Genomic DNA, 72,089 nt, shown 5'->3' with positions numbered 1-72,089 from the left:
AAATCCAGTTCAGTTAGCACAGCATGAATAGAGGGAATGGAAAGAGACAGAGAGAGAGAGAGAGAGGAGAGAGGGAGGGGTACATATCAAAGGTAGACCATGTTACAAGGGTTGCCTTTTGATCTAAATGCTACTTTGATATTTGAGAAAGAAGCACCTATGAAAACACCTGAAAATGAAACCTCTTAGACTTTTGATTGTCTCCAGTGATTGGGTTGTGCCACAACATGAACTATGATGTTGGGGATTAATATGTAATTGGAAAAGATTATTAATCCACACTATTTAAATGGACCTCTTCTGCTCGGTTATTATTGGATGTTTCTCAATTAATTGATCAAAGCAGTGAAACTGCAGCAGCCATCTCCACCCCTCGCCATGACAACAGGGGTTTGGAATAGCTTCCTCATGATGGACCCTGTCAGCAAAGATCCTCCGCTTTAACCCTCTCTGCTGTCAGGGAGAGAGCAGTGATCCCACCCGGTCTTGAACTAAACCTGCAACTTGACTGCAACGCCAAAGAGCCAGGCCCGTTGGTGTGGCAGTCAGGCTCAACCATATTGACGGCACTCCGTCACAAATCCTCAGCATCCAAAATTCAGTAATGAAAAAATTCATGGGCTCCATAGATTTACATTAGGTATGGAAACACGAGGACACCAGAAGGCTTCTTATTGTAATGTGAATGTGTCTACCCTGGGTTTCAAGCCAAGTTAAAAAACAAAAATGGCATTTCATGCAAGAAAATAAAAGAAAATACTGACAAAAGAAAATGCATAAATGTATTGTACCGCCCTTCATTTCTTCATTTTTTATTCCTAACGGCTATTTGTGTATAATGAGTATGAAGAGGCATCTCTGTAAGCTGCTGTCTGATTGGTTGAAATAATGCATGTGTAACAAGACACACACACCTCAGGAAGAAAATTGTGTTGGCTGTGAAGATTTAAACAAGTCTTGAACATTTGGTCAGAATGGAGGAGCAATGGTAAATATTGTGAGAAACTGTGATTAATCTGACTTCATCAAATTAATACATTTACCTTGAATATTACCAGCTAGATTATCAGCTAATAGAGGAGTAGTGGCATGGCATACGAGAAGAGATATAAAAATGGTGGTGAATTAACAATTTATTAAACAGTAGACTATAAACTCAAATGTAACCAATATCATTTAAATCGACTGCACGGTAAAATCAGACAGGCGATTATACAATAAGTTAGATGCAGCTGAACAAAATAAACTTAAACAAATAGCCCAAAACAAGTAAAATACCAGATAAGCTAAAGATAAAATAACAAACCCAAAAGAAAGGAGGAGAAAGAAAGAAAGAAAGAAAGAAGGAATGAAAGAGAGAGAGAGAGAGAGAGAGAGAAGGAGAGACCAGAGAAAGAATGAATGGCTTCCTCCAGAAGATTGAGCAGGCATAGCAGAGAGCATAGCAGAGAGCAGAGCCAGAGTATACAGTAGGGAGGTCAAAAAGAGTAGAGCCAGAAGGCTTTGTTACTTCCTTACATATCCAACCAGAACAAAAACATTCTTAAAGGTGCTGTGAGCGATGTTGGGTAATGTCACTTCTATTGACGTTAAAACAAAACAGAAAGCTAGCTCACCCCTTCTCCCTTGAAACTGAAACTCCTGAATGCACGTCTTGTCTGTGATTGGCTGCGACTGTTTGTTGTGTCTCATGGTCCAGGCTGGACCAGGCTGAGTTTGTTGTCATTTTTGGAGCCTGGGCTATCCACTGAGACCGCATTTTTCATACAGTAATCAGAGGACAGGCAGCTAGCAGATGGTGATGTTTGCTGTACTGTATGTGACAAAAAATGTTTCAGCTTAGAAACTACGTAACATCACTTAGAGAACCAGAGCTATTTCTCCAAAGTTCCAGAAAATAATTTTTACATTGAATTCACATTACTGCCTTACAACTTGTATTTCTCGCACTGAGACCATTAAAATGATACTAAACATGGAGAAGCTGTCATTTCCCATTCAACATTATATACCCAAGCAGAGGCAAATTGATTACAAAGGGCATCTTCCCTTTTGTCAATGCAAGAATCCCTCTCCTGCTTTGGCTAGGCCTTACATTTGTGTACATAATGTGAACAAATCTGATGGCACTTGTTTCTTGAATATGTAGATATGGGAAGGAAAGGAAAGCCATGCATTTATGACCTCTGTTGATCAGAGGAATATATTTGCCATAGATGAGCTGATGAGATGACATCTGTAAGCCCCAGATGGGGGTGCTAAATAGCTAAGTAGCCTAAACTGATCATCATTACTGATCTGCAAGGTTTCAGCCAACAGAGAGGACAGAGGATATGTGTTATGTGAGTGAAGTGCATGTGCTCATAGTTCATCAGTCTAATATTAAGATTCATGTTGATATTATGACATGGATGTCATGGATGTGATGGTGTGTCTGATCGGAACGTTCCCTGGGGCTGAAGAACTGGGAGAGGCCCTGCTGTTTGTGCAAAGCAGAACAGGGGTTTGCCTCCCAAATAGCTCGGAGCTGTTGTTTACACTAAACTGCCATCATAGGCCAGGGGCCAGAATCTGTCAGTCTCCCTACATGTCCTTGTGTGAAGAACGATCCCTGAGGCTTTTTATTCAGCACTCGACATTCTCACAGCTTTGTTGCTCGAATGAATCTTGCAAACATGAGACAGCTGTGTCAGGTGGGACCTTTAGAATGCAAGCCAGAGTCTTCTGAGTGTGTGTGTGAGAGAGAGTATGTGTGTGTGCGTGTGTGCATGAGAGAGAGTGAGTGTCACCTTGTGATTGTGCGTGTGAAGGGCAAGAGTAGTCTCCAGAGAAGAAGGAGAGGACACATGGGGGAACTGTTTATACCAAAAGGCCATGTCCATCAATCTCACTTCAGGTAGGATATTTCAAACGCTCCGCCTCTATGGGAGGGCTTTAGCCTGCCTTTAGATAGGACAAAGGGTGTGCTGAAAAAGCAGTGATAGTTCTGGAAGTTTTCACAGCGCAACTACTTGATTTAAACTTTGTAACAGGGTATGTCATTCTCTCATTAAATAGTACCTTTACACTTCAAACCATGTATGTAGAATGTAAATCTGCAACCATCCAAACAAGTATTCCATACAGTATTTGAACATGCCAAGTTACGAGGAATAGCAACACCCACGGGAGTTCAGCCTTATGCCATCTCCATTTCCATTCCATTCAGTCTGGATGAAAGCATACTACTTGCCCAAAGCAAACTAGACAAATGAGATGTGGGACCTGGAACCAGACTAGTGCAGACGAAAAATAATGAGGGTGAAGAGCGGGAGGAGGTAAGCTGCCCATGCTAGGTCAATCAATCATCTGCCATGAAAGTGCAATCAATTACTTCTGACACTAATGATATACTTTTTCAAAAATAAACAAATCGGTCTCCAGCAAAATCCGGGAGGGGTTTGATTAGACTGCAACACTGAATGTCTATCTAGCCTGCTTTGTATGAATGTATGACAGAGTCCTGCTTTGGAGAATACACCTGATCATACACTGATTTGAAAATGTCTCAATACCATCCAGCCTTTGGCAGCATGTACTGATTCTACCTGAGCTTTGAAAGGGTCATCCGTCTCAATGCAAATGTTTGTAGTCTATGTTCTATAAAGACTCTTTTCTCTTTGATCTAATTATAGCAAGGTAAGAACAATACATTTTATGACATGCGCAAGACAACTTGAAGTAGTCTGAAAAAGCTGAAGCCTGTTTCTTCCTTTAAGAGTTTTTGGAGGGATGCTAGATCTGCATGTACAGTACGTTCCTTCCAGACAGATTTTTTTGGTCATATATTTGGGCAAATTGCAAAAGCTGTGACGTCAATGACTGATCCATGGCGGGGGCCAGATGGTACCTTGGTATGAGAAAATGTTTAAAAAAAAAAACTGCTTGAAGAGTGTTCTTCAGACCAGTTCACTTGCTATTTTTAGAAATAAAGATGTCTTGATGCAAAGCCAATACAGGATTCGCCAGAGTATCATTTATTATTTTAATTATAAAACATATGCTTATTGATGCATATGATGAAATACAGTAATTAACACGTTCAGAGTTTTAAGGACTCAAACAAATGAACTTGCACAAAGAACATATTTATCCTGTAGAATTATAGTCTGTTGTTTTCCTGCCAGGATGAACTTCACTCTCCTTCTATCAGTTTTTCCAACTCGTCAGAAGCTTTGGAACTCTTCCACAAGAAAGGTTGTGACTGCTACAGGCAGGGCTTTTTTTTTTATTCCCTGTAAAGCAAAAACAAAATGGAATGTCTTATTTGTAACTGGTGATTTCCTTGGAGAATCCTGCTCCAGGTGCCATGACATTGGCCGGGTTTCCCAAAATCGTTAAGAAGCTCTGAAGTCCTAAGAACTTCTTAGGAGCGTTCTTAGAACATTCTTACAACGCTCCTAAGAAGTTCTTAACACTTAAGAGCTTCTTAACAATTTTGGGAAACCCGGCCATTGACATTTCTGTTGAACAATGCAGGACTGCATCTTTAGAGGTCTTCACCAAGCTTGTATATTGTAACACTAAAATTATTTTGCAGAGTGAACTCACATGTTTGTTAGGACATTATGAATATGTGTGTGATTCCTGTACTTATTTAACCACTTATAAACACAATTGTCTCCAGACATACTGTACATGAAAACACACAATCAAGGAGTAATCTGACTAAATCTAGTTTAAACTCTATAAAGTTATGATGAGTAATGTCAGTGAGTAATTAATTTGACTAAATCTAGTTTAAACTCCACAAGGTTATGATGCATTAGCAGGCACATTTGGTTTATTGGAACAGGAAGGGCATTAACAGGACTGAAGGAGCAATCAGTAAATGGAGTGTCACCACCATTGCTCTGACCCCGAGTCCAAGGTCGCCTCTCCATCAGTGAACACAGACTCTCAATGAGCAGAAATGAGAAGAGTAAATTACTCTTCCTGGGGGTGATCAACAACATAGCTGATGGCTTTCATTTCTCACGTGGAAAAACACTCAGGTAATATTCCCAAATGAGTGTTTCTATTTCTTTCTCACACACACACACACACACACCTTGTGCCTCCCTTGACTATCAGTACATAAGTCATTATGTGTGATCGCGCAAGGTCCACAAAGACTAGTGACCCCCTCGTATTTTATGGGATCCAAAAGGACACCCCAGTTCTCAGGCAACTAACTGTTCAATTTCATGTATGTTCTAAATAGGCTGCAGAAATTCCATGAGAAATTACAAAGCACCCCTGACTGAAGGCTGTTGTTCAGGGAATAACATATGACCGTCCAGGGAGACGGCTATGATCAATCTAATGGAGCAGAGCTCCAAGGATCCGGAGGCAGGGGGGGTTTAATCATCAGCAATACCCACAATGCACCTCTGCACAGGATGAGGCAGTGCCTGTAGCCGAGTGATTTATGGGCCAGAGGTTATGCAAGTGAAGAACTGACTAAATGACTTTTTGATAGAATCGACCAAAGGAGGGAGGAGGGGGTTGAGGGAGAGGGGTTGGGGCACTCGGCTCAGAATGTCTAATCAAGGGTATAGAATGATTACCAAATTCAAATTTGGCTACTGGAGGTAGATGTGTTGCAATATTAATGACTCTAGAAACTTGGATAGAGTACTAGAACTTTTCTGTATTGTCAATAAATACAAACATATAAAAATGTAAATTGTATTAAGTAGGCAGTGCAAATAGTAGGTTACAAATATTACATTCATAAAATGAATAAATCACAAAATTTGCAATTCAATGCATGGCCATTGATAACAAATATTCTAATCAGGTTCAAGGACCTGCCTTACATCCTCTTATCCATCCTTGGGGTCGGGACCCCTGGTGGGGCCGTCTGAAATTAAAATGGGGTCGTCTGAGATACTGATCTTACAATTGCCCAGTAAATTACATTAAAATGTACATACATTAAATTAAAAATATTAAAAACCCCAGTTTCAGTAAGATGTTTGATTGATGTAATCATGCTCAATCAATGTTCCAAACAAAGTAGTGAAACAACCAGATACACTCAAGCTACAGTGGAGAGGAGACCTTAGATGATCTTAGACCATAATGTCATAAATAAATGACAGGTTGGATTATTTGGCTATTAAGTAAACCAAAGGAATAAGTAGTCAAACGCAAAGCAAAGGAGAATTCCGGGGGGATATGGGGGCACATGAACATGCCCAGAGTGTAGAACTGTAGCTGCCTGGCAGCTCTAGCTATTGGCTGCAGCAACTCCAGCTGGGTAAAACCGATTGTTTTTGCTTTGTTTCGTACCGACAGTACTCTGTGACCTCGAGAAACAGAGAAACATCAGCGGAGTTCTCCTTTGACAGGGAATAAGGACAACAACAGTCGGTTGAGTCAACATCTCAAGCAAACAAACAGGACCTCTGATTGTCTCATGAGATCTCACCGAAAGCGCACTGCTATGTCCTCGCCAAGGGGTGAGGCTGACTAACATGGAGAGCGGAGGGGGGAAACAAGAGGGTGGAGGAAGGTTACGTAACCTTGGTGGCGACAGCAGCGGCAGTGGCAACATCGGCAACAGCTGCCTTGTTTCCATGCCACCCGCAGGGGATCGCCCCATCAATCAAAATCAAGGTTTTGCCCCCTCTGCCTGCGGGGACCACACAACCTGGGACACGTCGGGAAACGAGCGGCTTGCTTTGTAAGGGATGTGGAGTTCAACAGACTTGGGGGGGGGGGGGGGGGGCAGTTGACTGACTGGGTTAGTATCGGCCATAATCTTGGTCAGATACTGTCTGCCCCTCTCTCTGAAGACATGCAATTAGGACTAATGGCCAGGAATTTGATTACATGGGTGTGCCATAACAAAAACACACAATTCATACAGTGCTCTCCAGACACGGCTGAAGCTGCGATGTTTATACTAATTTACAGACGACACATCATATGTATGCTTCTTCAAACTTAATAAGTAAAGAAATTATTATGACCATATACACATAAATAAAGAAAATTAGAGCATTTGGACGGCATTAATAAATCAAGGCCATGTCATTGATCACAGATTGGAAATGTTTTATTTAATTGGGCCTGGGTCTTTTCTTTAATCAGTGATTATTTGTCAGGTAACAGTTCTGCATTTATGATAAATGTATCCATCATTAAGAACAGTGCAATACCTCCCCCTAGTGTGTCAATGTGAAAGTATTCAAACTGCCTGTATTCTCTTTCAGTACACAAACTTGTTTAAGCCAAAATACCATACGAGACTGGTTAGGAATTTCTCCTCTTCTCAAAAACCACAGAGAAAGCCACACCACACCACACGGCATCACACCACACCACACCACACCCACACCCACACACAAGTATAAGGAAGAGACAGAAATTGTCCACCAATCACAGGCAAAATGAGTTGTGCCTACTATTACCTACAATCACAAAGACAGAGAATCCTCCTTTCTCTTGTCCTTCAGATCTAAATGAACTAAAAGTCTCTCCAGGCCTTTCCCTGTCAAAGACATCAAAACACAGAAGGCTCGACATGAGCTGCCGAACGCAGAGAGGGTGTTTGTGATACTATGAACTCCCCTCGTTTCTCTCCAGCAGCTTCATCTTCTTTTAGCCCACATAAGGCTCTCATTGCGTTTGGCCATCATTTGGACTGCCTGCGTCACTGCGCTCGCCACAAGAGGTTTCCAGGCATTCCATGGCGGTTTGGGAAACCACAAGCTTGTTAGCCGCTCAGAGGCGAGAGTTAAGAATGGAGAGGAAGGAGTGAGAGCGGCTCCACATACCGAGCCGGGGGGAAACACAGCAGAGGTCTTTTTCAGATTTCTACGCAGGCTTGGTAAGAGGGACACACGCAAAGCTGCTTTGTGAGAGGAGAGCTTGTTCAGGGGGTGTAATGTTTCTTAGTTCACACTGTGTGATGATGTTGGTGTTGTTTAAGACATCCACTTAGCCACAAGAAACATAAGTATATAATAAAACACTAAAAATATATAATAAAATAATAATAAAAAAAATCACACCATCTACTGTAGGAATCACCTGCGCATTGAGCTTTGGGATCAGCCCACAAGGAGCTGGCTCTAACAGTAATCTAATGACCTACCTCAGAATCGCATCATCATCCCCTGCTCTTTCTCTTGGTTTTCTTCATTTTCCTTTCAACCAATGACACGGCCCGATGTCCCTATTGCGAAGGCAAAGAAGAAGAAAAAAAAACATAAATCCTGGATTCAGTTAGTGTTTCAAAGATGTAAGCACAGCTCAGGAATGAACAACAAATTGCTGTGTAAGGCCACTGAGAATAAGCTACTTTCTAAACACATGTGGCCAGTTTCTCCAAACATAAATCGAGCCTTTCGTCATTGAAGCTTTCTTTTAGTCTAGGTAGTGTTCATTTTGTCGGAGAAGACGAAGACAAGATGTGTTTTGTTTTTTTTAATCAACGAGATGTTACAAAACAATCTCACATGATTAAGATGGACAACACCAACATTATAAAACACTCACTGTAACAATATCAACGTGTAATATCATTGATGAGGTGAGTCAAAAATGCATTTGTTTGAAAATAAAATCTTTACCACCACTTTATTTTCATGTCCAAAACAGGAGACAAACAATTTTCCTCTGACAAGCATTTCCTCTAATCCAAATATTCATTCTGTTAATTGCAAGGCATGTGCAGACCGGCCTAGTTGTGTGCTGAGTGTTGTGAGTTCGGTGCCAATGTTAACAGGTTAGATCAGACACACTACCTTCATGATGCATACATCTCAGGCGTGGCCTGACTGTGGGCTAGGCTAAGGCTCCAGGAAATGGAGAGAGAGAGAGATGCCGCACACTCCGAGTTATAAGTAAGTGTTTTTTTAACAATAAAGTGCTAACGTTTTGGCCTATGGCCTTCTTCAGATCGTTGCCTGCACCTCAACTTTGGTGTGCGTTTGCACCTCTCCTTCTAAGGCTCGAGGGACACCAGCCCATGATGGTGGTACAGTTTCAACTGCAATGTCTTATGTTACTTTATCAATACATCAAAACCAACTGAGACACACTGAGAACTCTAAGGAAGTAAAAGAGGAATCATAGCTATCAACAAAGCCCTTTCATCAGATTTCTCCTTCAGCAGCACTGAGATGGATTGAACAGTCATAAATTGGTTGGTGAAATCATTTAGTGGAGGTTATTGCCAAGTGCTAGTCACGTAGAGTAGACATTTAGCCATAGCTTTCAGTTAGCCATTGCATCACACTTTAGAAGTGTCACATTGTTTCTCATCTACAGAAAATAAAGGTGTTTGCTTAATGTTATTTCTGTGTGGATATTGAATACTTCAAGATCCAAGGTTAATAATTCTAAACCTCCATGTTACAAACCTAAACTGAAATGTGTTGCTAACGTGTGGCATTCTGAACCCATTAAAAAAAAGAGATGAAGCCCTCACACTCAGTGGAGAGAACCTGACCCTGAGGGAGACAGTGACCTTGGTCTTCCTCTTCCACTCTTCATCCCTACGTTCTGCCCGCTTTTTATCATCTTGGACCTCCTGTCAACCCCAGACAAAAAGTCACAAGTTTTAAGCCATACGTCGCTAAAAAGACAGTAAGTTCACTTCAATATGATTTTTTTTTTTTCACAGAAAAGGCATTCAGACTTACATTAAAGCGCTGTAGTAGCCTGGTATTGTTTCTCTGCACTGAAGCTATGTATTGGTCGAGCTGGGCTTCTCTACTCTCCAAGATCTCACACTTCACAATCATTTTCTCTGCAGTCTTGAATTTGACCTCTCTAATATCCTGAGATCTCCCACTCCTTTCCTCCTCAGTCCTGAATTGGACACCACCACCTTCCTCAGCGGTGCTTTCAACATCATCAAACGTCAGGCAAGACCCACTGTCAAACCCATCATCCTCAAGAAAAGCGGTCTGCACAACAAAGAGAAAAAAAGATCATATCATATCATATTCCCAAGTATCAGTTACCTAATCAAATAGCCTACATAATTGAAATATAAAGAGAGTGTCATAATGTGCATATGATAACAGCATCTTTTAACAGGTGAGTGTGTTAGAAGAAAATAGCCTGTGTATCCGCAACTGCAGGTCGCTGAACCCAATAGCACGGCAAACATGAATTCCTAAACCTCCTACATTTAAACATCAAGACGTGTAGAACACAGAGACAGCTCTCTCAGTTTGCCTCTTGGCGCTGAGGGCAAGTCAACTGTGATCAAGACAGCTGTCCAGTGAGCCATTCCTTTATCTTAATCATAGACCTGGCGTAATACTTACCTCTAAAAGGCTTCCATCACAGTAACTGCACTCCGCATCATGCATGACCACATCGTCATCATCCATATTTGTGAGTATGCACAAACATGGCTCTCGCTTCGATCCATTCTTCTTCGAGTCTTTGAAGGCATGGAAAGGAGATGTTCAAGAAGTCGTATATTAGCCTAAACCTAGCAAGCTAGTGCTATACGGTTAATGTGTAGAGTTAAGACACACTCCACACTCAAAGCAAACATTGACAGAATATGGACTATGCTCAAATGACTTAAAACAAATGTTTTAGAGAAGCTAGCCCCATCTGACCTATGGGGGTTAGATATCAGCTAACACATATTGACCTTAGCAGCCACTTAACCACTCAACAAGTTTAATTGGCTAATTCAGCTAATTTGCTATTAACTACTGTAGGTTAGCGACAGGTTTTTTTTTTTTTTTTTTTTTTTTTAGCTTTTTTAAAATAAATGAATTAGGTCTACAGGGTGACATTTTGCTTTGTTTACAACAACAGTAGGCCTATAAACTGACATTTAATTCGTGGCTAGCCATGATCTTGCCAAAACAAAACTTGATACTGAGTTAGCTAACTAGGATATTGTCGTTACAAACCTCGACAGAGCTCCATTTATAGGATAGCTGCTACAGGTCACGCTGCGTTGTAAGCAAAGATTCTAATCTTTGGTTGTAAGGCTCTTGGCGTAGTGAAAACTACACACAACACACAACTGATTTAGACTGTGAATGCTAGCTAAAACATGACCATCGTTATCTGGTGTTTGTGGCCATGTGGTGGGTGGGGCTTCCTTGGTTCCTTCCTTCAGGACAAGATTGGATTTCTTACAGCCAATAAGAATGCGTCAAATATTGGTTTTACTGGCTCAGGATTAAATGGTAAAAAAAGAAAATAAGGACAGGAACACTGTTTGTAGCCTATTCGAGGCTTTCATTTTGACCTAATGTGTTAAGTCAGTCAGCTGGACATCAATCAAAATATGATTAGGCCATTGAAGCCTTGTAGCAAGTTGTTTTAGAGTAGGCTGTGATTTTATAAGACCTACACACATTGTTTAGGCCGTACTTGTTGGGAATAGCAGGCCTAGGTGTAGGCCTATTGTTTAAAAGTTTACAGCAAGGCATGTTGGGCAAAAGTTTAGACATGCCTATATTTCCCTTGCAAACATACTTCCGTCATGGTTTTGGTCTATGCCCTCATTGGACATGGATTGACCACACAAATCCATGCAAATGCACAAAGGTCATAGAATATTTAAACATAGCCAAAGCATGCCGCTGTTGAAAGTGTAGCCTACATGCTTGAATTACTGGTGTATGTAGCTATTCATTAATCTTCATGACGTTGTCTCTTGTTGGTCACTCCCATTTTTGCAATGCCCTTCCACCTTCTCCCCATTAAACATGTGCTGTGACAGAGAGTTGGCCATCTAGAGTGAATTAATGATATAAATGTACATTGGTCATTTTTGCTTTTACATTTTTTCACCTCTCCGGCGTCTTGAGCTGTGCATATTTAGTTGTAAATGTTATTGTCTAGAGTCCACACACAGAATGGAGGAAATTAACCCCATAATTAGAGTTAGTATCCTGTGGGATTTATCCCCATAGTGAGCTGTGGTAAATAGCAATACTCCGGTCAGTGCCACACCTTTAAGTTCTGTCAATTTGTCTGCTGGGATAAAATATGTGTTAGAAGTGACCAGACCATTATTCACATGTTTAATAACATTTTACCTTGAGTATATTTTCTAAATGATAAATAATGTTTGATAGTATGGCCTTGAGATGTCATTGGAGCTGTATTCATGCATTCACAGTTCAACCTGAATCTTTGCACCAAAAGCTTCCCTTAATGAAGTCATGCCCAATATGTTCATATACACTCAATTTCACTCCTATATTCCATGTTTCTTTATTTTATAGCTTGAAAAACAAAGCTTTATCGAAAGGTAAACATTAACAGACATCCTCCGTGTTGTTAGAGCAAATGACACTTGACCTGTATCCATACACATCCATTTGGAGTTACGTGATGTAAAAAATGGAAAATGACTCATAAAACAAGACATCAACATTGCAATGTATACATAATCTTAAATGTGTGAGACTTCTCAAATCCTCCATACACCCTGTTAAATTACACACTCTCCACACAGCTATACGGTAGGTCTATGGTATGTCGGCACCATTTGTCATTGTAGATGTTTACATAGTCTTGGCAACAGACATATCCATACCTATTTTCTTTGACTAACTTTCAAATGGCATGAGATTAAACAATATCCTATAAAGACATGGATTCATATTTTTTTTATAGCTTGTATGGACAAACTCTTCTCTGAACCATATTGAACCTGATTGTTTTGATAAGCCTACTTTCAGCTTAGACCAGACACCCATTTGTGGTCAAGACTTTAAAATATCTCATTGTGGTGCTCCCTATAGAAACCGCTAAACCCTGAGTTCTCTGTATATGACTGTCAAAGTGTTTGGTAAATTGTCCAAGAACTTAACTGTCCAGGGATTGCAGAAAAACTTGTAACAACCCACATTGAAAAAGTTATGTACATGGAATTGGCTGACACTAATACAGTTAACATGTACACACCCCTGGCAGGGTGCAGCTGCTGAGCTATAGATGTGAGGATTCAAAACAGAAAGGATTCAAAAAGAGGTCTGGACAGCCATAACATTTGTTATACTCCAGGCACTGCTGTCAAGCCTTACAGACAAAAAAATATGTTCAATGTACGACGTCACACTGCATTTCAACTTGAACAGCCCTGGAGCATTACTGTATACTGATCTACAAGGACCGTCTCTAGTTTGATCCCTGGCTAAGTTTCTGAACTATTACTTCTAATGGAGAGTGTCTGCTTAAATACCAGCTGCAATGATGCAGTTATGATTAAAAAAAATAGCATCAAAACAGGATGTTATATTGTCCTGACAGTAATAATCCATTGCACCTGACTCTCTTGAGGGTTGACCTAAACCCGTATAAACATCTAATCTGATTAGAATATGTGAATATATCTATTCAGAATATGACAAGCTTTTTTTTAATTCTTGAGGTCTGACAGACATTTTTGTTTTAATTCAATAGAGATTAAATAGTACTGATTGTTGCAGCTCTTTCACTGGTAGTTTGAATAGCAAGACAGGCTGTTTAATATGGACCTGAATATAGACACACTGCAGTAAATGTTTTGCACTCATTAAAGCTTAATGAAAAGAAAAGCACAATAGATTTAAAATAAAATATATATAAAAAATAACTTCCCAAGTATCCTGCATTTCACAAACATTCAAAAGTTAAGACATAGAAGAGGCAACTGAGATTGTCTTTTGTTTACAATACCAAACATGCTAAAAAGTGCTCCTATGGGATCAAATGTATATTAACCATTTCATCAATGCACCTGTTTCAGATTCTATCCCTGGTAAAGGTTGTTTCAGAAAGACAGCAATGTGAAAGACCAAATATGTAACAGCTTCATTTGTGATGCTCTACATTTGCATAGTTAAAATATAAAATGTCAAATTGTGTTGAAAATCAATATTTCTGGTGTATAGGATGGATATGAAACAAAAAAACAGTAATTGGTGGAGAACAGTTGAGTAGAGTATCTCAATAGTTTGACCTACTCGAAGTCAACCACACTAGTGTTTTGGAGTGTTACATTTAGTGCCTGTACCTTGTAATGCAACTTTACTGGAGTCCCTCAGTACCTGAAACAGCTATAGCTAAATGTACCTGTTAGGTTAACCATGACATCACAACACCAGAAAAGACGTCTCAACACATGACACCTTACTGCTAAAAAGACAAGCACCAAATAGCAAGAGTGATCTATAATGACATCAATATTACCGGAGATCTCATATGTTGGCCACGGAGAAAAGAAGTATCCATGAAGGAAAACCATACAAATTGAACATGTTTTTACAAAACCTTTGAAAATCTTAACTTGAAAAAAAAAAAAAAAAAAAAAAAACAAGGTGCTTGACATACTCTGTGTGACCTGCCTGAAACTTATAAGCATGTCTTCCATCAATCTAATCGTGCACATACATACAGTACTTGCTAGGTAGAAAAAAAGGCCTTAAACCATTTTGTAAGCCTGAGGCACTATATCCCTCCAGAAAAAAAACAATAAACAATAAACCTCAAACACACTTAGACTATGCATACCATTTGAAAGTGCTTTTTGAATAGGTTATTTTTGGTGTAATAAGTGCATAGATTGGTTCTCACATTTACAGTATGGCTTTTTTCTTTTGTTTCGCTTTTCCATTTTTCATATAATACAATCTACACATTGTGGTAGCCTTTCACTGTCTCTTGGTGTGTTTTGAGTTATAATGACTCCGCATGTCCTTGCGGAGACGGAACTTCTCCCCACAAACGCCGCAAATATACAGGTGCACATCCATGTGTTTCTCCAGGTGATCTCCGCTGGGAAAAATTTGGAAACACACCTGGCAGATGGTCTCACCTGCCGACAAGTGCGAGATCATGTGACGGACGTGGTCGTGCTTCAGGAAGGTGCCCTGGTCACAGACTGGGCAGACGTAGCGTGCCATGCCCTTGTGCATGTCGGTGTGGAGGCGCAGTTGGCGCTCGCGAAGGAACTGTTTTCCGCACGTCTGGCAGGTGAACTGCTTCTCCTTGGTGTGCACCGTGTAGTGCTCTCGCAGGTGGCACCGCTGATAGAATCCTTTCCCGCAAATGGCACAGAAGTGTTTACGTCGATGGTCGAGCTCGCTCCCGTCGTCGAGCAGGGAGGGACGGAAAGGTTCTTGCTCGGGGCACACCAATGTGTGCTCCACTGCCAAATTCTCGCTTTCAAAGACAAGGCCACAGAGAGGGCAACGGTAGCCCTCCAAAAGACCCTCCTCCATTGCCTGCGCGTCTTCTGGAAGAGGGGAGTCTTCCTCGGGTGAGTCAAGGTCAACACTCTGGGGCTCTCCGCAGCGCTCGGCGTGCTCCTGCAGCTGGCGGCCTTTGATCAATACCTGGCCACACCTGCCGCACGCACAGATGTGGCCCATGTGGTTGGAGATGTAGTGGGCCGACTGTTCCTCCTCCGTCAGCAAAGCCCCGCAAAGCTCGCAGGGTGCCGATTCCTCGTCTTGTTTCTCTTCCTTAATCCTGACGACCTTTGAACCTGAAGCACCAGACTCGTCACTGCTGACTAGAGAGCCTTCGTTGCCATCTTCCATGGCGGAAACACCAGCTTCTTCTTTGTCAAAGCGTTTCTGGTCCCTGGCTATGTCTTTGTAAGATCCAAGGCGTACGCTGCAGCCTTTGATGCTGTGATTCCCCACTTTGATCACTTTGATGTTTTCCATCTCGGTCTCTGAGTCGTCCTCTTGCTCCACTTTGATGGTTACATTCTGGCAGGGGGTAGCCTCGTTGTCGGTCCCTGTTCCCACCGACCTGATCACACTTTCTGTATCAGACTTATGGTCTGGCCAGTCGTCCTCTCCTTTGCACATCATTCTGTGCTCGTCCGCTCCCTCTGAAGCGGAGCTCTCCGCTTTGTTGGAGTCGTTATCCACCTCAGCATTGACCCTAGGAGGCTGGAAGGCTTTGCGGTTGGTGCAGGTGAGAATATGCTCGATAAGCAGCTTTTCACAGCTGAAGACGAAGCCGCAGTCGTCACAGGTGTAGGTCCGCCCGAACCGAGGTCGCTCCTTCAGGGTGGCACTCCTACCGGAGCCTCTCTTCCGCAGGTCACACGGCTGCTCGTTCATGCCACTCTCTGAAGGCACTGGAGCCAGGGGCAGGACCACGTCTTCCACAGGCCTAACGGTCGACACGTTTAGGCTCGGTCTCGCAGGGACGGCAGGAACCTTGGCTGGAAGCTCAGGCTCTGCTGCATTGGGTTTGTTCTGATCAAACATACGGACACCGAATATCATCTTGCCTCCCACCACGCTCGTAGATGAAGACGAGCTGGAAGAAGATGAGGATGAGGCGCAGGATGACGGTGTGAGGTTTGAGGAGCGGATGTCTCGCAGATCCTCCAGAGAGTCTGGTATGTAGTACATCTGTAGGTAAGCCATGGAGGCCTTGAGCTCATCAAACTCGTAATGGCCCACCATGATGCGGCCAAGATACATGAGCTGCAAGATGAGGTCAAAGCACTCTGCGCTAATCTGCATGTTGCTGAGGTCTAAGCGGGCCGTGGACTGCTGGTCCCGGATGAACAACATCCGGAAATAGGAGCTACAGGCAGCCAGCACCGCTTTGTGGGCCCGGAAATATATATCACCAATAGTGATACAGCAGTCACAAAGGAAACCCCATTCACGCTGGTTGTTGAGCTGCTGCAGGACATGCTCACTGTGACTTGGCCTCGCCATCACCCTGGGGATGGGTGAAGAGGAAAAATAAGAATTAAATAACAGTTTAATATAGATTTAAAGGAGATAAGGAAATCATTTTCTTGGCTTTAATGTTAAGATACAACACATTAATACATAATTTTAAATAATTATATTTACATCATTAATGATTTACATAATTATAACATAAAAAAGTAATAGCACAGGTTCTGGTGGTATTATAGGCCCAATAATACATAAAACAAAAGGGACAATAACCATTACAATCATGCAAACAAGTCAAATGACCATACACATAACTTCCCAAAGGCATTCTGTCTCATGACACTTTACAATTAGCCTATTAAATGAAACTTAGTTCAATGAAATACACAGCTAAATCAGATTAGGACTACAAACAGGTTCCTGCAACAATGTTCAGACAGGTGTACTGAGATTAAAAACGTTCCCTCTTTTCAAAGTAAAAGGCACTTAAACTCTATCACAATAAGTGATAGGTCGGCCTAATACATAGTTCACAGAACAGTGGCAACAATCCAACTTATAAACTTAAATCATTCTCAATTCATAAGATCTTAATGTGACGCACCAGAGAAAATATACTGTTTTCTTTTCCGTGTACCCAAAGCTATAGTTTAGGCATAGAGAAGACTGTCAACGTGTGAAAACAAGTCATTGTGCGATTGCCCGCATGGCTAAATTTACAGTCATGCACATGCAGTTCCTTTTGTTGAGACTCGTCGTCATCTCAAATTAGGAGGTTTACATCCCGCCCACGCATTTCATTGGCCTAATTCGGAGACAGAACGTGCGGGCGTTGTGGCTGTCAATCATGTGCCACAAAAAGTATTTTAAATTGTGTATGTTGTGAAAGTAACATTTGTGGACATTTTATGTATCTGTAGTAAGTACTATCCACAACTGTACAAGGATTTGTCCGAATCGAAAGTGTAGAAGACCAACTGTCTGTGCTGTCTCTGATCTCACGCAAGCACGCACTGCCACCCCCGCGCTGCTTCCCGCATTCACGCTATGGGAAAAAAACCTTCGCGCTTAACACTGTAATGTTTATACTCAAAGCCATAGGAAATACTCACCGAAAACAATGGGTGCTGCCAATTAATGAACAAAAAGTTAAGTTGTAGAGCACTGGTTCAGAAGTTCCACCGTTTTTGTCTTTATCTAAGCATGAAGTTGAGTCGAGAATAATCGCGAGGGCGAAGCCCCTTCTGCTACACGGATGAAAGAACTTCCGCACAGCCGCTCTGAGAGCTGTATCACCGCACCGAGGCTGCCTGCGCTAGATCCAGCCCCACTCACGCAAATCCAACCCTCCATAGGACGGAGCTCTACAGTGTGAATGCAACCGTACATGAAAATATGCACATTACCTTGCTGTAACAACAGCGTCAACAGGCCAGCTTTAAACTTACTAGTCAAAATGCAAGCGCGTAGGCCAATTGATTTCATGGGGGATAACGCATTTATTTCGTTTGGAAGAGCTTAGCGTAGGCGACAGTGGGCAGACCATTTTAGAGCTGCGAGGTGAACCATGTTAATTCATGCATGACCTCACAGAACAGCTGCGGCCAGGTTTTACGGTATTCGTACAAGCTTCTTCCAGTTGTAGGAGTAGGCTACAGTTTACTGTGGCTATGAGTGCTATTGCACGATACGAGATAAACTGTTGTACAAACCAATAGTTAAGATTTTTGCCATCCTTTTCTGTTATGGAGTCACACCTTCGTCTACTTTAAAGGAGTTGAACTAGCGCTTCTATAAGAGAAACAATCACTTCGAGACACCAAAATGTACAGTACGGTCACGTGATGAATAACAAGCTTAGTTGACAATCGCATAGGAAGGAACGCGAGACCACACGAGAATTTTATCCTGCAGCAACAAACATAAATCTAAACAATCTCGCCCATTTAAATGGTAAGGATCCACTCCAAGAATCTGTTTCAGATTGACAGGATTGCATTGCTGCGTACAACAACTGTGCATGTAATGTATCTCAGATTGCATGGAACAATATTCTAGATTTCATTTCGACAGCACTTGACTCGGGCTAAACCGAGTGCGAATTAACATGATGCTGTCGTGAACTGTGATTGTCACGTAGGCTAGCCAAGGAGAATTTAAAGCAAAACGAGTCGATAATATCGTGCATGGACAATAGAATGTTTCTCATTTTTCACATAGTGTTTTTGGGATAGTATACGTCCGGATCGTCCTTGTATGCAGCCAATGTGGCTAAACGGAGTATCCGTATCCCAGGTATTGTCTCGTCAGCTTTGAAATCTACAGTGCCGTAAGCGAATGTCTAGGTCCACTGGGACCTGTAGTCTCAGCATAACAATGCACTCTTTCAAGTATTGCATAGTGTTTTTGGCTATTGTAAAATCAGCATGGAGGTAATCAAATAGTTAACTATGGAACAAATGCCAAGATTTCATGGTTTGGTTTCGAATAATAGCAAGTCTTTATTTTGAAAAAGGGTTTATTTGCTGGCCATGTGTCCTGCAACATTAATTCCCCTTAGGTCCTGTATCTGTCAAACGGATTTATGTCAGAATCTGAAGGCTGATGTTCCATTTAGAGGGAAACCTGCGCGGTTTTACTGTCCAAAATGGAAAGGGGAAAGAAAAATGTAGTCTTGTCACTAGAGGTCACCATATTCAGTAAAATGAGTTTCTTTTAGTAGACTAGTCGTCTGGTGAGCATGTTTTGTAAGGCAATACAACTGCATATAATGTTATGTTGTTTTACTTTACTGTGAAGTGGTTCTGTTGGTGGGGGTCCTAAACATTGTACACAACTTCTCTGATCTGATGTGTGTAGGTGTAACAGGTTGAGAGTGGGCGCCATGGATGTGTCCAGTCACAGCCTGTACCTCCTACAGCAGCTGAATGTTCAGAGGGAGTTTGGCTTCTTGTGTGACTGCACTGTTGCCATTGGCAACGTGTACTTCAAAGCCCACCGGGCAGTTCTGGCGGCCTTCTCCAACTACTTCAAGATGATCTTCATCCATCAGTCCAGGTTCAAATATCAATTTAATCTGTGCCCTCACGTTTCATGCTGCAGTGGAATATTACTGAACGCTTGCATGAAGTGCTTCCTAATCCTTCTCTGTTCTTTGTGACATAGTTTGTGTATTTCTAAGCCTACTTTCAATCAGGGCATCTGCACTCACATATTATGATTTTTCTTATGGCTATGTGATGTAACTAACATCAGTATTTTTGATATTGCAGTGAGTGCATCAAAATTCAGCCAACGGACATCCAGCCTGATGTGTTCAGTTACCTGCTCCATATAATGTACACTGGCATGGGGCCAAAGCAGCCAGTGGATAAGAGCCGTCTTCAAGAAGGGATCAAGTTTCTTCATGCCTACCAGCTGTGCCCTAAACCAGACGAGGCAGGTCCAGATGCAGCCTCTGACCTCCGCATGTCCAACCTTTACGGCATCCAGATCTCCTCCCAGCTCCCAAATAAGGACGGCACAGGGCCGAAAACGGCTGGGCAACGGGACCCTGAGGGATCACGCTCCACTAGTCGGGCGGAGTGGGCCGGGCGCTCCCATGCCCGACCCTCCTCCCAGGCGGTGGGCCTGGAGGGCATCCCCTCCGACCACCAGCTGCCCGGTATGCGGCCCCTATCTTCCCTGGCTTCCGGGGACGACTCGGACGTCTCCACTCGGATCAAAGAGGAGCGCCTGGACGACGAGGAGCAGGAGCAGGAGCGGGAGGAAGTGGACAAGGCCTCGCTGCCCCCTCCGGGTCCTTGCTCCTCTCTCTCCCCGGCCCAGGGGAACCCCTGCCAGCCGGGCCTGGCTCTCCTGTGCCCTCGCTGCGGCGAGCGCTGCCTGTCCCCCGAGGGTCTCCAGGAGCACCTGATCAGCCACGCGGCCTGCTCCCTGGAGCCGCTGATGGAGGGGACTCCCTCGGAGGACGCGGACTTGGGCGGGCCTGGCGGGGCGGAGGAGCACCGGACCACGCAGGAGCGCCTGGACGCCGGCTGCCTGGAGGAGGCCTTAAGACAGAGCCAGGCGCTGGCCGACGAGATCGCGGCCGAGCTGCGGCGAGGCGGGGGCGCGGGGGTCGGCGTCGGGATCGGGGGGTTCACCGGCGCCAGCCCGCCCATGGTGGGCCTGTTCACGCGCAAGCGCAAGATCGCGTGCGCCGTGTGCAACCAGCGGTTCGCGCACAAGAGCCAGCTGCAGGAGCACATGTTCTCGCACGTGGGCAAGACGGCGCGCCACCACCACCACCACCACCAGCACCACCAGCACCAGCGCTACAGCCGCTTCTGCAACCAGCTGCTGCAGGTGGCGTGCGAGGGCGCGGGCGACGGTGCCCAAGGGGCCGGCGCAGGACCAGGGGAGGGGTCGGCGGAGGAAGCGGGGGTCAGGGACGGCCAGGACAACGGCAGCTCCTGCTACTCGCTAGACTCAGAGGTGTCGCGGGAGAGTGTGGATGCCGTCGCTGTTGAATAGCAAAACAAAAAAAAGAGGAAAAAAAAGAAAGAAATACATTTATGAATGTAAAGTAAGGAACAGAGACTAGACAAACAGCATACACACTCTCTTTCCACGAAGACTGGGTCTGTATGTGGAAAATGAAAGGCGCTTTTTCTCACTCTTTTCCTGTGTCTTTTTGTCTGTCTCCAGTAGCCTGAATATCTTTTCTTGTATGAGTATCATCATGGTGGCTATGATGTAGGAGGTCTCCATATGTTCGAATATTGGTGCTTACAGTATTTGTGTTTCAGCATTGTCTATTTTGTGCTGTTTTGTTTGATGTTCCTAAAAACAGCATATAATGCTATCCCAAAACATTTATATACTTTGGATTACGCAAAGTTTTTTTCCGATATGAATGTTGAAGAAAATATGAAAATATTGAAGTCCAAGACTAATCTTTGAATTTTATTTCTGTCACTTTGGAAGGAATACTTGATAATGAGTATACAAATGAAACAAGTTTGCTGTGCCTTAGCGGGTTTTATCTAAGAACTCTTACTACCCCAGCAAAAGCACTTGCTTCTCAAGCTCCACCAAATCCTATCTAAGATTGGCTCATGTTTTGGAATACATGTGATATTCTAAATTCCAACAACAAAGCTCTTGTTGGAGCTTTTTATATTTGAAAACAGTCATTCAAAGCATTTTTTTTTAATCAATATATATATATATTTCTAAATCGTCATAATGCAGTATTTGACCCGATACATATGTTGCTTGTTCATCTGAGATAACTGGTGTTTGCAAAAAAACAAGCCTAAAGACACAATGTGCTTCTCACAAAGTCAGGCACCAGACTGACTAACCCCCAGGGCCATTACTGCACTTTTGTTTGGTGAGACACTCTAACCTGGCACAAAATGAAACCTGAGTTTTCGGCAGGGCAGTTCATCAAATTGAATTTGTTTTGAACTCGTTAACCCAGGAGATTTATAATATACTGTATATTTGTGCCAGACAGATCAGCCTTGAAATCATGGCCTAATTTGATAGCTGGTGAAATTTCATTTGTCATGCCTCTGGGTGTTTCAAGATGATGGCAGATGAGTTATTTATATTTGACAGTCAGTAATGTCCATGCTGGAGCCATATTGACTGTATGATGCAGTAATTTTGAAGAGCATGCTTAATTTGGATAATGAATTCTACACACCCCTCTCTTTTTCAATCCACAGCATGTTTGAATCATATGACACTATAGTATCTCTATATCATATCAAGGACAACTTGCTTTGATGGCGCAGAGCATATTTGGTTCCAGATCTGAATATAAGTAGTTCAGTTTTTAAATAGTCCATTGTACTGGATAGTCCATGCTTTTTGAATGTGCTGGTTACCGCAGTTTTGTCAGTTTCATGTTTAGCGTGCTGTGATTGGTTTGTAAAACCTGTGTAACAGTTACAGATGTGCTCTTCATCTGTGTAATTTGTGACCAGTGTGGTGTGTATGTGTTAAGTTCACTTTGCCATTCAGTGTGAAGTGTATATCATTACGTGGTACGCGTTTTCAAAATATTTTTGGTAATAAACTTGTTTTTCCAAAACGTATGTGTCATAAAAATGGAATACATTGTGTTACGTTCTTATATAACAATGTTGTTGAAGTGGTATGGAGCACTTCAACAACAATGTAATGCAAAGTCCAAGACACTTTTTTAAAAAAATTATGTGACACTTCCTGTGTTGTTAGATCCCACGTATCATTCTTTTTATTTGTTTATCTCGATTAAGTAGTTTCATTTCATCAAGAGTCAGTTGGACAAATTGTATCCATCTCTTAACCAAAAAACACTTTTGCAGTACCAAGGCAGTCCCATGCTCTTTGTGTTCATGATCAAGTTAATTTGTAGCTGCAGCAACATCTGTCCCTGTGGTTGAGCCATATGTTAGATATTGCCTTTGCAAGTGACAGGGAACAACATCTGTTAAACTGCATAAATGTATTTGCAATTACATGTCACTAGATGGCAGTGTGCTGCGAGACAGGATAGCTAGATCGGTTCCAAGGCCACTTAACAAGTGACTAGAGCTCTTGGAATATCATTTTGAATTCTGTCTCCTGCAGAAAATTAGGTCAGATTGTCTGAATTCTGGTTGGAGTACCACCCTCAACAGAGCTACCCTAATGTCAGACCCCTCAGTTGAGTTTGGGGAGAGCAAGAGTTAAGAGGATCGGTGGCACACCAGGGATCCTTAAGAGCATGATTGTGAAACATTCATAGAGATGATGTCATTTTAGGTGAAGCTCTACTTGTTCTAGTCTTATACTACAAAACCATGAGGCTGAATGCATTATGCATTCCTGTGGCATTTCAAATTTAAAGATTCATAAGATCCACGGAGAGACACTTTTCTTGATGGAGACTTTTACATTAATAATACATTTTTTTTCACCCAACACTGAATTTGGTATATCTGTGTAATTTAAAGAAGCATTACATTCTGAAATGCATACACCTATCTGGAATTACACAGGTATGTACAGTATATGCATTTCAGGTTCTATAAGTCTAGAAATATGTGAAAAAAAGAATATCATTAAACACAAAAATCAAGGGACTGGACATGTTTTGCTTTGAGATTGTTTGATTTTAATGTAAGTGTGGGCTTTTCATTGCTATAGAAACTAGATCTGATTCCCCGTAAAAATATAATGTCACAAATCAGGGCTAAAAATATCATACTGTGGGAGGACACATATGTCATCTTTATATGTGTAATGAGGAAAACAACCCTTGAAAGTTTCAATACTTTAATTACATGAAGCACATTTTACCTTATCTTACCAAAGGCATACACCATATTTGGAGCTCAATATTTTTCAGAGGATCTTTTCTGATCCAAATCTTCTATGAAACAAGATGTCCATATTTGCATGTTGGTTTGATGTTGTGTTAGAGTGCTCTTGATTGTGAAGACAAAGAATGTATTCATTACTATGAACATAAAGCACAATAGATGTGTTCACTACACAATGTAGATTCACAGGGCTGTAAAATGACAGAAATACATGAAAAGATCCCATATAAATTGCACAATGTAAGGAAAAAAATATATCTGGATATGTTATATGTTACAACTGACTATCCAAAATAGCCATGTCCATAAGCTAATTACAACTCAGGCCTCCTCCACATTCTCACATTCATCTCTGTGGCTGTTTGTTAGAGGAGGCTGTATTTCCCTCGAGAGCTGACACAGAGCACTTTTGATGGCCGCTCGGACCAGGGAGTGAGCGGTGAGTATAAGCAGGCTCTCACCACTCAGAAGGCCCGTGTCTTCAGGTGACAGACTGCAATCGAATGTGTTGCCACAGGGTTTGGCATCTGTGCTGTTGGCTTCGCGCAGACTCCTGCAACCATCTACTGGCACGGTTAGAAACGACATGTTGCTGGGATTGCTGCAAGGCTCGAAGCCGTCGCGGTCGGGTCCTGTCGTCTCCCTCGTGTTGTCAAACAGCTGAGTTTCCTCCGGCCCATTCTGGAGCACCTCATCTGTGGTCATGGCGATATCAATCTGTGGTCTGAAGCCTGTGTCCGACTCAGCAACACAGATCAAGGTGGCAGCACCGTCAGAGAGTCCTGGGGACTCTTTTAGATCCATCTCAGAGGGTTCTTTTGTACCTTCACAGCTCTCCGGCTCATTTTCATCCTCCCTTGACGTCAAATCCTCTGACCTCTTGCAGCAAGATTCCTCAGTGTCTCCTTCATAGGATTCACACTCAGTAGCCTGTGCGCTGGTGGCCGTTACCTCAGCGCTAACCGTCATGGTGTCTGGACAGGCCACCTGACCCTCTCCATCGCTCTCTGGGATGTCTTCCTCGTGTATTCTGGGCAGGTTCTCATTATTCTCCAAATGGCTGTCTACCTGTCTTTCTGTCACATGCTCATGCTCAGGTGTCTGCGTGGTGCCGCATTTGAACTGGTCAGAGGGGACTGCTTTCTTCCGTCGGCTCAAGAAGCCCTGGATTCTTTTCCGAAGCGTCTTCTTTCGCACCTCTGTGTCTTTTGATGACGACTGCGACTCCTCGGCCACGCATCTCTGTTTCTCTGCATAGCGGCCAACGAACGGGAACCAAACTCTTTTCATCCTCTTCTTCTTAGTCTCAGTCCCAGTTCCAGGTTCTGGATCAGCATTGGAGGAAGAGGAGTGACATGTGGCACCAGGCGTGATGATGTCACCCATTGACTGAGTGTCATCAGCGGTACATTCCATAGACTGTGGAGTCATTGCATTCCCCTTTTTAATCTCGACGTCGCTGTGTTTCTCTCTCCTTCTCTTGACACACATAAACACATGCGGAAAAAGCCTTCTTAAGCCTTCTTTAGTGGTCTTTTTGCTCTTCCTGCTAACGTCGAGATGTTGCTCCTTAACGGTGTCCTCTTCACTGCCAGCATCACAGGTAGTGCAATCATTTTGGAGTCTTGCATGGTCACTTCCCTCTGTTTCACTCCTCACAGTTGTTTGAAGATTTTCAGAGGACAGCCCCAACGTGGTGCCTTCCTCTCCCAATGTGTCCGAGGTTGTCGGAGGAGTGGAGTCCTTTGATGTCCCATTGATGTCCATTCTTCTTTGGTGTCTCAGCACTCGTGCGTCTGACCTCTCTTCAGTTTGGTTCACGTTCTTAGCTTTGCCCAGAAGAAGTCTTGGTGGACCGGTGAGTTTCCTCTTCAACACAACCTTTTGCTGGCCTTGGTTAGTGTCAGAGTCACACGCAGCCATGGCTCTAAACTGGACTGGCGTGAAAAGTACACTCCCTGTCAAAAATGAAGCATCAGTGAATTTCACGATGGAGAAATGCCAGTGTGCACAACACACAATTGTCTTTAGAGACCATCTAAACATGCCAGTTATATCATTTCACTAGATTAACTACAAATTAACTATAAATTAACTAGTTACACTTATAAAATACTTCAAACTAATACTTAAAATATAGGCAGTATTTTGTGTTTGGCAAAGTAGTATAAATCATAGCTGTTCTCGTAACAATTAGCCTACCGTACTTTTACAGAAGTTAAAATGATTACAGGAAATAACAAATTGTTTACAGACTAGAGTGGTTACTTGTGTCCGTCCGTAAGACATTAAAACGTGATCTATATGTGCTCAGCCTACCGGTAGCTTAGCTGTTTATACAAATATATTGCATGAAATGTTCAACTGGAAATTGATTAGCCTAAGTAATTTATGAGATTTGTGGGTTGAGACACTTTCGGAATAAAAAATAATTTGGTAGAAATATAGGCTAGCCTAAAGCAGACTCTAGTATCCAAAAAATAACAAACCGGTTTGAGTAAAGTCAATTTGAAGAGGACTCTTTCACACATTAGACTAGAGCATTACATTTATCAACGAATGACATCAGAACGCGCGCTATATTTTCAGTTCTTCACACTGGGTTTGACCTTAACAAGTAGCCTACAAGCGCATCTGAGTAAATATTCTCCAACTTATACGAATATATGAGTAACCTCTTTGAATATAAAAACTGGACTCGTTTTAAATGTTAACACCATACCTTATTTTCCTGAAGTTCTCGATGAGATGAAGATCCAGGGAGGTGGGAAATACTCTCCCTCCTCCAGCACGTCTACACCCAAGTGGTCGCTGCCGCCAACATGCAGTCGCATCTTGCCCAGTTTCCATAGTAACCTGCTGATTGGCACTTTATTTTGAGAAAACTATGAAAAAGATACACTCTAGATAGGGATGTGTAATGTTGATCTAAGCTTCTCTTACGTCAGCTACAATGTTAATAGCTCAACAAACACTAAAAAAAAAAAGGAAAAAAAAAGATAAACATGCAGATATCCAGCATTTACCAGCTTTTAATTAACTTAATTTACATTTATGTTTTCATTACTATGACCATTAAACCCTAAATTATACTGACTTCCCTGCATTGCACTGGGATTAATCTAATGCCATTCCCATATTTGTCATAAAATTGGCAGAGGGTAGCCTAAGATATGAAAGGATGAGGCACCTGACATCAACCATGACAAGCTGTGTAAGCTTTTAAATTCACCATCTGACACGAGCAGCAAAATGATTTCAAAGTTATGATTTCCAGATGGCAAGGTGCTTTAGAGCTTATCGCAATGGAATCTCAACCCGTCCCCACAGTATCATCTGGGGCTTAAACACATTCAGTGTTTGGGACCGAGACGTGACAATGTGTGTAGTCAAATGTCCTCACGTCCACGAGACAGAATGAGTCGCAGGGGTTTATGGGTAAACGTATAAGCCTTTTAGTATTCAGGTGTGGTTTGGGCTTCCTGCTGTGATGGGAATTAGAATGGGTTACCTACAGTCTGTTTACACGGCAAACCAATTTGGACTCTATCAAAAAACGACCATGTTTTCACTATAGGATGGCTATTGCTGGCAAAGCATGCATGCCCTAAGCTGGCTCTTTCATTGCGGGTATTCAGCTTATCACTGAACTCAACTGTATTTCATTTATTAAAGAACACATTTGAACCTTTTATGACCAAACTACTCTATACTGATCGTTTTTCTCCTGTAGCATCAACCTTAAGTTCAGTCAAGATATCAGTCCCTAATGTTGGAATGTATGTGGAAAAAAAATAATCAAAGCTTTATCAGTTCAAAAACCTACAGTACGTCAAATCTTACTTTTCCTTGAAGGAAATCTAGAAAAGGTTACAATACACAGAACACTTCTTTATGCATTCATGTTAAATCAGTTCACATTTTTACCTAGTTCCATATAGCTAGTACCATGACAGTAAAAGACTATAGGCTACAAATAACTGAAAAGTGTATGCCGCATAGGAAGGACACACATGCAACACTAACCCTGGCTTCAGGATGGCCAGCTAAATGAAAAGTGACATGAAGTCCCAGTGGCCTTCCGATGACGGTGTCAACTATGCTGTGAAGTCAATGCTTCCGTGGCAACAGTGAACAGTCTTGAGTGGCTCGAGAGAAGGAGCATTTTTTGTCATCTGCGATACTTGGCTAAAAAACAACAGACACCCAAACTCTGGAACAAATTAAGCACATTTATTTTGGAATATGTCTTCATAAAGTGTATCTTTTCACAGTCATCTACTGTAACTATTGTGTCTGTAAATCTTTATGAATTTTCATACGAAAAAAAACCCCCATGTCTTTAGGAAGTTGCAAAAAAAAATGTCATTACACAAGGCCAAAAACATAAAAAAGTTAAAAATGCTAGCAATGTAGTAAGTCTACTTCGGTTTTATTAAAGCACATCTATAAAAGCAACTTGTGATGCATTGCTGCAATAAGGCACAAGACAGACCACTTCAGACTGATTCAGTTTTTGCATGGAAGGCTCTTTAGCCCGCTCGTTTATTTCCGTTGGAGCCTCAGGTGTGCTGTAGCGGCTGTTTTTAATGGCAAGTATACCTGGCTACATGGACCCTGTTGGGTGTTCCACCTAATGAATGAGAATGTTATAGTAGAGAACTTATGCATGATTGTGTCAAAGTTTTATAAAGAGTTGCCCTATTGGGCATAAACAAGATATTCAGTGTCGGGGTGGAAACAAGATGCCGTTACAACACAGCTGGCGCTTCACCGGATATGTACAGTATGGGCTGGCAAAAGAGCCCTCCATGCATAAGGCACATTATTAAGAGCAGTTTGTGACCAGACATAACACCTGGGTCTCTCTCTCTCTCTCTCTCTTTCGGTCGATGCATCACAGTACAAATACACACTGCATTTCCATTATGATCATGTCATGTCATTGCTGTCACATGTGTGAGGCCCCAAGGTCTTTAAGCTCATCATGTGCTGTGCATTTGGTCTCAGTCTGTACATGAAAGCATTCTTAAAATAAACACTGACACTAATTAGCCAGAATCTAATAATACAATCACACCTTTTGCTTTGTAACCATAGCAACAGCAATCATTTAATTATATATTTTTTGGTAATCAAAGGTCACCTAGAGATTAACTTTGAGGGAAAAAGATACACAATCACACTCCAAAGTGTGTGTTTGTGTTTGTGTGTGTGTGTGTGTGTGTGTGTGTGTGTGTGTGTGTGTGTGTGTGTGTGTGTGTGAGAGAGAGAGAGAGAGAGAGAGAGAGAGAGAGAGAGAGAATGAATATGTGTATCAGCCAGGATACAAGCTGGATACAAATGAAAAGAATATAGCTTAATTTTGTACAGTCATAATTCTATCTTCTCAAAAAGTACACATCACGCAAAAACCTTGCATAATTTAGATTAACTAGAGAAACCTTACAAATATCAAGTGTTTTATCAGAGTTTATGACTTTATTACGTTCACCTTTGTCGATATCACATAAACAGGGCTTCATACATCACAGCAAGCTATGTTTTGTTTGAGCTAATGTTCAAAGAACAGACTCGTTAGCTACAGTAAATGCTCTTTTTTGTTGTTGCTGTCCTCCGGTGACAGGAACATGACATGTTCCAAAATGGATTCCTTCATAGCAATCAGTTTCCTCTTATCCCAGGGTAAACACAGTATTAGGACTTAAGCAACTATCAGTTCCTTTTGAAACCGCAGACAAGCAGTGTAATCCATCGGAGCAGCTTGATCCACAATGGCGGATCCTGATCCCAGAGAAGTGCTGTTGCTATTCTGAGACTGGTGCCACTGAGGGACAGTCAGTCAGTCAATTCCAGCGTGTGATGACAACAGGCTAAGTGGAGCAGCAGGTACCGCTGAAATAAACACACTCACTCAAGTGGAAACTAAATTGAACAGCAGAACCACTGTTCATTTTCCAAATGAATGGGGTGGTTCGTGTTTTCTTTCTAGACATCTCCCTCGGTCGGGAGTTCAAGAAAATGAGTTTGTGGAGGATTTTGACACACAAAGCGCACTGGATGTGTTTGCAAGCATTTGTGTCTGTGGCGGTCTTCCAGTCTTCAAAAAGCATGAGCCATGCTTGTCTATAAGGTCTGTGCTTTATACGGAATCAATCAAGGGACAGATGGAAGAGTGGAGACATCCATTCTCTTCACGAGCCAGGTGCCAGGGGAGCTGTGCCTCAATGGCTGACCAAACCTAGGAAGGGAGACAGAGGGAGTGTGTGCAGCATAAATCAAGTAAGGAGAGAATAAGAGGGCAAGTGAGAGGAGAAAGAGAGAGAGAGAGAGAGAGAGAAGCCAGATAAAGAAAAAGCAATTTAAGGCAATGAAAACAGCAGTCTGGTCTGTGCTAAAGATGAAAGGTCCTGGGCATGGAATGTTTACTCTACTACAGATGGCCATATGGCTGTTCTGTGAGCTGATGTGGTTACTATGTAAAAGCCAGGCATCTCTTTAATGAAAATGAGAGGATGGATCTCAAACAAGCCGAGGCAAGACAGGAAAACACATCTCATTTGCAAGATTTTTTTTTGTGTGTCTGCAGTTCACACTTTTTTCACTTACCTTGGGGTCTGAACCTATTGCTTGACTGAATAGAGGTCATTGTCATGGTAACAGGGCCATATTGGTCTGTGCGATGGAGCCGTCTATATCGATAGAGGGGAGAGGGTGGGTGGAGAGGTGAGAGAGCGGCTCTGCTAGACTATAGATTTACACGCACGCCAATTAAAGACTCTAATTTGTGATCAAAATAATGTAAAAAAAAACTCATGACAAAACACAAAATGTTTTTAAGGACAAAAGCTTTACAGACATCGACAATGCGACAACATATGCTTTTCGACATTTTAGCTGTCTTTTTCTCTCTGCATTTTCACTGTCTATTTCTCTCCATCTGTCTCGCACTTACTCACACACACACAGATGAACACACACGACAAGCAGACAAGGTGAGCGCCTGATTAAACCGACGCATGTGTTATTCACACTTTTATGTTAAGCAAAGCTCTGCAACCTAGCAACTACTATTAGTGTGGAAAACAACATGTCCACTGCTTTCCTTTCTCTGTGGAGAATGCCACCCAAACAACCTTCTCAAATGTTACACCAAGGGGTTACGGGATGTTTTTCAGCACTATTTTCCCTCTTCCCTGTCATTACATTGGGTGAACAAATTAAAGAAGAGACATACTGCAAAATCCAGTATGAATATCCATCAATCTATCTATCTATCTATCTATCTATCTATCTATCTATATATATATATATATATATATATAAAAGCTAAAAATTATGCTAAGACATAAAAAGATAATAGAAAATGTTCTCAGAACCATTAAATTATGCATTTTTTTATAGCCAACTTGAATTATTAATCTTTGCTCATCCACAGGTGGTGGTGGTGGTGCTGACCACACCAGAGAAGGCACTCACAGCGTCGACCACTGGACACAGGAACCCGGCTCCCACGCTAGCCTGGATGTCCACGATGGGCAGGGTGAAGTCTCGGGGCTCTCCCGCCCCCCCCTGCTCAGGGCTCAGTGGCGGATGAGTCTTGGCCACACAGACTGGCAATTTTGCCAAGCCCTTTGAGAAAGAACGAGTGCATTAAAGGATACGTTGACAACAACCTCACCATCAGTGATACAAAATAGGTCACTTGAAACATAAACCTCTTACTGTAGATCTACAAGGGCACATGAACAACAGATAGCAATAATAAGTGTTAAGCTGATTTTAAAAAAAAAGAAATGGACAATAACCTGTTTCGTGTACAGTCGGATCTTGTCCAGTGCTTGTGCTGAGAGCTGTATGTCTTTGGCTCCATACATCCTCTGGGCCACCGTACGGATCTTCTCTTCAATGGACATCTTGAAAATGATTAACACCTCTTAGGGCCTTCAAAACATTAGGCTAAAACAACACATTACTCAAAGGTGACCTCACTGACCTGAGTCATTCTGCTCAATCAACAACATTCTTTCGACAGACAAAGACAGAATCTGTGGTTGTTGAAGACCGCTTGTGCCCAGTTCAAATGATCTAACATAGAACACATTTTCTTTGTTTCAGAAGCACACTAACCACAATGAGGGACAGGGGTAGGGATTATGAGGCTCACACGCAGGTGTAATAGGGGGGTCAGAGTCGTTTTAGTCGCTGAGTGCTAATTGCCTGAGGCTTTGTCGTGAGTATGAGCTGAAGAGATGAAACAGCTGTGCTTGTGTGAGTAGGAGTGGGTGGTGGCGGTGGGGCTGCCAGGCCATTAGTTAATGGGAAACAGGGGGGCATAGTCTGCATCAGTGTGAGGAGGGTCATATGGATTTGGATGAGCTAAAGTAACCACCCTGACTCGCACGCATGAATGTAGGCTGTGCTCACACAAACACATCACACACACACACACACACACACACACACACACACACACACACACACACACACACACACACACACACACACACACACACACACACACACACACACACACACACACACACACACACACACACAGAAACAAACAATCTCAGATAACATCCTATACAACATAGTTGCATTAAGCAACTGTGGTCATTTCCTGTCAAGAATATATACACAATGATTTATTTTGTCTGTCACTTGAAACTAAAAAACCCAACTACAACAAATTAACAACTGATCCGAGATATGCTGTTCACGCAGGGCATGGCATTACGGATCAATGACAATTACTTTCACGGCCAACGTATATAAATAATAAATGAATGAAATAAGGAGAGGAAATGCCTTTCTTTACCTCCAGGGGGTAGAGGTACTTGAATGGATGGGGGACCTCTGCAGCTCTCTGCACAGCCTTTCCCAGAGCCACTGCGCCAGCGCCCCCCTCAGCCCAATGAGTGCAGTGCACCACATCAAAAGCCCCAGCTAGCCTGGCCTGAGCAGAGACCATCTCTAACTCTTCCTCTGTGTCAGAGCTTTGGGGAAACACACACACACACACACACACACACACACAGAGACACACACACACACACACACACACACACACACACGCACGAGAGCGCGCGCACACACACACACACGGAAATACATGTTTGTTTCCACTTGTGCAAACAATGTGATTGGTGACTATCCACTGGGGACCTACTGATCTAAAAAGGCTAGCGGCTATTTTCATGAAGAACAAGAGCCATATTCTACATTTTCAAAATTCATAAAGGGACTAAAGACTAAAAAGACACAGTCTGTTTGCATGAAAGTACCTTCTTTGTCACGCTTGCATAAAAATAAGTGCAGATTTAATCAGAACCCAGTATTGCTTAATAAAAATTTGCCAAGTCCCTTGACTACACAGCATAAATGTTGATAGTATCTGGAGCGTTTTTCTAAGGAAAGGTTAGAATAACATGGATGGCAATTTCACCAAAGACTGCCTGAAGCCCCGAAGACATTAGTCTGAGTCATACCAACAAAATAGGCATAGTATACAGCCTAAAATTACATTTCCACTGAACCTGACCGAACCTTTCTCTGAAATGCAGCAGGAGAGCTGGGCATGGAAACTCAATAAAGTGTCAAAGAAAAACTATGGATACGGGAACAATGAATGAATCGTGATTCATGCACTCACACAGGTAAACCTGTGACATTTCAAACAAAAGCTGGGGTGTGTGTTTGTATGTATGCATTATTTCAGATATGGTACATCTAAATTGATACACTTACCAAAACGTATTGATGGCTACCACCACTGGTAATCCATACGCTCTTGCATTTTCAATCTGTCTTCTTAAATGGCTACAGCCAAACTCCAGTTGGTTCACATTCTACAGGAAAGATGAAGCTAATTGTCATTATCAATGTGACATGCAATCCAAGAATGACACTATCCTACTGTAATACCATCGTATATGTATTAACATTTGAAGAACAGCTAACTAGACTACATCACAGTATAACCGCTGTGGAGCTCATACAAACACAGGAGACATTACTCCTGCAGCACACTCCACTGGTGAGGTCAAGCTAGCTCTGACCTGCAGCATGGAGATCTGGTCAGTGGCCAGAGACGATCCATCTTAACTATGCAAAGCCAGACCGTACAGTAAACATGCCCTGGCGACAGTAATATCTCTCTCTCTCTCTCTCTCTCTCTCTGTCTCTCTCTCTCTCTCTCACTCACACACACACACACACACACACACACACACACACACACACAGAGATACACACGTGGTCTCTAGCTTGTTGGCTAATCCTGTCTGTGAGAGAGGTTGGATGTTGGATGTGTTTAGTTTTCCCAGAGGCTCTGTGGTTGCCCTGAGTGTCTCAACAATTTACATCAGCCTAGCAAGCGCCTCGGGCCCTGTTGCTTACCCAGGAGATCTGTCCCTATGATCTCTGCTTCTATGTACAAAATCAGTTATGCATGGCCCTCTCTCTCTTCTCCACTCTCTCTAGCTTTCTCTTGCTCTCCCTCTTGTTCTTTACCTCTCTTCCTCTCTTCCTCTTGGTCTGTATGTCTCTCTCTCTCTCTCTATCTTTCTCTTCCTCTCCCTCTTTTTCTGTCTGTCTCTCTCTCTACCTGTCTCTTTCTCTGCCTCTTTTCTGTCCCTCTCTCTCTCTCTCTGTCTCTCTCTCTCTCTCTCTACCACCCGTATCTTTTCCATCTCTGACGCTTACAGGAGCCTGATGCGTGAGCGGCCCTGGGTAACCCCGTAATGAGAGCGTCTGTGCGCTTGTCTGCACTCCGCAGGAGCCTCACCTCAGCGACAGCTAGCGCTCTGGGAGACCGGCGCTGGCTGGCTCCAGCATACATTAACACGTACCCACCGCCGACCTCTCCCGGCGCAGTAGTTACTCAGGCATCAGAGGAGGGAGAGACGGAGGCGGAGGGAGGCAGGCTGACAACACGTTCTTTTAATGACCCAAGAACAAGTTTGTGACCTTTTTTCCTCAGCGAGTAATGGTCTACTGTGCAGTGAATCAGGTAACGGGGACAGTTTGATGGTCTCATTCTTAGATGAGGAGTCACTGGCTGAGCAGCAGTGTTCCTTATTTGATATATCTCAGTCTCCAGTCAAATCTGAAGACATAACAAGCTATGTGCTCCAAATACCTAACCAAAACAACAACTAATAATAACAACTGGTATTGCGGACAGGTGCGTCATCCTATTTCAACAGCAGAATGCCAGAAATAGAGATAAAATAGGTGGCAATGCCTCATTCTGTTGATGATGTTTGTTGCTCCTACCTATTACATAAAGATGTCTTACAAGTTTTTAACTCAATATCAACTAGCCAGAACCCAACTTAGCATAGAATAATGTATCACATAAACTTGACCTTGACCAAGGCTAACTAATGCTATCTCATCACATAGTCTACAGTATCTACATTTCTCATTGTCTCCTCAGTATATTGATATAGCAATACATGAATCATTCAGAATGTATCCATGTCTTTTATATCCATTACGTGATTTTAATGATCAGAATTGGCTTTCACAGACAATTTTAAGAACCCTCATTAAATGAACTAAAGAGCAATAGTATTTTTTATAGCCTACACTCATGTTTCCATAACTGTCTTACCTTCTGATCTCCTCCATGCATCTTGAGAGCGCGGACAGTGGCCACCATCACCGTCACATCGGGCTGCAGCCCAGAGTATCGGCACTTAATGTTGAAGAACTTCTCCAGACCGATTTCTGCACCACAGCCGGCTTCAGTCACTGCGAGACATCGAGAGGAGTTGGTCATTGAAGTCTTTGATATCATCACATTGGCAAACCTATGCACTATAAAGGACTGGCCTGACAGCAATCCAGTTCAGAGGTTTCTTTCACTGAACCCATCAGGTGTAAGTATGTTAAACAGCAGCTATATCCGATCAGACAGTTTAGTCTGGAAATATTCTATTACTCAGGAGAGCCAGCAATGTAATGTGTGTATTCAAACGCTCTGGTTATGTTAAAGATGTAACATGCTCCACAATGCTTTAGTAACTCGGTGTGTTCAGTCTTCATTTATCTGCGCAAGAAAAAGTATGAAAGATATTTATGTTACTCTTGCATTATTAGCTGCATTATTATTATTATTATTTTTTTAAAGATAATTTTTGGGGCTTTTTATGCCTTTAATCAGACAGGACAGTGTAGAGTGACAGGAAACGAGTGGGAGAGAGAGTAGGGGGGGATCCGGAAAGGACCACGGGGCGGGAATCGAACCCAGGTCGCCGGCGTGCGGTGCAGGTGCCCCAGCCAGTCGCGCCACGACTGGGGCCAGCTGCTGCATTATTAACCCACAGAATTATGCTTCTCATTTTGGACTAAAATGTCTCGCTGAAATGCTCAGCATGAGCTGTCCTCCTGCAACCTTGTTCAATACTAATGCAGCCAAAGGAGACCCATCCCTCTCAATCAAACCAGCGGACGATATGGGAGCAGGCAGAGGACGAAATAGATAGATAGATAGATAGATAGATAGATACTTTATTGATCCCCAAGGGGAAATTCAAGAAGAAATCAACCAGGGGCACAACCTCGCACCCACGAGGAAGACATATTGAACTGAGAATGACTCACCCACGAAGCCTGCGGGCCCCACCAGTTTCAAGGCCATTTTGTCGGCCAGGATGGACGAGTTGCCATGGGCGATGTCAGCAGATGGGCTGGTGTGAATAAACACTGGACTCCCCTGGGGTTCGGGATGACGGACCGGACAGAGAGCAACAGACACCAAATACGTGATGAGTTATGACATCAATATGTGGCTGTCTGATACAGGTACAGTGGCGGATACAGGCTGATCAGGGCTGATCTGATTACGAGCTGATATGGAGCGTCCACTCCAAAATCAGGTGCTATTCGGGTAGCTCTGGAAGGTCATGAGTTCAATTACCACGATGAATCAGAGCCAAACTCTACCATGAGCTGGCAACATTTGATACACATTGTTATGCTAACACCATTTAGCCTGGTCTCGCCCACCCAGATCCTGTTTGATTCACTTTGTGAATGAGTCTGTATTTTTCCAGGCTAAACAGTACTTAGCAAGAAGAAGGGAAAACAGAAACACAGACTTCACCGCTGGCACCAGTGTTTCTGTGTATATTTCCAGAGGAAGATGTCATCCTCACCGTGTTTTTTTTTCTTCGTTAAAGCGCGCAACAACATTTGCATAATTCAACATCTGTTCAGTCGGGCCGCCCTAAGCTCTAAGTCTGCAGAGGAGGACATTCTTGGAAGCAGAGGAAAGGTTCAAGTAAGGACTCTCACCTCCACTGTCTGCATCAGGCAGGGCTTCAATGCATCTCTGAGAAGGACCGTCAGCACACCCGTAACACCCTGCAGGACACAGTCAAAGTTATTGTCAGTACACATTAACCATTCAAAGGTTGGCCAAATAAAGAAACCTTTGGTCTGGTACTGTGATTTGTTCCATTTTTTAACTTCATCTCAATGAGTCACTACAATACATTATACTGCATCTCTGCACCTCACCCTGGCAAATGTAACTAGCCTATTAGAATTGGATTTTGCAGAGATCCACTGGTAAGTCACTAGTAATATAGATGGCTTCCTAAGCGCTAATTTGTGTAGGGTAAGTGATGACAGAGAGCAGCAGATTTGCTTCTCCCAATTTTTGTTTACAATCTGCCAAAAGACCTGACCCTGACCCTGATATGGGAGGAAGAGCAGAGCAGGCTATTTCTGTTGCTACTGTATATGTTTGTTGCCATTCCAGAAAGCTCATCTGTAGGCATCCACTGCATGGACAAACACACCGCAGTTTGTTTAAAATGCTCTACAGCTACACACACACACACACACACACACACACACACACACACACACACACACACACACACACACAGAGAGAGAGAGAGACTTTCTCCCGACACTAACCAGGTCTTCCGTGGTGACAGGTTCTCCAGAGCAGTCGCTGGTTACCACCATCTTAGCCAGACGCTCCTGCAAGTCCTGTATGCTTGTGCTTAAGGCCAAGATGGCCATGATTTCATTCCCTATGGAGTGGCTGAGCTTGTCCTGTTCATTAGAGACCCAAATACAAACAGATTGAATTTTTGCTGGTTTATATGGCACACACATACACTCTCATATAGAATGTGTACTACATGTGAACAATAAAGCATACATGCAAACCACACACACACACACACACACACACACACACACACACACAGACACACACACACACACACACACACACACACGCGCGCACGCACGTGCACATACACATACACATACACACACACACACACACACACACACACACACGCACACACACCTAACCCATATAGCCAAAGGTCAGAAAAAGTCAGAGAGTTCTAAATCTAGCTCTTGTTTGCTACATACCACAGACGCTTTGAAAGGATCGATGTCCAGTTTCACAAATTGTCTTATCTCCTTGTCAGTTAGTGTCAGAGGGTCCATTTTGTCAATTCCAAGTTTCTGAAGGTCAACGAGTAAACACAACAGAGTTTTAGATCAAGGCAGAGGCTGATAATGTTGAGCGGGCTTTGAACATGAGTTAACTTGCCTCCATCCTCTTCAGCTGAGGTGTGGAAAATTCTCTCTGACCGTCACGAAGAGGGACCAAAAGATCAAACAGAGTCTGTGTAAATGGAGAGAGGAAATTCAGGCCACTCCAACACAAGCCAGAAAAACAGCACATGACAAGAAATCTCATTAGATGGACACAGTCATGTGTAACCGGACATCAAAGAGAAAATTATGCACCCTCAAAAACGGGAGACAGTCAGCATACACATATGCATATGCATATGCATGTGCATTGCATGCATATATGATCAAACATGCAAACCTAAACATATGAGAACGCATATGGCTATACATTAACGTGATAACCCAGAGGGACCGAGAGGGGAGTCACCTTGTGGCTTTGCTGAGATTCACAATGCATCCGAGAGGTGATGGCATCCACCACCAGACTAGTGGCCGTGGAGACTGCTTGAGTGTCGCTGGTCAGGTGCAGACTGGCCTGTGGAAATAAACAACAAATTAACACACAAGCAAACAAACAAACAAACAAACAATAACAAATGAATCAATTAACAATGTCTACTTGAACAAATACCCCTGTGACAATATTTCTTTTTACTATTCTGCAAAAACTGATCATTATTTTGAGGAAATTGTCCACACCTCCTCTAATGGAAGAATTTGGGCATATCCTCCTCCAACAGCACCCCCTATTAAGAAGAGGGAGAAATCTCAGTAAGACAAAGGGTTTTATGTCAGCTTTAGAACATATCTGGAAAAAGGAACATCTCATCACATTTCTATACAGCATTTTACTAATCCAATCGGGCAAACATATATACACTTGTCAAGTAGTAAGCATAATCTATCCATCATAGTATGAGCTAAAGCTAACTGTTTACCTTTGACGCTAAATGTAGCCCCTGCAGTTGGTTGGCGTATACAAGCAATGCTGTTTACATTGAGGTGTGCCCCCAGTGCTTGAGCTAGTCCAAGGGTGGTTGTGGTCTTGCCTTCTCCCAGTGGAGTAGGTGTGACTCTACACAGGAAATCCATCATCATATAACACACAAGAAATGAATAGCCTCTGGTAAACTGTGTCCATCAATTTGCTCTTAGTGTGCATTTGTCATTCATGGTTGTCTCACAAAATAGGCTAATATTATGGGATGGGAACAGGATGATTGGAACAGTGTGTAGGCCTACATAACAATGCTTACAAAGTGAAACTAACCTTATATTAACACTGCAGCAACATCAGCATGGGGTAAACATTGTGTACTTAACTATTTTCCCTCACAGTGGGCAGGTTTAACATTAATGTACACTCACTATACTGTCTACAGCAGCTTTACAGAACATAAATAGGTTTATTCTAGAAATGTCAGTTGAATTTTGACTAAATATGCTCAGCATGTGAAGGGCTTTTTTATTATTATTATTATTGTTGTCAGTCAGTTTAACTGCAATGCAGTTTGAACATTCCAATTTGATTCCCATTTCCATCATGACCTCACCCTGTGACCACCACATATTTCCCATCAGGCTGTGCTCTCATGCGCGTCAGGACGTCCAGCTGGACCTTGGCCCTGTGGCGTCCGTGAGGCTCCACTTCCTCCGAGAACAGGCCCACCTCCCTGGCGAGCTTCATGACAGGCTTGGTAGCACACGCCTGGGAGATTGCAGCATCACTGCGGGAGGTAAGCAAAGTGCCATTACATAAAACAAACGGCGACCACAGAGAGGAGATGGAGATGGAGAGATGTCAGCATTCAGCAACGTTAGATTTCACGAAAAAAAAAAAGGAGAGGAGAGGAGCAAGACAATGTTATGTAATATTTAATAGAAGACGTCGGCAACTGCCTGGCAGGGACCTTCCAGGAAACTGGCCTCGTGACACTAATGTAATTAGACCAACACTCTAATTTAGCCCCAGAAGCTGCAATCATATGCACAACAAAAACTACTGCACGGCCGTGACCGGAGCACTGCTCTGTGAGATGTACTGTTAAAGTGCTCTTGATTAACATCTCCACGGAGATCCTCCTGTGGCGTCTACTCTTGAGAGGATCAACAACGCTGAAACACCCACATGCAGAGCATGTCCGTTAAAGTGTGTACTTTAAAGTCAAAGTAGCCTACTGAAGGAAGCAGAATGTGTAGTTCCCCCCATAGTTCACAAAACAAACCCTTCCACTATATTAGTATAATGCAATACTGTACATGATATATTACAAGCACAGGAGCAGAAGATAGAAATGGTTAAAGCCGCCCACTATAATTTTCCATCATGTCTAGCCTTCCTTAGAGAGTGTAGACCATAGAGAATACACTGAATACAATGTTATTTAGGTGCTCTGTTTAGTTCAAAATCCTGACTGTCCAACACATGGAGCATCTTGGATTTAAAGTGAATTTCAGGGGGTCAAATGGGAATACCTTGGCTTTGGACGCACCGGTCTTAGGTTGGTGTATGTGATGTTCCACTTCCCTGGACGATATGACTTCAGGAACCGCTTGGCACTCTGAACGGTGTTCTAAAACCAAACAAAAACTAAAGTAATCAGGTGTGTGTATACTGTATATCTATACATTCCATGTCAAAATGTCAACAGAAATAATAGCCTATGCATTTTTGTATCAAAAGTCATAATCAAAAATATGACTGTCATAATCAAAAATATCAAAAATAATCAAAAGGATCATAAAGGAAATTCATTGAAGCCCCTGTGTAGGACTGAGGCAGGCAGAGCATCGACCCTGCAACTGTGGGGGATGCATTTTGTTCCCGGTGGACGCTGTGTTTTTTCAAGCATGCTACTAAATAAGATTCCCCCTGGATTAGCGGCTCAGATGACTCATGCTAGCCGTAAAACCCTGTCATGTTTAATTACAACAGCATCTGTCATCGCGCAGGCAAAGAAACCACCCCGGAATGAAAAGAACTACCTGTGAAAGGCAAAATGTGCCTCCTGTCTCTTTACTTTATTCATTCACTCTGACGTGTAAATTTACTATCTTATTCTCAGCGTTGTTATTTAATCAGGAGCTAGAGTTGAATTGTTTTGCTTTACTGTGATATTCAATCGTTTTTTTCCACAGTTTTTACCTCTATTCTACTGTACACTGATTGACTTTTCATCAGAGGTTTTTTAGAAAAGCTCAAACCTGAACACAAGGCTATCCCTCGAGCCTGCCAACGTGAGATGAATCACATCACGCCCTGCATTGAGAGATGAATCATTTCCACAACAGATGCAAGAGAGGAGCCTGGCGTTGCGCGTACATACATACCTCCATCAGCATGGCTACTGTCATTGGCCCCACGCCGCCGGGCACTGGGGTGATGAACCCTGCCCGCTCCTTAGCGGAGGGGTAGTGGACGTCCCCGACCACACGTTTGCCACTGGGCTTACTGCTGTCTGCAGGAGGAGTGGGGCGTGGTAGGAGCAGCATGGGGGGAGAGAGGAGGAGAAGGGGCACCAGTTAGTCACACAGAGTTAAAAGCTTCTCTTCAGGTCAGGAGAATGGAGAGAGGTGTCTGTGGACAACACTGTCCAGTTTGTAATGTATGTAATAGTGAACATACTTATTTATGATATGTACTTAGTGCAGTTCAGGAGCACTAAAGTGCATCAACAAGGGAAAATCAAGGACATTGGCACCGTTCCCACAAAGCAATGTTCATCAAATGTGTAAGCCTATGGGTTCAGTGAACTCCTGCGTTTCGATACAAGCCTCTGTCAGACAGACATTGTTGTAATTGCGCTTGTAAATGAGACAGAGAGTGGTGGAGACCTGGAATGTGATTGATCCCGCAGTCGATGACCACGGCCCCCTCCTTCACCCAGTCCCCCTTCACCATCTCCGCCTTCCCCGCTCCCACCACCAGGATGTCCGCACGGCCCACCTGCAGAGAGAGGCGAGTGCCGTTACTCGCCGTTGCGTCACCTAACCCCTCAAGCCATTCAATAAGCCATTTGCAATTACAAACGGCACGTTTAGTGCTCTAGTGGGTGGTGAGTTGAGTGGAGGACTGCTCAATTATGCTTCCTCACCAGGCTGTGAATGTGTGCTTGTGTCTGTGTCTGTGTGTGTCTGCTGGGTTTATGGCTGTGAACTTGTGAATGTAAAGGCATCGGCTCAATATTCTGAAGACAACCTCTTGTTTTCGATTAAATGTGTGCAGTCCATTTTTACAAATCATAGCTCTGCCCAGTGTCTTCTCAACTGACCTTGCCCTGTATTTTCACTCCACTCCAGTCAAGTAGGCTACATTGAAAGAAACCCTCAATAAGGCCTAGCATTCAATAGTGGAGGAAAGAAACAACATGGTGGCACACTTAGTATGCTGTGTGCAACATTTTTCCATTGAGATTACGGCAGAACGAAGACATTTCTTCTCGACTCGAGCAGCCATGGCAATAAACGGCCTGATTAACCTCGGTTCTCTTCTCATGCGATTAGTGGTCAAGATGTCAAGCACTACTTCTAGCACAAGCTAGAGGTGCTTGTATTTTCTTTTTTTTTCCATTTCTGTATTGTGTCTTGTGCCACGTGTACGAAAGGATTCACAGAAAGGGTCATAAAGGGAAAAAGTAAATTAAAAGATAAAAGAGAAAATCAGGCTGGATATTAATAATATTTGACGGCCTAGAATTTCAAGCAAGAAATAAACTACGGTCTGAGAGAGACCTAAAGGCGGTGACTGACGAGATAAAAGATGACAGATTGTTATCACCTGTGCTGCCAGATCCTGGGTCTTTGAGTGACAGGTGGTGACTGTTGCGTGGCTCCACAGCAGGAGGTCATGCATGGGGGCCCCCACGATCTTGCTCCGCCCGATCACGACCGCGTTCTTCCCGGCCACAGACACACCTGCACGCCATTACATAATCTTATTAGCAATAATGATTATGTATTGATAGCCTAATAGGCTGACAACAACATCAAGATCAAGGGTTCAATTCTTAGGAAAAATCTTTTCAAGGTGTGGTGGAAGGTGCCAGGAAGCCTTGGCCGGTAGCCTATTGCGTTTTGAAGAAGCATTATGGATTTTGGTCTAAACTATCAAGATAAGCTGAGCTATGTGACAAGCTTGATATCATGATAACTGGACTTTTCTTACATTTGAGTGTTACAATCTGAATCACAGAACCACCTAGCTCATGTAGCCTGGACAGCAAGTGAAAAAAAGCTAGAAGTGTGTTTCTCTGTTCTCCAGATGATCATATTACAAAATGAATGTGAAGATGATAACAACTGCAAAACATCCACCCCAAAATGAAATTGTTTCATAGTATTCACAGTTCTCAGTAAACATCTGTTAAGTGAATTAATGCAAATAGCCTACATATGCAATCTATATGCAAATGAAGTAGATCTGCCATATACCTTACAGATTATGGACATCTCATAAACCCATACATTATATAAAGATGTCGCCAGATGTGTGTAAGCTACTTTGCTTTCATAGCGTAACTTCAGCTTTATTCCGATGCTCTTTATCCCTAGTGTGGGTGCTGTGTTGCCGTTCTTCATTTGCATAATCATGAACTGAATTGATTATGAAGTCTGATCTGGGGGGTATTAAGAGTGGCGGAGATGTTGAACATGCATGACGTCACACACATACACACACACACGCACACACACCTGCCTGGGCGATGAGCTCCATGCAGCCGTTTGGTGTGCAGGGAATGAAACAGTCGCCCAGGTCCCCACGGGAGAGCTTCCCGGCGTTGATGCTAGAGAGGCTGTGTGAAGAGCAACATTCATGGCATGACTGTATGAATAAAAAAGAATGCGTTATGAAGGACATAGTCAATATGTGCAAATAAGTTACACAAATTGACAAACCAGTTCTGTTTTTTTTTGCTCACCTCACTGTCAAAACCGGAATGTCTGCTACTTAATATATGTATTTATGTGCTTGTAGCATTCAGGGAAACACCAGCAGGGGGATGGTAGTATCTTAAGTAGCTTGAATATTGTACAGTATGTATTGCACAAGAACTGCTGGTTTTTCCAGTAGCCCTGCCAACTGATTAACCCGGGTAATTTGGCAGCTGGCCTACACCTCCCATATATCTTATTTATATCTTATTTATGGGCATAAAAAAGTAGCTTTTCCCTCATGGTCATTAGGTTATATAATGCTTGTACAAGAGTGATAACAAGTGTAGTATAATACAATGTCATGTTCACATCTTCACTCATTTCTCTTTCCAGTCACACATTCAGTTATTCACAGCTACTGTTCAGCAGAGGGCAACCTTCTGTCTGTTCTGAATCGTGATTGGGTGGGCCATAATCTCGTCAACATGATTTGTTCTCCTTCTTTTTTTGCCACTGTAATATCTTCCACCAAACAGCGGATGAATCAGAAGGCTGTGGGCGTCTCACAACGAGCACGAGTTTTTGGCCTTTGCTCACGACCGACCAGTGGCCATCTGGTCACACCAGAGCAGCCGATAAGGCAGACCGAATAGAGTCGGCTTCAACTAGACGAGACCGGGACCATGATCTGCACTCAGGGCCAATAGTATGGCAAATCACATGGGTCAATCCAAGGCCAAGAAGAACACATAGAGCTATAGGCCTATGCACACACACAGTGGAGAGCCTAAACAAGATAAAGATCCCTTGTGTTGCTTTTTCAAAATTAGTTCTATGGGATGTACATTTGTGATTATCCACAAATAGTTTGAGTAGTAAAGTAGTAAGTAGTAAATAGTAAAAAAACCCCTGAGAAATATGAAAAGTGATCACGTTCAGAAAACAACCACTTTGTAGTCATGCAAAAAAAACCCTCATGGCAAGTCTTGTTTTTGAATGGATGAATGCAAGGACTCAACTCACCCATCAACATCCTTCTCTGGAGCCACTGCGTTGGTCACCTTCTCTGTGTCGATGGGGTTGACTGAATCCAGAGGTAACTGCACAATCAGGCCGTGCACTGCAGGGTTCTCATTAACGGACACAATGCTTCGCAACACCTGTGAGAAACACGCAAGAGTAAGCATGTGCCACACTCCAAAAAGTAGCTTTCTGTTCCCTCAGCACAACCAAAAAGGTCCATAATTTCAATTCAGACAAAGAGGCTGTTTAGCACTTACTATTATTAGTATCATCATCATTATTATCATTAGTAGTAGTAATAGTACTATCATTACTATTAGCCATAATATTATGTTGAGTCTTGTCTGGGCATTGCAGCTGGGGAAAGAATTTTCTCAACCATGGCCTCCACATAACAACACGTATTGCATGCGCAGTTTCTGGAAGGTCATCGTAGTGAAAAGGAAACACTTGAGCTGAAAGGGATCCATGGAGAGAGTGCCATCAGAGAAAGGGACCCGGAGGTGTGTGTTTTTCCACCGAGCAATGATTGGCACGGATGACCTTGGCTGCTGCCACATTTAATCTATGTGACTAAATGGATGATGTGCAATAAAGCGGCTTGAGCAGCGGCTCCGTGCCACGGCTCCTTACCTCTTCTTCTGTGGCAGAGCTTGGCAGCCGGATGTGGTTGGCATTGATTCCAATCTGGGCGAAAGACAGAGGAGGAGCCAAGGATTGAAAAAAAACCAACAAAAAAAAAATGGCAGTTTACAGACTGGAAGGTAAATGCTACTGGAAGGTAATGCTGTATTTAGTCATGTTAAAAATGAAACCAAGTCCACAGAGCATGCTGTATGGTCTGTGTTCTTACATTTCGTTTTGAAGTGACCCAGGACGTGCTGTATCAACATCCACTTTAAAGGATTGTACATTTACTTGGGTAGATTATTACTTTCTTCATGCTCAATGCAACATTCCTTATTGTCCGTTGTAAATCCAACGATGTTGCAATAATTATGCAGTCAGCAGCTAACAACAGTAAACACTGAGTCTGACCTTACACACCAATTCAAGATCAATGGGTCTGAACTTGCACAACACCAATACAATATCATATTCGCCAATATTCTGTGATACATCTTGCAGCTCCACTAGGAGTATTGCCTCTGATGTTGCCCACATTATTCCGTTTCTAGGGAGTGTAGTTATTATGCAATAATAAAATGTGCGCATTCATTATTCATCACTTTCCACAGAGGCGTCTTCTAGAAAGGCAAAAAGGAAAATTGGCTCATCATTCTGCTGACAAAATCCCCACTTTCCTGTTGAGTAAACAGCCTAATACCCTGATGTCAGGGAGGAGACCTTTCATTTCGGCGTCCCACTTTGTGCTTTGAGCAGCTGAGGCGCAGCAATAAGAGCTGTGTGGATGCCCCCCCCCCCCTCCCCCAGACCCTTATCATAGATCTTATCGTAGGTCTTCTCACCTCTGCTGCAGCCTTCAGCTTCATACTGATGTACAGATTGGAGTCGTCCCTGTCACCCACCTGTGAAATTGAACACATTTATATGAGGAAGCAAACGAAGCAATTAAGTGATTAGGTAATTAATTGACATGCAAAAGAGGTTCAATTAAATAAATGAATGAATCTATCGTGATAACATCCATAATCCAACTTGCCCATCATCATTACCGCACACTTGGTCCCCTGAAGGAGTTATAATACTGAGCGCTACATCTCCAATTCCTCTGGCCGCTTTCTCATTATGTTGATTATGTATTATGAAAACGGATCGTTGTGTCAGATCTATTATTCCGCAGTGACAAACTTGTCCCATCTGCTCCTGACAGCCATGTACAATGACATTACGGACGGATACCTAACATTTGGGATGTTAGCCTTGTGGAGAGACTCAGGGGTCATGCAATTTTCAGGGCATTTGGCTCGCCCTGACTTACGCACAGATTGTTGCACAATGCATGTCAGCAGAGTTCCTCTGAGCAAAGCTTTTTTCTTTTTTTTTTTCATTCAGCAAACAACGCACTCTGCAGACGTGTTTTTAGGAGTCATGCCAATTCTGAAAAGGGCAGTCTCTTTGATACAGAGGACACAAAAGCTTCCCCCCAAAAAAGATATCACGTCACCACAATTTTTGTACAACAGGGAGAATATGTCCGACAGTCTGAACAAGAGAGCTGGGGACTGAGAGCCGTGAAAGTCATGAAGAGCTAACGCTTCACCTGGAGCACGACCAAGCCTGGCCTGAAGCCTGGGAAATGGCTCCTCATCTCAGCCACGTCTGTCTTCAGCCTCTCCCTCACCAGCCTGGACAGAGGGAGAGAGAGAGAAGAGAGACAGAGAGAGAGGAGAGAGGGGAGAGAGAGAAAGAGAAAGAGAAAGTCGGTCAGACATTAGGGCTCTGTATAAAAGGGCCTGTTCTAGTTTGGCCAGAGGGGACTCGGGGGACCCTGTGCACTCCAACTCACTGTGACGTCTTGTTGCCAGAGATAACCGTTGCCATGGCGCGCTGGCCACAACGGCATCTCACGGCCCCGTGGCGGAGGATGGTGGTAGCAATGGACAGCATGTTGAGCTTTTGGAGAGAGAGAGAGAGAGAGAGAGAGAGAGAGAGAGAGAGAGAGAAAGAGAGAGTGAAAGAGAAAGAGATGTTCATTTTCTATTATTCCTGTGAATGCTTGGGCAATGCAGCATTATGATTTCTCCAGCCAAGAAAACATATTTGAATGAGAGAGATAGACAGAGCGAGAGAGAGAGAGAGAGAGAGAGAAAGGCAAAAAGAGATAGAAACAGGAGCAGATGAGGAGATGAAGAGATAGAGGATAGAGATGAGGGAGAATGAAGGAAAAAATGAAGATATGCAATGTCTGCGTCAGTGAGAAAGCAACAATAAGTTGGCCAGCCGCTCAGCAGACAGATGGACACATGGTTAGGACTTTATCTGCTGAGATCAAGGGCAGATTGAGAAGTAGGAGAAGCACCATGAGGCTCTACGTGCAAGATGTGCAAGCAAGAAACGGGCCAAGAAGAGAGGAGAGGAGAGGAGAGGAGAGGAGAGGAGAGGAGAGGAGAGGAGGGGAGAGGAGAAGAGAGGAGAGGAGAGGAGAGGAGAGGAGAGGAGAGGAGAGGAGAGGAGAGGAGAGGAGAGAGGACATGACAGGAGAGGAGAGGACAGGAGAGGAGTGGAGTCCAAACCTTTCTCTGGTCTCCTGCGGTCCCTCTGGGTCTCGATGTCCAGCTCCTCTCCCCTGCTCTGTCACTGGCTCTGCACACTGCTGGCCGTGCACAGCTGCACACTCCTGCACCCCTCCTCTGTGGCCGCCTCCTCCTTCTCCTCCTCCTCCTCCTCTTCCTCCAAAGTCGGCTGCAAACTTTTCGGCACAGGCACGGCGATCCCAGGCTCTATCTTATCAGGCGGACAGGTTTTTTCCATAGCATTCCTGCCGGCTCCGGCCTGATCGTGAGCCAGGTAGATTTGGAATAGCACCTCGGAGCCAAGGCTGAACGCACGTTGTGTAGGCGCTCCCTATGGTGGGGGTGTGAGGGCGGGAGGCCTGTGGAGAGGAAGGGGGAGGGGGGGGGGGGGTGGGGGCAGTGCAGAGAGGTTAAACAGCAAACCGCTGGACTTCACCAGGAAGTAGGCCGTCCTACTGCAAGGCTACCCGGCAGCCAATCACAAGGCCCTGCTAGAAGGGAGTGTAGAGTTCTTGGAGCTGAAGACAAACATTTTTTCGCCTCTCTCTCTCTCTCTCTCTCTCTCTCTCTCTCTCTCTCTCTTGTGTCATTCCTCCCTCCTTCTTGAGTTTACTGCAATACGTAGACAGCCTCTGCCACAACAGTGAAGAGACAGTTTCTGTTTTGAGTTGGAGTGGGGCGGGAGGGGAGGAAGGAAGGGGGGGAAAGAGAGAAGGCGGGGGTCGAGGAAGAGAGAGAGAGAGAGAGAGAGAGAGAGAGAGTGAAAGAAGCCGATTTTAGGATTGAGTTTAGCCTTTTGTGGCGTGTGTGTGACTATTTCAGAGTGCACTGCTGTGAACTCTGCACACGTAGCTCCGCCCCTTGGGCTACCCACTGGGCCAATAAAAGCTCCACAAACCTCCAGCAAACTCCTGCTCTTGAGTTTGGCGCGGCTCCAGTCAGCAGGGAGGAGTTTCTCAGTGTTTTTCACTGTTTCACTGCCACAAGCACCCGTGTGTGTGTGTGTTTGTGTGTGCGTGTGTGTGCCTACGTGTCTGTATTTATGTGTGTGTTTACGGGAACTAGGTCAGACTGACCACCTTTTGGACTACATTTTACAAGCTCCGTGTGAAAGAGCCTGTTGAGTCGTCCTCCATAAATAGGCAAACTCTGAGGGAAATGTGAAGTGCAGTAGCCATTTGATATGCAAAATCAGAGCATGTGACAAGAGTTGTGCAGCTTGTGCTACACCACAGAAATGACTGACGGCTAACGGCTTCTCATAGGAGTGATGCAATAACTACTGGAAACATTACTGTCAAAAACTTCTCTTGTTCACGTTGAGGTTGTTCAGATCTCTTCCCGTAGGCTAATGTAGTTCTATTGAAATTCTGAGAATAACATTTACACAAAACAGTGACAATTCAGAACAAAACCAACTCATTCCAAGTATTTATGAAAAAACTTTTTGGCACAAACTGGGGGACTCTTCTATTTAGCTGACCATGGGTGACATGCTTTGGAAGACTGCTGCCTCCCTGTGGCAATATGTGGGTAAGACATGTATTTTTGGTCAAGTTTGCTGTTGCACTTGGCAGCAGGGATTGCCATTTTTTTTACTTTGACTTGAGATTTTTCAGTTGCTGTACGTTTTTTTTTCTTTAATGTACACTGCTGTGAAAAGTAAATAAACAAATATTGTCTCAACTTATTTGCTGTCAGGAAAACAGACATAATTAGAGCAAGGTTTGGTAGAAAGCCAAATAGCAATTTAAGTAGGTTACAAGCAAACAAACAAACAACCTTGTTTATGGGCTTTTTATTCCAACAAAATGCTCCCAAAAGATGAAAGAGAGAGAGAGACCAGTAGGGGGAGGCAGCGCGCCATCCTATTAGATTAAAACTGGGGACACCAAAACCAATTCAGTTATCAGGCATGACTGGTAGGATGCTGACGGATCTCTTTGTTCTTTGTTGAAGATTTATTCTGCTTCTGGTAATTCAGTTTTGTCAGATGTGAAATTTATATTCTGTGTGATGAAATGATTAGCCATTTTCTACAGATTTCTGTCAGGAATCTTGAACAGACATGATAAATGTTTTTCATTTTCTGATCTTCGATTAATTATGCAAAAGTAAGGTAAAATACATATTCCATGTTTTCAGGCTTAATGTAGGAAACTGGAACTTATAGCAACACTATGATATTAATTTCTTCTCACCTGTCATTCATTTCATATAGAGAGCGGTAAGCCTATATCATAGAGAGAGTGGCGTTATTATGGTCCACTAGATGGTGGTACAATACAAAACAAATCTAGCCAGTTGTCATCTGAATGAATCCAGCTGCCAAATACTACAAGTGTTTTTTAATGAATAGGTTGTCATATTAGTCTTTGGCATGATGGAGATGTTTTTAGTTCAGGTTTAAATTTTTGTTGTAACTGATCATCTTTTTGTCATCTATTGTTTAACATTTTAACACCAAAATGTGAAGAATAAAATATGAAAATCTCAACCAGTACACTATTTCTATTTCAAAATCCTTCTCCTTGTGTTAGGCTCCCATTCATAATTACGGCACATTGGGCACTTACCTGCCCCTAAACAATAAGTACTAATCGGACAACTTGACTCCCAACCGACATATCAATTTACTGGCAGAACTCTCAGAAGAGGACAAAGACATCTGTAACAATGCATGCTGTCGCCATGGTTTCCAGCAGTATGTCATAATGGTCCTGTCCGCTGAAGAGCCCCCCCCCCCCCCCCCCCCGCCACTGGCCCCTCCCTCCGACCCCTGATGTCCCAGGAACGTGTCATGGTCTAATGGGCTGGCCACGTGTGGGGGGGTCACTGGAGGGTGTCAGAGAGGATAGGGTGATAATGTGCGATGGCATGTGTGACAGAGAGGTCGGGTGGGGGGTAGTTATCTGCAGGAAGAATGACATGGTGACATCTGGAGCAATGCAGCTGGCTTTTTTTTAGGAGGCTTGAGAAGACACATTTGAGCTACATTTGTAGTGGCCTATTAGGTTAGCCATAGCGTAGCAGCGCTGCTCGAAATAATAAGCTCAACAACTACCAGATGAATGTCTGTGTTAGGTTGGCTTGTTATATTTACAATATTCTTTATGAGGTTGCTACAACTCTTTACACCTGAGGCAGGTTCATGCTCATTCACTTACTCACTCACAGAGAGGGAGAGAGAGAGAGAGAAAGAGTATTTTGAGATTTACCAACTTCAGTCTAATGTTTTCTGTGTCACTGTTCACTGAGTAACGATGACACAACATCAAATAGAGCTCAGCAGCTAACAGCCACCCCACCTCTACACCTGAGTCTCGCTGCACTAACAGGAGGGACAGAGAATGTGAAAGATCTTAGTCCCTATCCTACCCTCTGTCCCACTTCTGTCTCCCGGAACCATACCAAGCTCGGACAGATTGGCAGAGAGATGTGGTGGGGGGGTCTCACCGAGGCGATGTCCCCTAATAAATCTCCATTTCCAAAACTCCCAGCCTGCGTGGGGGCGACGATGGGTGATTTACTGCCTGGGACCCCCCCCCCCCCCCCCCCCCCCCTCGAGTGCCAACGCTGCCCAGGGCATCTGCCGGTAGTGCCAAAGCAGCTGGAGAGAGCCTCGGTGGCACCATCTACCTGAATGTGGGTCACTGAGAATTGGGGGAGATCGGTGTGTGTGTGTGTGTGTGTGTGGGGGGGGGGGTTATTGGGAGCGTGCACATGTTATTGATGGGAATGCCCTGAACCATTTGATCCAGCACCTACATTAGAGTGTCTCTCCCCCCCCCCCCCCCCAAAATCACTATTCCCTCCATTTTGAGAGTTGTAATGTTATTTGGCTGTGCCTGTGAGTGTGTGTGCAGTGCATGCAACGTTAACACGGACTGTTAAGTGTCGTGCTGTAATCTACTGGACTCAGCCGTACAGCTGTGCCCGGGTCACCTTGGACCTTTACATCACATAAATGAAATCCAATCGGTGTTGGATTGCAGACCTTGATGTTATGGAGGCGCACTAAACCACCGGGATGGGTCAGATTCTATTTCTGAAATACAGATGTCGCCCGTGACAGAACCGGACCGCTGATCCAGTGCGGCTTTAAATTTTCCGCTGCCCGTGTCCTCCACCTGTACGACGCCGCGGCGGACATGTGTGTCCGCGGCGGCATCAATCACCGGGGCATGAAGGACTGCTCCGGCGGAGGAGCCGGAATGAAGTATGGGACACCGAGCCGACTTGGTCTGCAAAGTATCACCTCAGAACGAATGGGCCATCTTTGTGCCATAAAGTTTTGAGCACCACTGAATGTAATGACAGGTTAATTGATTTACGAGAACTGTTTATCCATGGAAGTGACAGTGTGAGTATGTATGTGCGTACGTAGGTGTGTGTGTGTGCGTGTGTGTGTGTGTGTGTATGTGTGTGAGTGTGTGTGTGTGAGTATGTAACACTCTTTGACAGGCTGTTCCCACCCATGGTCTCGCCACAGGAGCGGGGAACACCAGCAGGAACAAAGACACAGGCTCATTGACTCCTTGCCGATGTAGCCTACGGACACGCGACCTTTTGTCCTCAAGTTTCTCTTTTTTTCCCCCATTGTTTGTTTACAACGCCGTGACACAGAAATCTTAGCGAAGCCAGCAAACCTATCACAACAGGCACATCACAGTCCGCAGTCGAGTGCATCCCTAAGCAGAAATAGCCCTCCCAAGAAATCTCGGCCCCTGTGCCGCAGCTGTCCTGCCGAGGGAGTCAAGGCCACTCTGTGAGCCATCAGGCTGCCTCTGCGTCTCAGACAATCAACTGTCTTAGGAGGAGGAGGAGGAGGAGGTGGTGGTGATTGGACAGCAGTTGGCCTGCACCCCCCCCCCCCATCACATCATGGCCCTCTCAATCAAGCCACACCAATCTTTGTCACTCGTGGGGTGTGCTGCGGCTTGTCCGATTTTGACAGAGACAAATCCTGATTGTATCTCGTGACACAGTCCAGACCCTTTTGGCAGTATTTTTTTTGCAAACTCAGTTGTGGCACAAGACTAAAACACGTCGAGCACAATTCATGCCAGCTAAGCTTGGGTATCGTGTGCGTCAGCTGCTCTTACATCAGGTGTTTTTTTTTTTTTTGGTAGGAAATGAGTCAATCTCTAATCCATTCTCTTCAAAAGGAAATGACTCCCGGCCAAACCTGATAGCTTTTCAGTTTGTTTACCAAACTGTGGACCGTTGCATGAAAAAGTGACAGGATCAAACGCAACCTGATTGTCTCATTGGTGGACAGCACAGTAGGCTTTAATAAATGGAAGTGAGGGCTGCCAGGGTTGTTGTTGGTCGTAGTGGTGTATGTGTGTGTGTGTGTGTGTGTGTGTGTGTGTGGAGGGCGGCTGGAGGGATGGAGTGGCTGAAGCTAACCTCTGAATAACCTGTTCTCATTAAAGGAACATGTCACTCTCCTGGAGTGCACTAGGGGGAGATAACCCACTTACGTCAGCTTACACTGTCGTTTTAATGTCCCGAGGACTGAATCTCCTCACTGGAAATGGTTCAGAGTGGTAAATCACAAAGCCGAACACGCTCTGATCCTTGGATCATTTAAATGCCCCTCTGTTCATTGTGGCTCTGATTATTATGGGATGGCACATGGCAGCGAGATGGATTCTGCAAAAGCGGAATCAATTTCTCTGAAAAATGGAACACCACGCACACCTATATCTCTGATATGTATGGTGATGTGTGCGCAATATTCAAGAGGGATGTCGAATAATTTCTGAATAGTATATGTGAGGTGGAGACTCCCTGTTCCACTTAGAATATATATATATATATTCTAAGAATATATATATTGAATATATACATATCTGCATGGGCTACATGACAAGGAGAGAGAGCGATAGGAAGATGACAAGATAACATGCTTTTTCTCTTTTTCAAAATACCATCCACCAGCAGCTAAAGGCTCTGGTGCCTACTGTGTCTGATCCAATCACACGGAGGAAATTGAAGTTTGCACAGATGGCTGTATTTATCTGTGTTATATTAAAACCAGTCACCCGCCACCAGAGCCTATCTTCCCTGTGTGTCTGAGGACTCATCACTTTTTTTGGCATTACATGGAGCGTCACCTGCCATGTAATCGCTAAGCCCAACCCCCCACCCCAATGCCTCTATACTCCTGTTTGAGTGCCTGAAATAAACAAGTCAAACTTTTCCTCCATTTTCTTTTTTTTTTGGTCTAAAGCTGTTAACAACAAAGACTGGTGTATATTGGGGAGTGTGGGGGTTTTTGAGAGGCATCAGAGAAACTGATAAGCCTGATCAAAAGCGGCCTTTCACATTCATCCAAAAGCCCACGCCAGGGAGAGGGCACTTTAAGCCATAAAGGCCTCCTCGCTGTTTTTAATGAGAGTCTCCCTTTCATGAGGCCAAGGAGAGAGAGAGAGAGAGAGAAAGAGAGGGAGAGGGAGAGAGAGAGAGAGAGAGAGAGAGAGAGAGAGAGAGAGAGAGAGAGAGAGAGAGAGAGAGAGGATATCGTCAGCACCCTCCCCAAGCATTGGCTCTCTGCGCGGCACTGTCCCTTCTTTTTTGAAAAAGCGAGCTCTCCTTTTATTCTTTAATGGGGTCTTCCACTCGATAATCCTGTGATGCGAAGAGGCTTTCCAAAGCCAAAGGGAGTGGGGTTATATCTTCCTCTCTTGTTCTCTCTGTCCGACTCTGTTTTTCCGTCTGCCCTTCTCTGTCTCTCTCTCATTCTATCACTCTCGTTTTCCCATCTTCTCCTTCCTTATTCACCCGTATTTTCTCTCAAGTCTGTGTGTCAGTGTGTGTGAGTATGTGTGTGTGTGTGTGTGTGTGTGTGTGTGTCTGCACGCAACTGCATAGGGCCAGTCTAATACCATTAACACAAAGGATTAACAACACTGCAAAGTAGATATTAGTTGCCTGCTGCCAAATGTCGGCGCTGTGAAACCGCAATAACACCAGGCTGTGTAGGTCTGATTCTTATCAAAGGTTTCTCGGAAGAGTGGAAGAGAAGAGAATTGATGCACAGAGGGGGCAGCTGAGCTTTGAGGATGGCGGAAGTACCTCGTTATGTTTGACTGTAATATCGGTTAATCACTCACAACCTGTGCTTGGCTAGTTTCAAAGATCCTACCAATCATTCCGGGTGCACATCTGCACAGAATAGAGTGTCACATTCATTTATTTGTTGCTCTGCATCACCAGCTACACACAGACCTTAATGAGACACTATGAATCAGCAGAAGAAAGTTAACTCCGTGTCAAAGTAACATCCATTTAATTTCATTATACGAATACCGTACTCAAGCAAAGTGATGCAACGGGAGCTATTTATCAAATCAGTGCCTATCAAGGCACAGCATTAAAAACTATTCATCATTCAACAATTCAGGCAAAGAGGTAAACACTGACTCTGCGCTTTGGATTCATTACACGGCACCCTCGATGCTCTGAGGAGCAGAGCTCTCGCTGGGGAAAGTGCACAGCACACAGACTGAGCACAGTTGCTTCACTCTGCACTGTCATGTCATCTGGGAATTAGAGCAGAAGACTTGAAAAGACTTCTCAGGTCTGGGCGTCAGTTTGAGGTTGTTAAAATGGATCTGGGTTATGTCGAAAAAGGACAAACTTCCCATGTTGGCCACTGTAATTTATCATTTGGTGTTTCATACTGAACACTCTGTTCCATTTTTCATTTCACTCGTTGAGTAACAGTATTGAATTGGGTGTCAGCCGGGGAGGACACTTAATGCTACCTACCTGATTAATATTTTAGTCATTGGTGAGCTATTAATCTGTTTTACATCTCTGTTGAAATCGGCATGCAATTCAGCCAGTATCACCTTACTTGGCCTTGCACTGCAGACAGTTCAATAACACCATTTAATCTGAGCATGTTTGAGTACAAACATGACTTTAAAACATAACTTTGGTCACAAACAACAGCTTTTTAGCCTGTTACCTTTGAGTTTTGTTCTGCACATTTTGTTAGACTTCTCCAAAATTGTCACATTTGTGCAACGGGGAAATACTACGAGGCTATTTGAAGTCTTTATCTTATTTTTACCTCATGTACTGAAATTTCGCCATGAACTTCACAGATCTAAATGGCTCTCGCTGTATTTGCATCTAGATGAGCCCTGAAGAGGATGCCGCTGTTGCCTCCATCTGATATTCAACTAGTTTTGTCTTTATTACTGCACTGCATTTCAGACTTAGATTGTCAATTTAGCCTCCAGCCACACATTACACATTCATTGCTGGATAGCAGTATTTTTTTCAGCTGGTTTAGAAAAACGCACAGAATATGACCATGAGGGCCCTGGTGGAAAAGTTGCAAAAGTCAGACAGTTTGTGTGAAAATCACGATGTTGAAAAGGCCTTATTTTCACCCAAATGACTCACCTCAGCAGGAGCTGTGTGATAAATGGTTCCATTACTGCCTTAGTGCCTTCGCCTCAGAAGAAACCCGAATAGACAAATTATACAATTATACTCTTGTACCATTCTCAGTAACATACACAGCATTTGTGTCTTTTTTTTTTACTTCTATGTACGTTTTTAATGTGTACTGCATTTCTAAAATTGGTGAGGTGATACAGTAGTAGGCTATTACTTTCACAGGGAAGTCAGTGTTGTCTTTTTACTGTCGTCACAACAGCTGCTGGGAAAGCACCATCCTTTCTTACACGCTCATGATGAAACTAGACACACCACATAGTGGCATAATGGCGCAAGTACGCCTCTGTGGTCAAAGCTTTTAGAAATACGGACATACGCTTGGGTGTTACTGTCACTAGAGTTTACTGCTGTGGAGGGCGCATTCACAATAGACCATTTTGTCTGGACTTGAGTTCGTTAGGACAGATGGTTCAGTGAACGCAGTCTACCGAACCCAGGTGTGGACCAGGGTCCACTAGAAAACGGGGGTTTGGGGTATGGGTCGTTAGTACTCCGGTGCAGTTCGAATGAAAACCAAGAAACATACCGTTTTTGTGACTTTGCCAAGCAATATTTGTAAAAACAAGTTAGTGTTTATGACTCAGGTCCGCAAACAACAATATACTGTCAACCACCAGACCAGCTGTGTCAGGGCTAGGGATGAGTAATCGCACTGCAGGTACGGTCTAGTTAAACGGACCCAGTGTGAGGGCAGCTGGTTCAGACTCATGTTGGTGGTGTAACACAATAGCCCCTTTCAGACCGTCGGACCAAAGCCGAGCCAGGCCGTGCCGTGTATGCACTGTGTGGATGATGAAATGGTATGTCATTTGCATCGTGTGTGGAGTGTGTGTAGAAAGGTAGTTTAAGTGGACTTGTTTTCAGTAATTCAGTAAACCATGGTTTGTTGTGGATGCACTGGATGCACTTTGATGGGGTGTGATGTAACACCTGGGGCCTCATTTATAAAAGTATCGCGTAGAAACCATCGTTCATTTGATCTTAGATAATTTCTGATATGATCGTACGTGTGATTCAGAGAAACGAACGTACGCACAAAAAAACGTGCGTACGCCACTCTTGCAGATGTGGCCATTATAAATCGCAAATGAACGTGAATTTGTGCGCAGGCGGGTGATTTTAGGTCTCCGCCTTGTACACGCCCCCTCATCAATATCATTAGCATAGGCTTTAATGCAATCAATGGCTGAGTTGTACCTAAAACACATATATTGAAAACTGTAAAGGCCTAGCCTATGCCATCTGATGTTAACCTATGTTTATGCGCTGTTAGTTCGAATAATTAATTATAATTTTCCAAGCAGCGCTTTCTGGAAAGAAATATGCATCCATGTCCATTGTCCTCTGCTTGCTTTTATTCCTTCTGCTTGCAGTAATGTAGTAGGCAATGTGTGGCAAATGTAGTAGGTTTACTTTGGTAATAGAACATAGTAGGCTACCTTATGACGGAAATACCTACAGTACATCATACTAATTTAGGCCTATACGTTATGGTACAGTATGGCGTTTCCAATATGACCCAGGGTTAGATACTGCCCATGTAGCCTACGGCGGACTACATTATAAGCGAGATACTGTATGTCATGTAGACCAAACGTTTATGGATAGGCTATGTTTTTACTGTATAGCGAATAGTATAAGTAGCCTAGTTCACCGGTCATTCTTCATTCATTCTGCGCGTCGGGATTCAAGCAATATCGATGTCAGCGACTGTTTACTTTCAAGAATGTCCAGTGACCTTTAGGCCTACCTTTATACATTTTTATATTTTAGCCTGCATTATCCTAATTGTTATTATCCACGTATTGCCATCTGGTCTTGGGCACTGCCATCAGACACAGGCTATGCAATCAGACGCGTGCTATAACTCATTGCAACTCGGCCGCAATTATGAAGATGCAAAACTCTGCTTTTCAGAGGATAGATTATGTCTATTTACCTTTATATATTTTCATATAAAGTGGGTAACCCATGAATTCTGTGATCACGGTAATGCGCCTGTGCATGCGTTTGATAAAGGCAACAATGCAATTACCGTGAGAATGGAATGTTAACACCAAATTCTTGAATTTCCCCTTGGGGATCAATAAAATATCTATCTATCTATCTATCTATCTATAGATTATGTCTATTTGCGATGTAAAGATGCTGAAACATACCTGTCCATATATAGCCTACATTATAATATTATCTTTCTGTTGTGGAGCTTGGAATATCATGAACGCAAGTCATATTTCCCTCTTCTAAACAAGCGTAAATGGACACTTTATGGTCAATATCGATGGGAACATTAAATATATAGATGACTCTATGGCCTGCCTCCTTTTTTGAATGCTATGAAATAGATAAGATATAGCCTAGGCATGGCACGGGTGTAGTAGTAAAATAAGAAGTGGGTAACCCATGAATTCTGTGATCACGGTAATGCGCCGTTTCATAACGCATTCAGAATATGTTTGATTATGGTAGAGGATATTATCAAGTGTTTATAAAATAGATAGATAGATTAGATAGATAGGCTAGATAGGTAGATAGATAGATATATAGATAGATAGATAGATAGATAGATAGATAGATAGATAGATAGATACTTTATTGATCCCCAAGGGGAAAATTCAAGATTGGTGGATTAAATGGTTCACGAGTGTTGATGAGTGTTCATATTGTGAATGCAGATAATACAGTGTGCTTTTTCAATGTTAAAAGTTGAAATAGGTGAATACGTCTTTGGAGAGGTTGATAAACTCTATTGTTGAAATGCCTGGGGTGAATAAACTGCGTTTACTTACTTTTAGCCTCCACTTTTAGCCTCCACTATACAATATTATAGGATTTTTTCACTTTCCTTTTCCAACCTTTAAGAAATAGTTAAAACTTTAACTTCTACTTACAACTTCTGCTGATATTGATCATGCATATGGTAGAGAACTACATGAGATCGTTGGTCTTCTTGGAATTTTGAGAATTCATCGCATTTGGACCTCAGATTACTCGCAGTACCCTGGCACTACCACAAGGAAATGGTCGTACGTCAGGTTGGAACCTGACGTGGAGATAAGCACTTTTCCACGTCAAAGACGGTCTTTATAAATCTGAGCGTTGGCATGGATTTGAGCGTACGCACGGTCTTAGATCAAATCTGTGCGTAAGAAAGTTTTATAAATGAGGCCCCTGGAGTATACCTGTGGCAATTTTATGACCTTGTAGAATATAAGGATGCGTATTTGGATGAGCATGTGAAACTTCCATGTGTAGGCTGCCTGAGCAAGAATATGAACTGCACTGTGCATTGGTTGAAACAGGTGGTCAGCATGTAGTCATTTATTTTAGTTAATGATATATTTCGAACACATGCATTGAGAGGATAGTAAAAAAAAAAGATTGAGTAGAATTTGGCAAAATGGTGAGTGAGTTATTGGCCAAAATTGGCTCTTTCCACGGGGCACTAACATGAGGGGACACACACCACCTGTGTCCACCTGCCACTTTGTTTACTTACGCTGGATATTTTTGCCAGACATTTCCATCTCTAAAGGCTCTAGAGTGTTCTGACTTATCTGTATCATTTGATAAACTGCTTAACAAAGGATTATATTTTTGTCGGCCGAAAGAACACGTATACCCAATTTACATGGCAATTTAGATCAAATCAGTTTAGATAGTTTATGATGCAAAAAGGAAGTACAGGTAATTAGCACGTTCTGTTCATAATATCACTGCATTTTCTTTCCCTGGAGCATTATGTTCAGCTGATATAAACATACAGTACATGTGGCAATCCCCTCAACAGACACTATACGGTTGTGCTCATATGTTTAGATCTTTTGGAAATTGATACCTATAGAGATTGGCATGGGGTACTTTCCATAAGACAATCTGTCAATGCAAATCAAACCAGCTATTAGGCTAACTGAAATAAAGCCAACAATCTAGATATGGGTACAGTATGTGATGTGGGGCCATTTTAATGCCAAAGGCCAAGGGAACTTTGTCAAGATTCATAGTATCCTGGATCAATGAAATGGCTGGCCTTTGAAAATAAAAAAAAATCTGCCTGCCTCTATGGGAAAATAACATAGGGATGTGTAGAATAAAATACATAGTATACATAGAAGTGTGAAAGAAGAGGAATGCCGGTGCAACACAGATCTTCTTTAAGATTTATTATTCAAGGACTCTGATGAGGACGTTTGTAACGTCGAAACGTTAGTCATGTTTTGCACCTTTTAAAATAAATCTTAAAGAAGACATCTGTGTTGCACCGGCATTCCTCTTCTTTCATGCGCCTCTGTCCTGGCCTGGTTGCACCAGATTGTCGCATAACTGCAGAAGCGCGGAAAACTTTCCTTTGTTTGCTGATATACATAGAAGTGTTCTTAGCAGTCTTCTGTTATGCTGTAAGCATTGGGTTCACGAACTACATTGTTAGTGCTTCATTTTATGAGTAGAGAAAGAGAGCAAGCTACTAAAGAGGTAGGCCTATGGTGCTGTTTTGAACGATATTACTGGTTAAAAATATGCTAATTTGAAAGCGTTTAGCTCGCAGCCCTAGCTAATCCACTATTTGTGATTTTGTGCTCTAGCTTTTACCGGTGCTAGCTCTGTAGTTCTGGATCACGAAGAATAGGCCTACTGTTTCCACGGCTTAGTTGATGTATTTTCATTCAGATGGGCTTTGGTCCATTTTCACCGGAGTTACACTTTGAAAGGTAGGATTTTCCTCAATTAAGAGCAATTTCCAAAAGATGATTGTTATTCTGTTTTTTTTTAGTCAACTTTAGCATGGGTTTCCTGTGAACACAACTGTAGGGTGACCTGTCATAGCTCAATCACACGTAAGCAACAGCTGACATAAGCAGAACTGTAGGACTTTCACCTGATATGTACCATCCTTGTGTCTGACATTTTGATCCAGTCTGATTGGTTTCCATTCATCCTCTGATGCTTTAGCAGGAGAGCAGAAAACAATGTTCTCATTAGCCTACCAGGAGATGTCATCAGTTGAAATCATGGTTTCTGTTGGTTAAACCATGAAATTGAACCTCAAGCTCTTCTGTGCATTCGCCTTGCTTTCTCTGAATTAACCCAAAGCAATAGCTGTGTGGTCTCTGAATTGAGGCCTTTGAACATCCTATTTCCCCTATGGCCCTGAACCAGAGTTGCAGCTTGTGCATTCCCATTTAACGTTTTTTTTTTTGTTGTTTTTTAGTGCAATGGCATAGCGACTACGTGCAAATAAATAGGCAAAAAAAAGCAGAGTTACCGCTTTCATAAATTGTTATCTTTTTGCCCGGCCTTTCTGAGCATTTGCCAGCTAATGGACAGTGACTTAGCTATGCAAAAAAGCCACTTTAGCGATAGCAGCTGTGAGTGAGCGGAGCTGGATGTGGAGAGGGAAGCGTGTGCGAGCATGTGAGTGTCATTAGGGTGGATACATTATGCAGGAATCAACAGAGTGGGAGTGGGAGGTGGGACATTGATTTTTAGAACTTGGAATTCCATGAATATTTCCATACATAACATGGTGGAGGTAAAAACCTTCAAATAGGATTATTTCCTGTGGTTTGTCCCCCCCCCCCCACCCTCCATTCCTCTTTCAAAATATACAGAACTAAGCGATTCTCTCATCTTTAAGCTTTGCTGCATCGCTGGAATCTCATTGTCAATTCACATGCAAACAAGTGCCACGGTATGAAAGCTGGGTAGATGGCAGTCCATATGTGAAATAGCATCGTTGCATTCTGGATTGATCAATGTATGTAAAACGCACCCCTCGACTGTGGCAGCCAACTCTCAACATCTCAGTCAAAGGACCATTCTCAGATACATATATTTACAGAAATGATCAGGGGCACCAAAGGGTTTTTGCATGTTGAGGAATTGAACTTGGATGAAATGTGCCTACTGTATAAACGCCCCCCAAGGGATGACATTTGACTGCTGTGGCAATAACTCTCCCCTCTAATTTCAGACGAGAGGTGTATCTTTGCTCCGAGAACTGTAAAAAAAACGGTCTCAGTCTATTTAATTGGATATGAATTGTTAATGGGTTTGCCATCCTTTTGCCTCGGTCTCGAGAAGAGGTCTCGTGAAGACCTCTGATATTACGGGTTGGCTACCCCCCCGGGTTAAAGGGAGAGTGCACACTGCAGGAATAGATTTGAGTGCTTCACATGAAGCACTACTAATGCCAGGTCTTTCCTCAATGACAACTTTCATGCGCATATAGCGGTACACCTATCCTATAAAGTATACAGCTTAATGTACAGTGAAGAGGACTATAACCATCTGAGAGAGAATGGAGTGTTTGACGCGGGTAAGGTGACTTCTATGGTGATAGAATTCCACAGTACTACAGTAGTGTAGGTGTAACAAATTGTAGCAACAGGGAGCCCAGTATAATGTAAGAGTCATTTCAGTATGACAAAGGAGTGATGGAGAGAGTGTGTGTGTGTGTGTGTGTGTGTGTGTGTGTGTGTGCGTGCGTGCGTGTGTGTGTGTGTGTGAAAGAGAGTGATAGAAGGAGGGGGATGGGGGGAATTGAGGAAGAGAGAAACTAACAGAGAAAGCGAGAGAGAGAGAGAGAGAGAGAGAGAAATTAGACTGGGGGAGGTGGTCTAGGAAAAGTCCCTCATTGGCATTCAAGACCCACATCTCAGATCAAAGCATAAACTAAACTAAATGGCACGCCAAGCTGTGTTTACTCTGTCATTCGGGATCTGCATCTGATGTTGGAGAGGACAGGCTTAGCTGACCTGAACTTAACCGCAGATTTCAAACATACACATCTCCGATTTAGGTTTCGCCACCCTAAAGGGGCTCTCAGTGAATGACATCCATCAGAAAAACACACAGACATGTGAACCTGATGTGCATAGTTCTTGAATATGGTTAAAGGGATATTCTGCCATTTTTGGAAATAAGCTCATTGATTTTCCACCTCCCCTCGAGCAAAACAATTGATACCTTTTTCCCGTTCATCCAGCTATTCTGTGAGTCTGGCGATATAACTTTTAGCTTCAGCCTAGCATAGATCATTGAATCGGATTAGACCAGTAGCATCTCGCCTGCTAGCATCATGTTGATTTATTTCCGGGAATTTTCCCATTTAAAACGTGTCTCTTCTCAAGTTAGAAAGTGCAATTAGACCAACTGAAAGTGAAACCTGGCATTTTTCTAGGCTGATTTGACATGGAACCACACTCTCATCTGGCGTAATAACCAAGGCAAGTTGCAAACGTACCATGGGCGCAGTGATCTTAGTCACTTTTATCTTAGTCACTTTTAAACATGATGCTAGCAGGCGAGATGCTACTGGTCTAATCCGATTCAAAGATCTATGCTAGGCTGAAGCTAAAAGTTGTATCGCCAGACTCACAGAATGGCTGGATGAACGGGGTATATCAATTGTTTTGCTTGAGGGCAGGTGGAAAACTATAGCGTATTTCCAAAAATGGCAGAATATCCCTTTAAGCTGGTCTGGTGGGGTTGGTTTTAGTGAATAATTGCATCAGCCTCAGCATGACAGTTACTCATTGCAATACCAATACAAATGGACATCAACGGTTCTCGTACGGTTCACCTGACTGTCATTAAAAAAAATCATAAGTAATGCAACATGCTGCTCACACTGAGTGATGATGATGACTTATGAAGGCATTACATTCAGGATGTTTTCACTGACACTCTTTAATTTATCAATTAAATGAGAACACCATATGGTTAAATATTAACAAATATCCTACAATATTAACTAGTGCAGTAATTCAATGTTATTGCTTTTAATTAATGGCAGTAAATGGAACCTTTTTGTTAAGTGTTGATGCTTCATACCATCGCGCAATCTGCATAAAGTACATTACAGTTCTGCCAGACAAGGGTAAATTAAATGGCAGTGTAGATGCAAAGATATTTCCAAATTAGTTTGATGATGATGATGATTATACAAATTATGTATCAATAAAAAAAAAAAACACCGGGATAAACTACACAAGAGGAGCTGTGCAGAGCTGCCCACTCAGTTGCAACCACATTCTTTCAACAGAGAATAGGGTTGTACATTCAATGAATTCAAACAGTGTGAATAATATCCATTTGCTTAAATCTTGCACATCATGTACAGGAGGAGGCTAATTTCATTCAATTTACAGGACAATTTAGTTAGCCGCATTCCAGCGTCTTGCCAGCTTATTTCCACTGTTTGTTCAAAAGAATCTCCTAGGGGTGTTTATACTTACTACAACAGCTTTCATACCCTCCTTGGCAAATTCATTCTAAACCATTTTGTTTCGATAACAGGATCTTTAAAGGAAAGAAAAAAGCCATGCTGTTGATTATGCTGGGCTGATGTGCTCTTGGCAAAAGCCAGTTCTTTGTTCACCCCGCAGAGTTGAAATTACATGCCCATTAAATATTTACTTCTTTGTGTGCTGCTTTGTGTGTGGAGTTTCAATATCAATGCTACTGTATGTAACAAAATATGGAGCCCATTTACTTAGATATGAGGGTGTATGATATTAAATCCCAGAAAATCACTTTAGTTTTTTTTTGTTGACATGGCTATGGTCAAGAGTACGTTGTATGTATGCATACCTGTATGTATGTGTGTGAGTTTCTGTGTGCGAATGTTAAATAGACACACCAAAAAACTCAAACCAGCCAACTGAATATTACTGACTTTTTACTCAATTTATGCGTCAGCTATGCATTACACATGCATAATGGTTCACTGGTGGGTCCTTGGCTGTGAGTTGACTTATAGACTCTCTCGATGCGAATATCCCAGAAGGACACATAAAAAGGCCAGTAAAAGTGCATTAGCCGCTTCCACTGAAACCCAAGGTGTATGAGTTATAATGGCCAGCGCTCTCCCTGTGTACTTTGCTGTCTCCACAGAGCAACACCATAGCCTCCCAGTGGTCACCTCCACACGGTTTCCCATCAGCACCTTATAAAGAATTAATGCACAGGCTCCACTGACCAAATGCGTGTCTCCTTCTTTGTCTGTGCAGGTCAGAGAAACTCATCATTTTAATGGTCACTTGGACTCGAAAAAGGTAGATCTCTATGTCATCATTAGCAGAAAGTAATTTATGACAATTATTTTTAGAGGAATACATTGAATTTGCTGAGCACACATACAACCTACAAGGCTAAGTCAATATATTTGCAGTGTTTTGGTAAATATTTCATGCCATTATTGATTGTGTAAAAGTTAAAACCCCCTATTCAATAGAATTTGGGAAGAGAATTGGTTTTGTTTTTTTCTTGTGTAAATCTGGTGTGGCCGAAATACACAGTGTAATACCTCTTGTTTCATAATAATGAACAACAAAGCTTTGGTTTCTACACCAAGTTGCTGTTAAAATATAGATACATATAGCAAACATCATATCCCATTCCACTTTTCATGAATCTTACATGAATCAAGTCTGGAAGATAGATGGATAGATCAAACACTGATACAAGTACAAAGGTGAAAAGAAATCTAGATTTTTGTCTCCAGGCCAGTTTCAAAGAATGAAAAAGGTGATATAAGCTTTGGCCTTAAGGTAGAAGTTACTTCTTTTCATACAATAATTAATAGTCATATATTTTTCGGAATGGTTTATACCTGTCAACATGTATGACAGATGACATCCGTAGGCTTAAAGTTATACAGTTTCAGAAACTACAATATGAATATGAAATAATCTCGAATGCAAACTGTGCAAACTGTTCCTGTGATGAAAGAACCCAATTAGCACATTTAAGGGGCTAATTGATATTTTTTGTTTGTGTAAAACCTTCAAAAATTGTCTGCAGATAGCAACAGGCACTTAGACTGAGAGTGGACTTTACTATGGATAGTTGTGGACAATTTTCAGTGGACCATAAAGGTTTGCCGCAAATACTTGCTAAAGTAGCAGTGCTTCGCCTTCGCAATATACTGTAGTCCAACCAAGTCAATAACTGACAAGGAAATCGCCTCATCTGCTTTGCCATTTGTACTCATTTGTGAATATGATAGGCCACAACATGCAAGTAATTAGGCATATTTCGTTCTTTATTGGCTCATGATGGCGACGAGAGATTCCATTCCCTATGTTAAGCTAAGCTAATGGGGGCGCTGCCAAACTAAAACAATGCATGCATGGTGACAAACATACTTTTGCACTTATCCAACTCTACGGTTGACGGTGAATAACCCAATTTCATAAAACTGTTCCCTTAAATTCTAATAATATAGAATTCTACACTCTGCTCCTTTAATGCGTACATAAACATATATATAATTCAGTTTGTGTTTTTACAGTGATCAATATCAAACTGCAAATGTACTTTATTTTGGTATGGGCTCTGATGTTTGTGATGAACATGATCACATCTTCGATCCAGTACTGAGCTCTCCATTTTCCCAGGCCCAGGCTTTGATGAAGAGACCAAGACCATTTCCATAATTGATCCATCTCTGTACGAATTAGGCTGTACAGTCAGACATGTGAGGCTGCCTGCTGTACACGCATGGAGTGAGCTGACTGAATTGTGCGCATACAAATCTGTGATGTGTGTCATGCTCGAAACACGCAAGTCTTTCACAAAAGGTTCGTCTTGTTTTCTCTTGTCCGTGTTGCCTTTTTTCCTGCCGGTTACAATCAATGGAAAATCGTCAGTTTCTGTTGATATTAGCTGCCGAGCAAATACATGTCAACTCACACATATCTTTCTGGAAGTTATTTTTTGTGCTCTTTTCTTTTCCTTGCTGTGCGCAATAGTGCTGTAGAGAATATCGCTTCTGAGGTTTTCAAAGAAATACGGAGACCTTGACTGAACCTTGAAGCATTCAATCATTTGATCGAAGGTAACCTAGTAGGCCTGCTTTTAAACCTGCTGACCTAGTATGTGGAAAAAAATATTTAACACCATCCCCTGCCGTCTTGACAGTCATTTCCAGTAGGAGGTTACCTGTGACATGCATTCCAGAGAATCTCATATAAACCTGCCCCCACTCCTGTCATAAAACTGCGAAATGATTGATGGGATTTGTGTTTACGAGGTGGTGACTACATGATTTCAGCTCAAAGACATGCCCGTCTCATTAAAAACAAACAGCCTGCATGCCAAGGACTCATCCAGTAACAAATGAACACCTTTGCTCTCTTGCATGTTATTTAAGATTACTTACCTGTTTGCCTTGTTCTTTTTCCAGCCACGCCATTTTCAACCCCCTCCACCTCTACCTCATGGTCAGGCCCTTAGGCAAGATTGCTGGATCAGCAAGGGGAAGCTTGAGCTGGACTGGGGCGACCGAGGTCAATGACCTCTATCTTGGCTCACGTCAGGGTAGAGAAAGGTCTTAGCCATGGCCATTAAATTCCCCTGGTCACTCTGACCACAAGAAAAGGCCTCTTGGTCTTTCATGTGGACCTTGAAGTTAAAGAGCAGTGAAGGACTTGTGAGTGAGTAGAGAAAGTTTGTCTGTAATGGCTCCAAAAGCCGCAGTAAAAACCTTAACAGTGGGGTTTCAGGTAATCCACTTTATCGCCTCACCACATTCATGTTTACACGGGACGACGCGCGACGACGGGAAGCGAAACGAAGGGGAAATGGAGACTAATTAAAAAAAAAAAACAAGTAAAGGAAAGAAAGATGAATGCATCTTGATCGGCTGCTTACTGAAGAAAAAATCCTGCGACTTTGTTTGAAACGGCACTATCTTCGTTTGTCAGCCTGTTCACAATGAATGGAGAGTGAAGGCAGATAATTAACACCCATTAAAAAGGTCTGAAGCCTGTCCCTTGAGGCAGCCTGAGGCTGATGCGGGAGCGAAAAAAAAATAAATAAAAAAGAATACAACAAAACATAATAAACAACGACGACAACAACAACAACAAAAAGAGACCGATTTTCTCTTGCCCTCTTTCTCATGTATGGCTCAGCAAGGTTCACAGAGGATACCACTGAAATCTTACTCAAAATCCCAGAGGCCACGTCTTATGCAATAGCTACATAAAACAGCTCTCTTGCTCTCTCAGCCAAGGCATTTTTAGACTATCAACCTTGCATACAATGCTGAATGAAATAAATCTGAGAGCAAAAAAATATGGATCGCTTTGGGCCCACAGAGAGAGAAGCCTACGAGGCCTGTGGATAATAGGGTCAAATTTGGGTCTTAAATGATCACCAGCCAAGCCTTTGATTTCATGGCACGCAACTGATTCATTTAAAGTGGTTGCTTCCCCCGACATAAAAAAGAGAAGAAACAGCACAGACCATATCCGTCCTTTTCAGACAAAGAAGGGATTCAAAAGGCTGCTGTGTCCTCCCTGCCTGCTCTCGTAGTACCATCATAAGCAGACTATAAACAGGACTCCATTGCTCTCGCACTCCTCCACAATTGCATCTTTTATCCAGTGGAGGTACTTTGGAATTTTCCCACCACAGAACACTAAAAAAGCATTAGATCTGCAATCTTTTGAAGAACATGACCTGTGCGAGAGACAAACGAAGCCTTTGAATGACTCAGATCAATGTGTTTGTGTCTAACACTAAAAAAGCCTGAATAGTGCTTTTCCTGAATCCGTCTTTATGGGTTCTTTAAAGGTGACCTTCACTGCTTTCCATGTGTTGAAGAACACTTCTTTACTGAGAGCCAAGGAAACCATTGGGGACATGGGATGATTTAGGAATTGTGCACACGTACACACACACACACACACACACACACACACACACACACACACACACACACACACACACACACACAGTCGTTCAGTGTATCATCTGAATTGTTCCCAAGCCACAGAGTGGATAGTCGTTTCATGATGACCAGTTTGCATTATTTATGCAGAAAATAAACCATGGGACGGGCAACAGCAATAACACTGAGATAATAATCAGTGATGTCATTTTATTCAGCAGGCTCAGTGAGCGCCAAGGGATTTATTGCAAGTGCACAAAGGCACCAACAAGATTGTAAAAGAGTACAAAGAAAACACCAAATAGTATGCCATGTTGCCAAGTGCACTACAGAGACCTCACTGCACACTGCAGTGTATGACGCAGAAGTGATGGAACATGTATCTAGGTAGGTACACATACAGTCTCTCTCTCTCTCAAACGCACGCACGCATGCATGCACGCACACATCGAAGTGTGTGTGAGAGTGAGAACTTTGACTTCACAGGATTCTTCCAGATATCCACTAGTGTCTTTCAATTAAAATCGTTAAATTCATATGAGACAAATCAGTGAAAATATCATTTCAAGCATGCCTAAGGCTTGATGGAATAATAATTACTGTGATGAGCACCTTACAAAAAAAAAAAAAAAATCTAACACATTTTAAACAACTAAACGGTTAAAGATGGAGCTGTCAACTGGACCAGGAGCTTAGTAAAGTAATGTCTTAAGCCATCACGGGAACTCTTTAATGGCAGTTTCTCTCAATTAACAGGCCATTAGGACTCACCTTTCATCTTGAGGCCACCTCTTGAGGTATGCCTGGTGTCAGTGCGGTGGCCAAGCTCTCCATTACCTAATGAACTAAGCGTTATAAATGTCCACACCCCATTAACCTCTGCAGTTATGATGATGGCTACGGCAATTACAAATGTATACAGAGTTTGTATTCGCCGTCTTCTCGATACCCACCCGTCAGCGTATTTTGAATTTTAATGACCACACATCCGTCCTTCAGACGTTTTATAGGTTAATCACATCAGTTAACATCAGATACATCACACAGTGTCTTTGGGGGGTTCTGTTTTGAGCGACAGCAGCAACGTTTTTCTGTGTAGTCCTATGGTGAAACCATATCTGTAGTCCAGGTTACATTAGTATCCATGAACTATTTGCATTAACAAAGGTTGAGATGTACAGTGTATGCTCACACACAACATACTGTACATGGACACACACACACTTTCACACACACACACACACACACACACACACACTTTCACACATACACTTACTGTATATGTTGTAACTTTTATCTCATCCTCCTATAGCTGGATATATGCTGTATGTATGCTGTGTACTGGTTCTCTGATGAATACAGCGGGTGCTGAGAGTGTGAGACTCAAGAGTTATTAACAGCCAACAGTGAAATGGGAGAGGTGAGGTGAATCGAGGTGAGCGAAGTGGGATGTTGTCAGTGAGGAAAGCATGTCCTACTTTCACAGGAGAGGAAAACATTTCAGAAGCGGTGGAAAAGTCTGGAAACCGCCGGGTCTGTTGATGTGTGCCTTTTCCAAGCAGCTGTCAGAGCAGCCCTTCTCTTGTAATTCTCTCATTACGAAGCAAACAAATCACAAAAATACCTGACAGCCAATTGCACCGCAGACAATCACAGCAAAACCCGCGAGATAAGGAGAGAAGTTCAGCCCTGGTGAGAAAGAGAGGTCAGCTAAGGACACTTTTTACGAAGCACACTATCAGCCATGCCAGCGAGGTATAGATGTACGCTCTGTTTAAACATGAAAATGAAGCGCTTGAGTGATAGGCGTGATATAAATCTCCAACGCAGCCTGCGGGGAGTTGCCATTAAGGTCGGTGAGGCATATCCGTCAATACGGCTCGAGGAAAATCCTCCCTGATACAGGATATCAACCTGTTTTTTTTTTTTTTTTTTAATATGATAGTTCTCCCCAAATCGATATTTAATGGATTAACACAGGATTAACAGAGGGGATTGGCCTCATCATAACGCAACATTATGGAGGAGTGCCAGCCATGTTAATGGATACATTAACCTTGCCACAGAGCAACACACTGAGGAGGTACACACAATCACTATCACTGGGGACCAGAGATGCTGACCGCATACAGTACATGTACACGTGTGTATTACACTTACACTTGCTTTTGGTACAGAAGTAGTGAAATTTAATGGTGTATTATACATCCATACATATACACACACTCAAAAGAAATCATGAAGACAACATGGTGGCCACACTAAAATCCATATCACTAGCAACGCTTAAGTGGCTTTGGAGTGCAAGCAAGATACT

General features: G+C 42.9%; 3 protein-coding genes across 4 annotated transcripts; 1 reads left to right on the top strand and 2 right to left on the bottom strand.

Moving 5' to 3' along the window:
• Nucleotides 1–12,218: 12,218 nt before the first annotated feature.
• zbtb1 (zinc finger and BTB domain containing 1) lies at nt 12,219–18,147 on the bottom strand. Its single transcript, XM_062550977.1, has 2 exons — nt 17,774–18,147; nt 12,219–16,698 (listed from the first exon to the last, which is right to left on the bottom strand). Exon 2 carries the CDS (start codon nt 16,692–16,694, stop codon nt 14,658–14,660), a length of 2,037 nt encoding a protein of 678 aa, XP_062406961.1. The 5' UTR covers nt 16,695–16,698; nt 17,774–18,147; the 3' UTR covers nt 12,219–14,657.
• A 395-nt stretch (nt 18,148–18,542) lies between these two features.
• On the top strand, nt 18,543–22,737 carry zbtb25 (zinc finger and BTB domain containing 25). 2 transcript variants are annotated; one of them, XM_062551519.1, is made up of 4 exons: nt 18,545–18,614; nt 18,882–18,956; nt 19,521–19,718; nt 19,934–22,737. In XM_062551519.1, the coding sequence occupies exons 3-4, from the start codon at nt 19,546–19,548 to the stop codon at nt 21,174–21,176; spliced, it is 1,416 nt and encodes a 471-aa protein (XP_062407503.1). In that variant the 5' UTR covers nt 18,545–18,614; nt 18,882–18,956; nt 19,521–19,545; the 3' UTR covers nt 21,177–22,737. The 2 variants fall into 2 exon arrangements, with proteins under 2 accessions (XP_062407504.1, XP_062407503.1); XM_062551520.1 differs by lacking the exon at nt 18,882–18,956 and having other exon boundaries at nt 18,543–18,614.
• A 5,476-nt stretch (nt 22,738–28,213) lies between these two features.
• mthfd1a (methylenetetrahydrofolate dehydrogenase (NADP+ dependent) 1a, methenyltetrahydrofolate cyclohydrolase, formyltetrahydrofolate synthetase) lies at nt 28,214–48,948 on the bottom strand. Its single transcript, XM_062550199.1, has 27 exons — nt 48,613–48,948; nt 47,886–47,992; nt 47,640–47,724; nt 46,885–46,944; nt 46,049–46,102; nt 45,416–45,552; nt 44,210–44,310; nt 43,296–43,432; nt 42,353–42,464; nt 41,849–41,976; nt 40,994–41,091; nt 40,072–40,245; nt 39,457–39,593; nt 39,218–39,264; nt 38,946–39,053; nt 38,592–38,666; nt 38,408–38,503; nt 37,937–38,077; nt 37,307–37,375; nt 36,614–36,725; nt 35,622–35,761; nt 33,752–33,852; nt 32,823–33,000; nt 31,810–31,917; nt 31,481–31,633; nt 30,611–30,693; nt 28,214–30,242 (listed from the first exon to the last, which is right to left on the bottom strand). Exons 2-26 carry the CDS (start codon nt 47,984–47,986, stop codon nt 30,625–30,627), a joined length of 2,721 nt encoding a protein of 906 aa, XP_062406183.1. The 5' UTR covers nt 47,987–47,992; nt 48,613–48,948; the 3' UTR covers nt 28,214–30,242; nt 30,611–30,624.
• Nucleotides 48,949–72,089: the final 23,141 nt, after the last annotated feature.

This window comes from Sardina pilchardus, chromosome 12 (genome assembly GCF_963854185.1).
Source record: "Sardina pilchardus chromosome 12, fSarPil1.1, whole genome shotgun sequence".
NCBI lineage: Eukaryota > Metazoa > Chordata > Actinopteri > Clupeiformes > Clupeidae > Sardina > Sardina pilchardus.
This window is presented reverse-complemented; position numbering and strand designations above follow the sequence as displayed.

Bases quoted from the DNA above. Each gene is read 5' to 3' on its own strand.
- zbtb25 (XM_062551520.1), top strand. From the start codon at position 19,546: ATGGATGTGTCCAGTCACAGCCTGTACCTCCTACAGCAGCTGAATGTT. The intron at 19,719-19,933 runs GTTCAAATATCA...TTGATATTGCAG, and splicing joins ATCTTCATCCATCAGTCCAG to TGAGTGCATCAAAATTCAGC.
- zbtb1 (XM_062550977.1), bottom strand. From the start codon at position 16,694: ATGGCGAGGCCAAGTCACAGTGAGCATGTCCTGCAGCAGCTCAACAAC.
- mthfd1a (XM_062550199.1), bottom strand. From the start codon at position 47,986: ATGCTGTCCATTGCTACCACCATCCTCCGCCACGGGGCCGTGAGATGC. The intron at 41,092-41,848 runs GTATGTATGTAC...GTTTGGTTTTAG, and splicing joins CAGTAGCCATGCTGATGGAG to AACACCGTTCAGAGTGCCAA. The intron at 36,726-37,306 runs GTGAGAGTCCTT...CCCGAACCCCAG, and splicing joins GCCTGATGCAGACAGTGGAG to GGGAGTCCAGTGTTTATTCA.